Consider the following 53,549-nt stretch of genomic DNA (forward strand, 5'->3'; position numbering starts at 1 on the left):
GATCTTCCTGCCATCTTGAATATATTATTGCAATTCTTTTAGTGCAATATTAACTCAGTTTGAGCAGCAGAAAAATAAAGTTATTCATCTTACATATTAGAGTTATAGTTTTTCGTATTTGTTACATGTACGTTAAATAATACACATTAATTAGTGAGATGACAAACTGGAAATCAATAAATGATTTTATTCATATCTTAAAAAAGTACAAAATGAAAGCTGGTGTACTTTCTAAATCTCAAAATTTATATTTAGTACAAACATTGGATAAAATCTGAAAGATAATGAAACAAGAGGGCCATGATGGCCCTATATCGCTCACCTGTTATCATTGCACTTGAGGACAAGAAGGTCCTCAGAAAAAATATCTAAGTCCAAAGGACAGGAACAACAAAGGGAAGGAATTCAACCAAAAAAAAAAAATCTTACAAGGTATAGATATGTTAAAATACACCTAAAAATTGGAGGTACCATCCATGTTGTACCACAGAAAACTGGTCTCATGTTTTCCCTACGGCCAATAATAAAAAAGTTACTAAAATAAGCTATTTATAGTAACGTAAAAGGGAAGTAATTAAAAAAAAAAAATATTGTAAGTGGACAAAAGAAGGATCTGCCAAATAAATCTGTTGACATAAATGAAATTTCAGATCAGTATCTTCATTAGTTATGGAGATATAACAATTTTAATTTGAAATAAAGGGAGGTAATTTGAAATAAAATCAGTCAATAGTTATCTACCCTGATTGTCTCAGTCCAGCTAATAACAATAATAACATTTCAAATAAGTCCTGTAAGTACTTACTGATATAAATCCATTTTGATTACAATCAGGGGAGGTAATCAGATATATATAACTCTGGAACATGATTGGATCTGATTTGTCATGGAATCCAAGATTTATTGTTGCTGAAGATATTTTGGAAGTTTGTATCAAATAAAACCATAAATGAAGTCTCTATATGGCTGCAAAAGCCAAAATAGCCAATTTTGAACCTTTAAGGGGCCATAACTCTGGAACCCAAGATGGAATCTGGCCAGTTGAAGAAAGGAAGCAAGATCTTGTGGTGATACAAATTGTGTGCAAGTTTGGTTAAAATCAAATCATAAATGAAGCTGCTATTGTGCAGACAAGGTCAAAATAGCTAATTTTGGCCTTTTCAGGGGCCATAACTCTGGAACCCATTAAGGGATCTGGCCGGTTCAAGAAAGGAACCAAGATCTTATGGGGACACAAGTTTTGTGCAAGTTTGATTAAATTCAAATCATAAATGAAGCTGCTATTGTGCAGACAAGGTCAAAATAGCTAATTTTGGCCCTTTCAGGGGCCATCACTCTGGAACCCATAAAGGAATCTCGCCAGTTCAAGAAAGGAATTGAGACCTTATGGTGGTACAAGTTGTGTGCAAGTTTGATTAAAATCAAATCATAAATGAAGCTGCTATTGAGCAGACAAGGTCAAAATAGCTAATTCTGGCCCTTTCAGGGGCCATAACTCTGGAACCCATAATGGAATCTGGCCAGTTCAAGAAAGCAACCAAGATCTTATGGTGATACAAGTTGTGTGCCAGTTTGGTAAAATTCAAATCATAAATAAAGCTGCTATTGTGCAGACAAGGTAAAAATAGCTAATTTTGGCCCATTCAGGGGCCATAACTCTGGAACCCATAATGGGATCTGGCCAGTTCAAGAAAGGAACCGTGATCTTATGGTGATACAAGTTGTGTGCAAGTTTGGTTAAAATAAAATCATAAATGAAACCACTATCGTGCAGACAAGAAATTGTTGACGGACGGACGCACGCACGCACGGACGGACGGACTGACGACGGACGACGGACAAAGGGTGATCACAAAAGCTCACCCTGTCACTATGTGACAGGTGAGCTAAAAATGATCTGTTTGTGAAATACATACTCTACATTTTGAAATGATATTTTGTTACATAATTTAGGAGTTGTTTCATCAATTTGATAACATTGTTTTGGATGTATGTAGATAATAAATTGTTCAATGTTTAAATAGAAAACAATAACAGAAACGTTATCAGAAAATTCGATTAATTTATGTCTTTATTGGTTATATTCAGGGTTTACTTCATTGTATATCAGGGTTTTCTTTATAGTCAATGTGATTCAAAAGTAGTATAAATAGAAAACGATAACGAAAACGTTATCAGAAAAGTCAATTATGTCTTTATTGGTAATTCAGGGTTGTCTTCTTTATATATAGTCAATACGATTCAAAGGTAGCACAACTATTTTGTCACGGATGATGGTTTCACTACCCTATTCCCCATTTCTCAATAATATTATAAACATGTTATTGTTAGAAATACTGTGCGTAAGTAGTACAACTATTTTGTCATGGATAATGGTCTAGCTACCCCATTCCCCTTTTCTCAATAATAACATAAACATGTTATCGTTACAAATACCGTGTGTGGGTAGTACAAAAGTCTTTAATATGCTTAAATTTGTATTCACTAAAACTGACTTAAGCATCCACAAAACAGACAAAACAATTCATTAAGGACTGAGGTGAGGCATCTTAAAAATCATTTACCTACAACAGTTTGTCTGAACATGTAATAAGAAATGAGAGGAGGTGCCATTTAAAATCATTTCTGTCCAATTATGTGTATAAAATGCGTTAAGCACTCAGGTGAGGTATCTTGAAAAGTCATTTACCTAGAATAATGTGTTTGAATAGGGGTTAAGGACTGACATGAGGTGTCTTTAAAAGTTAGTTTGGCATATCTTTTTCATTTTCAAGTTGCAACTTAAAATATATAAATTTTTTGTAACTATTCAAGTTCTAAAAACAGTAACATCTTTTTCAAGAAAAATAATATTATACATAATTTTATCTATTTGTTTACATTCAGACATGTGATAAAAGGCCTACATTGTATCTTTAGATAATACACCATACATTTACACATTTATGAAAACTAGTACTTCACTAAAAAATTAAAGGTAAGATCACTTTTCAATGACTTTTTTTGATGTGGGGGGGTGGGGGGGGGGAGGGGAAGAAGATTGTTGCAGCATGCATCAAAATCTGCATATATTCCACATTTAATAGTTTTAAAGTTATGCTCTGGACATGAAATATGATGGGCAAATTTGACCTTGCTGTGACCTTGACCTACCACCCTGGTATTGTTGTTAAAGATACTTTGCAATTTTGTATCAAATCAAACCATAAAAGAAGTCTCTACATGGCTGTAAAAATCAAATTAGCAATTTTTGGCCCTTTAAGGGGCCATACCTCTGGAACTCATGATGGGATCTGGCCAGTTTTCGAAAGGAACTGAGATATTATGTAAATAAAAGTTGTATGCAAGTTTTATTAAAATCAATTGTAAAATGTGGTCTCTATCTTGTTCACATTTAAGGCCATTTAAGGGACAATAACACTAAAACTCATGATGGGATCTGATCTGGGATCTGAACGGACAGACGAATGTACGATGGATGGACAGACAATGGATAAAGGGTGATCACAAAAGCTCAAAATGTTATTGATGGAAGACAATGGACACAAGGGTATAATAATACAATTTTATGCCCAAGTGAGCTAAAGAATATTAAGTATTAAAACCATGTAAAATAACAAAAGAAAAGCAAACCAACAAATCCAGTTTCATGCTGAAGAAATGTATAAATCTAACTTATTATTCAGAGCCTGAATGTTTTAACCATTAATGAGTTTTTCACTAGAAAAGCCTGCCCAAATGTGTGTGTGTTTACCCTATTTACAATTATGGTATATGTTTTGTTTTGTCTGGTATAAAGTTGCATCAATGCAGTTATAGGTCATATGGCGGCTTTCCAGCTTTGGTGGTACAAGAAGACACCAGGTGCCCCTCTGTGCATTATTTCATCACAAGCGGGCACCTGTGTAGAACCACTGTCCTTCAGCAGGCCAGCTGGATGGCTTCCTCACATGAAGGATTCAACATCTCGCATGAGGTTTGAACGTACATCGTTCAAAGGCAAGTGATTCAAAGTCAGCGTCTTAACCACTTTGCCAGGTAACATGTATGAGCGACACGATCAGAACAATGTTAGCAGTTTAAGTTGGACAATAATGCAAGATACGGGAAATGCTCCAATTGGTTCTTTAGCATGTCTGAATTTGGAGGAGTGGGTACTCAAACTCACAACCATTTGACCACTTTTTGACATTTGACCCATTGTACTCCAGTCCCTCATTTGAAGCAGTCCGGAAAGGGTTTAACTGTTCCGGGTCACTGTGACCTTGACCTTTGGCCTACTGACCTCAAAATCAATAGGGGTAATCTGTTAGTGAACAACCTCCCTATCAACTTTCAAGATCCTAGGCCAAAAAACGTTATCATCCGGAAACCGTTTAACTGTTCCTGGTCACTGTAACCTTGACCTTTGACGTATTGATCTCAAATTCAATAGGGGCCATCTGCTGGTCATTATCAACCTCCCTATCAAGTTTCTTGATCCTAGGCCCAAGCATTCTTGAGTTATCATCCAGAAACCGTTCCTGGTCACTGTGACCTTAACCTTTTACCTACTGACCTCAAAATCAATAGGGGTCATCTACTGATCATGATCAACCTTCCTATCAAGTTTCGTGATTCTAGGCCCAAGCGTTCTCAAGTTATCGTCTGGAAACGGTTTAACAGTTCCAGGTCACTGTAACCTTGACCTTTGACCTATTGACCTCAAAATCAATAGGGGTCATCTGCTGGTCATGACCAACACCCTATCAACTTTCCTGATCCTAGGCCCAAGCGTTCTAGAGTTATCATCCGGAAACTGTTTAACTGTTCCTGGTCACTGTGACCTTGACCTTTGACCTACTGACCTCAAAATCTACAGGGGTCATCTGCTAATCATGATCAACCTCCCTATCAAGTTTCATGATCCTAGGCCTAAGCGTTCTCAAGTTATTGTCTGGAAACGGTTTAACTGTTCCAGGTCACTGTAACGTTGACCTTTGACCTATTGACCTCAAAATCAATAAGGGTCATCTGCTGGTCATGACCAACATCCATATCAACTTTCCTGATCCTAGGCCCAAGCGTTCTTGAGTTATCATCCGGAAACCGTTTAACTGTTCCTAGTCACTGTGACCTTGACCTTTGACCTACTGACCTCAAAATCAATAGGGGTCATCTGCTGATCATGATCAACCTTCCTATCAAGTTTCATGATCCTAAGCCCAAGCGTTCTCAAGTTATGGAAACGGTTTAACAGTTCCAGGTCACTGTAACCTTGACCTTTGACCTATTGACCTCAAAATCAATAGGGGTCATCTGCTGGTCATGACCAACATCCCTATCAACTTTCCTGATCCTAGGCCCAAGCATTCTTGAGTTATCAACCGGAAACCGTTTTAACTGTTCCTGGTCACTGTGACCTTGACCTTTGACGTATTTATCTCAGCTGGTCATGACCAACCTCTCTATCAACTTTCATGATCCGAGGCCCAAGCGTTCTTGAGTTATCATCCGGAAACCGTTTAACTGTTCCGGATCACTGTGACCTTGACTTTTGACCTACTGACCTCAAAATCAATAGGGGTCATCTGCTGGTCATGACCAACCTCTACATTAACTTACATGATCCTAGCCTCAAGCGTTCTTGAGTTATCATCCGGAAACCATTTAACTGTTCCTGGTCACTGTGACCTTGACCTTTGATGTATTGATCTCAAAATCAATAGGGGTCATCTGCTGGTCATGGCCAACCTTCCTATCAACTTTGATCCTAGGCCCAAGCATTCTTGAGTTATCATCCAGAAACCGTTTAACTGTTCTGGGTCAGTGACCTTGACCTTTGACCTACTGACCTCAAAATCCATAGGGGTCATCTGCTGGTCATGACCAACCTCCCTATCAACTTTCATGATCCTAGGCCCAAGGGTTCTTGAGTTATCATCTGGAAACGGATTGGTCTACATACCGACCGACCGACCGACCGACATCTGCAAAACAAGAGGGCCATGATGGCCCTGTATTGCTCACCTGAGTACCACTGCTCAAAATGATATGATCAAGTTTTGACATAGAGCACATAGGCATACACATTAAATATCATCAGGATAAACATTTTCTTGTAACAGTCCCTTTTGACCTAGTCAGGGCCAATTTCCATACCAAGTTTGTGGGTCCTAGGCTCAAATGCTGCATTTTTGTACTAACATGATTATTCCTTACCCTGGAAGACTTAAATAACATTTAAAACCAATCTCATTAGATGCTGCTGATATATATTCGTTTACATAAAATAAAGGGAGGTAATTTGTCATAAATTCAGTCAAAAGTTATCTACCCTGATTGTCTGAGTCCATCTGATGGCACAACAGACATTTCAAATCAGTATCTTCATTGGTTACTGAGATACACCCATTTTAATTTGAAACAAAAGGAGGTAATTTGACATAAAATCAGTCCATAGCTATCTACCCTGATTGCCTCTGTCAAACTAAAAACAATAATGAAATTTCAAATGAGTTCTATAAATATTTACAGAGATAAATCCGTTTTTATTAAAATCTGGGGAGGTAATCATGCATTGGTATATGCATGTATAAGATACAAAGTACAAGCCTATACAACAATATATTAGTAAAGTTTTCATATCAATAAATGTTCAATCAAGAGTTATCTTATATGACTATTTCTTACCATGGAAGACATAAATAACGTTTCAAACCATTTAGATAAAAAATAAAGGGAGGTAATTTGTCATAAATTCAGTCAATATGTATCTTCACTGATTGTCCAAGTCCATCTGTTGACATAAATGAAATTTCAGATCAGTATCTTCATTAGTTACGGAGATATACCCATTTTAATTTGAAATAAAGGGAGGTAATCTGACATCAAATCAGTCCATAGTTATCTACCCTGATTGTCTCAGTCCAACTAATGACAATAAAGAAATTTCAAATAAGTCCTATAAGTACTTACTGATATAAATCCATTTTGATTACAATCAGGGGAGGTAATCAGATATAAAATAACTCTGGAACCTACGATTGGATCTGATAGATTCGTCATGGAATCCAAGATTTATTGTTGTTGAAGATATTTTGAAAGTTTGTATCAAATCAATTAGAGAAAAGTGGAAACTTCACAGGTCTCTCATCACGACAAAAACGAAAATGTTGCAGGCTCAGTTTGATTGAGCCTGTTCATGGACGGTAGAGGAAATGCATGCTACCGTCCACGCCCTCTAGCCCCGGGTTGAACAGAACTCATAACCATAAATGAAGTCTCTATATGGCTGCAAAAGCCAAAATAGCAATTTTTTTACCTTTAACGGGCCATAACTCTGGAACCCATGATGGAATCTGTCCAGTTCAAGAAAGAAACCAAGATCTTACGGTGATACAAGTTGTGTGCAAGTTTGGTTAAAACAAAACAAAAATGAAGCTGCAATTGTGCAGACAAGGTCAAAATAGCAAATTTTTTACCTTTCAGGGGCCATAACTCTGAAACCCATAATGGAATCTGGCCAGTTCAAGAAAGGAACTAAAATCTTATGGTGATACAAGTTGTGTGCAAGTTTGGTAAAAATCAAATCATAAATAAAGCTGCTATTGTGCAGACAAGGTCAAAATAGCTAATTTTGGCCCTTTCAGGGGCCATAACTCTGGAACCCATAATGGGACCTGGCCAGTTCAAGAAAGGAACTGAGATCTTATGGTGATACAAGTTGTGTGCAAGTTTGGTTAAAATAAAATCATAAATGAAACCTCTATCGTACAGACAAGAAATTGTAGACAGACGCACGGACGGACACACGGACACACAGACGACAGACAAAGGATGATCACAAAACCTCACCTTGTCACTAAGTGACAGGTGAGCTAACAATATACCCCTCCTTCTTTGAGGGGGGCATAAATATTTCAAAAGGTGGTTAACTCCTGTAAATACTTTTGAAATGATGAGTAAGAGAATAAACACTTTTCTGACAAATTGATGCATACCATATTTCTTATAAAATGGTTTGCAGTCACAATTTTTGAATACAAGTTATTTCTTTCCAAATTTAGATCATTTGCTTGACTAGCTAAGGAGGTCATATATAGAGAGAGAAACAAGGAGTTTAAAATTTGGCTATTTTTCAAAATTTGTTAACCTTGTAATTAATCATAAATTTACATACCGGTATTTCAATACAACTTTTGACAAGTAAAATCCAACTAGATAACAAAGATCAATTCTGCTTTAAAATTTTATACATTAGGAATACATCAAAATTACATATAAAATAACTGTACGAAATAAGCTGTTCAGTTAGTGTTTAAATATAGCTCAATGAAAGAATGATTTAAAACTTACAATATATAAGGACTAGTTGAAGACATAGTGATTCAGCAAGGTGCAGACAGCATTTATTTAAAAAGAGTTTTTGCAGTCAGTAAAATATCTAGAAAAGCTTTCTCGAACTTTAGACATAAACTTGAAGTTTGATGTAATGAATAACTGAGTTGGATTTTACAGCAAATCAACACAAAAAAAGGCCACATAATGCTGAGAGGAAGTTAAATTGAGGATGGAAGTTGAAAATTATCACTATAATCATAGTATGTTAAGAATATCAACTGTAAACATAGCAATATAACAATAAATTAAAATTAAATGTAAAGTATTTACGACATGTTCAGGTTTTGATCAAATAGTGTCAACATAAACGGTTTCTGTGTCAAATATTGAACTTCAATATTTTTATTGAAAGTGTTGCAAACAACTCAAAATTTTGAAGATGAAATTTAAATGATTCTGAGAATTTACACTTTTTTCATCAAACCTTCCAAGAACTGGATCTATTTAGTGTGACTATAATAAAGTCAAATATCACATGTACAAAAATTGGAAAAGAAAATATAAAATACAGGTAAAAACATTTTTTATTACATCATCATATAAATGAAACACTGCTTGGAAGTGAAAACAAGGGGGTCATGATGACCCTGGATCGCTCACCTGAGTAATATGAGCTACATGTTTCAAATGTCAAACTGATGATTTTTAGAAATTTTTTGGAAGATTTTCCTATGTACAATCAAGTAACCACTGGGGTGGGGCCAATTTTACCCCGGGGTGTCATGATTTGAACAAAGTTTGTAAAAATCTACTAGGCAATGTTACATATCAAATATCTAAGATCTAGGCCTTCTGGTTTATTTTTAGAAAATTTTGAAGATTTTTCTATGTACAATCAAGTAACCCAATGGAGCGGGTCAATTTGACCCCGGGGTCATGATTTGAACAAATTTGTAGAAGTCTACATGTCAAATATCTAAGATCTAGGCCTTCTGGTTTATTTTTAGAAATTTTTTGAAGATTTTCCTATGTAAAATCAAGTGACCCCTAGGGCGGGGTCAATTTTGACCCCCGGGGTCATGATTTGAACAATTTTAGTAGAGGTCCACTAGGCAATGCTACATGTCAAATATCTAAGCTCTAGGGCTTCTGGTTTTTGAGAAGAAGATTTTTTAAGATTTTCTTATGTAAAATCAAGTGACCCCTGAGGCGGGGTCAATTTTGACCCCGGGGTCATGATTTGAACAAATTTGGTAGAGGTCCACTAGGCAATGCTTCACACCAAATATCTAAGCTCTAGGGCTTCTGGTTTTGGAGAAGATTTTTAAAGCTTTTTCCTTTAGGTTGCCATGGCAACCAGAGTTCTGCATGGAATTCAATTCTTTGAACAACTTTGAAAGGGGGCCACCCAAGGATCATTCCTGTGAAGTTTGGTGTAATTCTGCCCAGTGGTTTTCAAGAAGAAGATTTTTTTACAAATTGTTGACGGACAACGCACTAAAAATTCCTCTATAAATCAGTCAAGAAATTTAATTCTTTTTACAGACTGTGAAGTGGCATTCATTCTGTACAATCTGATCAGACCATGTTCACTGTCCTGATTGAGATAAGGCACAGATTTTCCGGAATTCAGGTTTGAAGGTACTATATGCCTCCAGAGTGTCTGGCTGAATTTTGAATCGGAAGTTTGTCCTTTTCTTACCGTTTTCCCGCTTCTTACTTTCCATCAAAGACAGTGTTAAAACACTTAAATGCCATTAAACTTCTGTAAAAGATGCAAGTCTGTTTAGCTTGATTATTTTTTGCTGAAAATGTTAGATGGAAGGAAATGGTTGTAAGAAGTGAGAAAATAGTTAAAAAAGGACCAGCCCCAGATCGATTTCAAAACCCATTTACACCTAAAATACTAAATGCAAGATCGGGCGAGTACATGCAATCAAAAGTATAACTATATTTGATTTGTTAATAACCAGTATTGCACATGGTTCTGCGGGGTTACAACCAAAAGTCTAAGGCTTAAAAAATTTTTTATAGTATCCAGACCTACCCTAAATTTTTGGCCTGACCCTAAGGCCAACATTTTTTTATTTTCTGGTTTACGGGAGATTTTTCAAAAAATTAGGGTCGGGGGGGCCAAATAAAAATAAAAATAAAAGTCCCAATTTTGAGCAGTCGACCAAATAAATAAAAATAAAACATCCAAAAGGATACAATTTTTTTATTTTTTGTAAACCACAGAAAACGAAAGCTTGCAAGCTTAAATTGCATACACACTCACAAATGACCTATTCTGAACTGGTTTATATCTCATCATCTCAGTATACTGTTGTTTTCTTCATGTGTAGCTTGTATGAATAATGCCATTTTCAAAGTCACCAAGGATATGCACTATTTGTGTTTTTGTATGTATCTATTTTGAAGTAAAAATAGACTTGTGGAAACATTTTTCATTATTAAATATACATATACCACAGCTGACATTATCATATCATAAGACCACTGTTTATTATTTAAACATGAATAAAAACTGCTTTAAAATGGATATATGCAATGACTACTTTAGGTCTGCATCATATATATGCATACTGATTGGCTGGAGATGGAGTCTTAAAGACCGGCATTGTCATACTAGAAATAAAAATTTATGAATTGATAAATTATATTATGCACACTCAGTGACACTGGCTTTAAAATTAAATTGCTTTGGTTAAGTTTCAGTGGCTTGAATATTGTTTTATATTTTGCTGACTGTCAGTGCCACCTAGATATTGTACGACAAGCAAAAACAATCTGAATTTTGGTTCAGCTAAAATATGTACAAAATAACAACCTTATCGGCAGATGTTCAGATAACATTATCCGAGATTTATAAGACTCTTCTTGGAAATAATAAGTTATGAGTCCGAAAAAACATTTATTACTGGATATGTCATTATGTGTTCCTCAGTGTCAAAGGCACATGTGGCATATAGTGTCTGAATGTTTGTCCCAAACATACTTTCAAAGGGTCTTCTTACAGATTTTGTTGGTATACTTTATTAAGTGAACATGACAATATTGCTCAGAGTTTCATGTTTCATAATTATCTTTTTTTTGAAGATTTTCCTATGTAAAATCAAGTGACCCCTAGGGCGGGGTCAATTTTGACCCCCGGGGTCATGATTTGAACAATTTTAGTTCAAACACAGAATACAGACTCTTAGGGAAAGGTTTGACTTTTTGTCCAAAATTAAAAAATCATGACAAGATCAAGCTTGCTGAACAAACTTTTAGATTTACACGTCGATTGCGCCTTAAAGAGTATTTCTATGACCTGTCTAATAATGAGAGTCATAATCATAGTACTAATAATTTGAATAATGATTATAGAGAAATGCCTTTTTTCAACAAGAAGCAGTCTACTTTTACGCCAAAAAGTGGTCGTGACCAATATTTGGACTTCTATATTGAGGCCATTACACAAGAAATTTTAAGTTCTGTTTCCGATAAACGCAAGCATACAAATATTTCCCAAGATGAACTTGCATGCTTAAAGGGCCTGTCTCATGACCCAAGTATAATTATCAAAAAAGCTGATAAATCTGGTTCAGTAGTAGTTATGAATAGAGAAGACTATGTAAAAGAAGTTCAACGGCAATTGGATAATGATCAATATTATGAGAAGGTACAAACTGACTTCTCACCTGCAGCTATTCAGAACGTTATCAAATGTGTCGAAGAAATTGAAAACATCGAACCTAACATTAGGAATGAATTTGATGTTTTTCCAGAAAATCTGAGGACCCCACAATTTTACATACTGCCAAAAATCCATAAAACTTTCGATGATAATCTACCTCTTGGATACCCTGGCCGACCTATTGTGTCTGCATATGATTCATGCACGGATCATTTATCTAAATACGTTGACCATATTCTGCAACCATTTGTGCAGTCCCTGCCGTCATATATAAAAGACACAAATGATTTTATTACAAAGCTTAAACAGCATAAACTAAGCAACCATAAAACATTTCTAGTTACATTGGATGTTAATTCTTTGTATACAAATATCCCACACACTGAAGGTATAGAAGCATGCAAATATTTTTTGGAAAATAGTAACTATAATGGTAGATTGTCAGTGGAACGTGTATGTAAACTTATACAAACTGTATTAGAAAACAACTTCTTCAAGTTTAATAATGATAATTATCTACAAAAAAGGGGACAGCTATGGGTAGTCCATGGCTCCATCTTTTGCTTCCTTATTCATGGGTAAACTTGAACAATCTTTTCTTAATAGTTGTGAGTTGAAACCAGATGTTTGGTTTAGATTCTTGGATGATATTTTCATGCTCTGGAGCATTCTTTAGATGAGCTTAAGAAATTTATTGAGTTGTTAAATACAGTTCATCAATGATTAAGTTCACATATAACATATCTGAATCTGAAGTATCATTTTTAGATGTAGATGTTAGTATAGATGATGAACATAACATCAGCACCAATGTACATGTCAAACCTACCAATATTCACCAGTATGTTGATTATAGTTCGTGCCATCCTAAAGCATGTAAGGATGGTATACCTTACAGTCAAGCTAAACGGTATCGCCGAATATGTTCTGATGAGAATCAATTTTTTGGTAATATCGAACAGCTTCGGCAACACTTCCTTGTTAGAAACTACCGGAGTCTGTTATTAATACAGCATTTGAGAAAGTTATGTGTATGTCACAAGATGATGCACTTAGAGCCTCTGTAAAACAAGATCAAAATATTGTGCCTTTTGTAGTTGAGTACAACACATCTCTTCCTAATATTGGCAACATTATTAACAAATACTGGGATTTACTTCAGTTGTCAGATAATCCTGCTGTTAAAATGTTACATTTGTGTAAACCTACCATGGCTTTTAAACGTCCTAAGAATTTGAAGGACATTCTAGTTAAAACTGACTTTCATATGTTGTCTGATGTTAATTTTACTTCGTCTAAATGTAATCGTTCAAGATGTTCACATTGTTCTTACATTACTGAAAGTGATAGTTTTAATAGCTCTCAGTGTAAGAAAACTTTCAAGCTTAAGATAATGCAACTTGTAAAAGTTCAGATGTAATATATCTAATAACATGTAGAAGTGTAAAATGCAATATGTAGGCCAAACTAGCCAGCAAGTTTCAAGACGCATGAATAAACATCGTTTTGATATTACAAGTTTTATCGATCCTGCATTTTTAGTCATGTAGCAACTCATTTTAATCAAAATGGTCATAGCTTAAATGACTTTAGCTTTATGCCTATTGATGTTATCCATGATGATATGAGGAGGCTTCTAAAGGAAACTTACTGGATTCACAAACTAGATACTATTTTTCCAAAAGGAATGAATTTAAAAGTAATGTATAATTTTTCATAAATCTCTTCACTTCATAGTGTTTTCTGTTATGTAACACAAACTGTGGTTTTCTTAATGTCAGTTAGTACTGTTTTTGCTGGTATTTTCTTTTTTTGTCTATAACACAATTTACCCAGTGATTTCGTATCTTTGTGATCCTGTACTTACTGTTATTATGATTATTAACATTATTATTTTAAATAATGTCTATAATCTTACTATGTATTAAGTATAACCACTTTTAATTTTACTTTTGTCATAATATACTTTAAATAGTACTTTAGATATACATTTGTGTAAACATTATGTAGCCTATTGTACATTGTAATTTTTACGCCAAAATGTTTGTAACGTAACGTCATCTTTTATGACGTCATACATTCATGACGTTGTTTATTTCATATCATATTTGTTTACTTCCTGAAGAAGACTAATAAAAATAGTCGAAACGTTGAATGAAAATGGAGTTAGCTTTGTAATTCTCCTGTTCTCTGAATAATTATCTTTTGAGTTATAGTACCTGGCTAGAACTTGATCCTAGGAAATATTGAGATAATCTTTTATATATGGCCAATATCTCCACTGGATTAGATTGCCCGTCACAAATATTAAACAACCGTTAATCTGACAGTCCAATTATTTTGACTAGTTTGAATCTTTTATCACATGTATCATTGTCAAGCATTTGCAGGGACATGTCATTTCAGGGCTTTTTCAGGGTTTTGGGAAAAAGGCCCCTGGTCATATTGGGAATTTTTAACGCGGTAAATGGTCAAATTTGGGAAAATATACTGACAAATTAAGTGAGTTTTTAATTAATATATATTAGTTTAAATCTTCAGTTTCAAATTTTACTGGTAGACAGTATCCCCTTGTGAAATTTTGAGATTTTTTTTTTCAGGATTGTGTTCCAATATTGCCTAAAAATACAGTAACTCTTTATTTGTCATGCTAAAAATTTTGTTTACAGTTTGTTTTCACCAAAGTTATAACTGAAATTATCCAAAAAGTAGAATGGCAAAGTGCGTGTATTTTCGAGTGTAAAAACTGGGTCGCGAAAATATGTGACAATTGATTTTAATGGTGTAAGAACTACCTGTCAACATGTTTTGGGTACTTTATTCAATTAATATTTGTGTTTTTATGCATTTTGAGCAGTTTTTGCATACAAATCATACATTTCTTCAGCACAAATCTTGTAATTATTTTTTGCCGAGGTTGCAGGACGGTCATGTTACTAAAATTAGAAACGTGTGGGTTTTTCCAACATTTTGTTTGATTTACTTGGCAAACAAAACTAATTGTGCAAGAATTATTATTGAAAAACAGAAAGTAACTTATTTCAGTTGGGAAATTTTTCATTGGATTGGGAATTTTTTGCTCCAGATTGGGAAAAATAGAGCATATTTGGCATTGGGAATGGGGCCGAATATCGGCCCCGTGAGATAGGGTGAAAAAGCCCTGCATTTTACATTGAAATTGAAGTTTGTTTTGAACAGAACTACTGAAAATTGTGGTATTAGTTATTTTTCTTCTCTAACCCTCAAAACTTCAAAAGTAAAAAAAAATATGTTTAGCAGTTGATACTCACTTTTGCTCTTCCATTTTGCCATTTCTTTGGTTTCTTTCCTTTTTATCAATTGTGGTATTTTTCTGACAGTCCCACATGAATTCGATCGTTGTCCAATTATAGCAGAGCTACCGGCGCTGCGAAGCGGCGCCGACAGCGTCGCATTACGGTTAAACGTATGAAAAAGAAAATGAATAGAGAGATCTAACTGTGAATACTATCGAGTTGAAAATTCGTGGTACTTTTTGGAATCGGTGTTGTTCGGATTTTTTCTGGTACATTATGCACATAGTAATTAATCAGTAAAGACGTCAGTAGACGCTTACTGTTTACGGTTGACAAAAGCGTCTCGCTTACTGCTTTGATATTGAATAAAAATGCAAATGAGCGTTTGATAATAAGAAATAAATGCTAAATACATTTTCTACGAAGAAAAAAGAAATAAAACACAATATTTTCATTTTGAAACGACTTTCGTCACGCTGCCATTACTGAACTTTGTTATATATACTTATGTTTGTCTGATTACGTCATAACTCCACAATGGTGTAGTGGTTAGTGAGTTCGCGTTGTAAATCAGAGGTCGTGAGTTCGAACCTCACCTGGGCCAGATTTTTTTTAATTTTTTTATTTTTATTTCATTTTTTTTGTATTATTATGAGTTTTGAAAATATTGTATAGCTAAAGTCTCTTGTAATTAAATTTGGAATTGGAACATTAACTTTTTACATTAAGTCCTCATTGCCCAACATTCACACGCAAAGACACAGAATTCCTTTGGCTATTGGCCTAATGAGATTCTGTTAGGTTTAAAATTTTCAAAGTTCAAGCTTTTCAATTTGAAGCAGTTATCATTTTGTGACTGGTTTCCAGTATGATAATAAGTTATGTAAAATTGTTGATGCAGTGCGTTTTAAAAAGAATAACAGAAATTATTCAAGTATGTTTTTTTTCTTTATCTTGGTGCAGATGTTAATCTATACCTTTCTTTTGATTATATACAGAATATTTGTAGAGTTCTCACATGTCGAGAATTAATCTTGATGCAGTCTAAAACATGCATTCAGAAATCATGAATTATCATTAATAATTTCAATAGATCTAAAGAACATAAACTTCCTAAACGAATCCAGAATTCCAGATAATTCCAGCACCACTCCTTTAATTTTTAACGGGCACTGGTGATTTTTCATGGGAGCTCTGCCTTTTAGGTTGCACCTACTTTCATATTAATATACAGACAACAAATCTTGTACATGTGATACGCCAGATTTTTCAACATCTGGACAGCTTTGAAAGTTTGATAGTGAAGGCCATTTTCGTAGGTGATTACTCCTAATGTTGAGCTTTAGGTGCCGTAATTTCTACTCAGATCCAATTTCTTTACAACACTTGTTATCTCTGCCAACTCATTCCAAAGATTATTGTCTGTAAACTTGTATATTTTTCCAATTTAATTTCACACAATTTACATTTATGCAGGCCGCCATTTTTCATGCGTCTACTGATCTAGATTAAAAATCTCTACCATACAGTTAAACTTTTATTTTTGGCAGCAGCAATTACGGACGGTCGGCGGGTAAAATGAAAATAAAAGTACAGAAAATGACTTTTATTTTTATTTTGTTTTGTCAGAAAATAGGGTCGGCGCTCCCGTAAACCAGAAAATTAAAAAATGCTGGCCTAAATGTTTTTATACCATTGGAGAAAAAAAATTTCAACTTTTTAACAGAAAGTTGCAAAACTGCACTTTTTATGCTTTAAACATGATTAGTGATGTTAGAAATCAACTTACTGATGCTCTGAAGACATAACCCCCCTTATTTGTATTCATTTTTTGATGCAAAATTGATTTCCGCAAAGTCTCACATAAAAAAATAATATATAAAAACCGACCTACCCTAATCTTTTTGAGCATGTTACCAGAAACAAAGAATTTTTTTCAGGCCTAATTAGATACGTACCTTTTCATAGGTTTACCATTTGCCATCTTGGTTTTCTACATGACAGTGATGTTCTTTCTACAAAATATCAGTACATATCTGTTTGTATTTTTTCATCTTCAATAAATGTTTTATTGAAATATAACCCAACGTAAAGTTTTTCAAAGGAAAATCCTTTTTAACTCTTATGTGTCAAGTCCTAGGCCACAAAATGTATATCTGTTTCAAATTTTAAAGCCATATAGCATAAGACGATCACACTCAGGTTAGGCAAAACAAAATGGCAGATTCCAGAGGCGTACCTGGGGTGATTTTGAGCTGTACGCCAGATATGAGCAGCATAGCAGCTACGAACCAAGTAGAGATGCTGGTGAAGGAGGAGGCGGATTGGGTTTTTGGGGCCTCTCCTTTAACAAGAGGACCATGATGGTCCTGAATCGCTCACCTCTTTCCACATGACCCAGTTTTGAGTATGACGTCGTTTTTTCTATTATTTGACATAGTGACCAAGTTTTTGAGCTCAAGTGACCCAGTTTTGAACTTGACCTAGATATTATCAAGATAAAAATTCTGACCAATTTTCATGAAGATCCATTGAAAAATATGGTCTCTAGAGATGTCAAAAGATTTTAATAATTTTAGACCTACTGACCTAGTTTTTGACCGCAGTTGACCCAGTTTCAAACTTGACCTAGATATCATCAAGATGAACATTCAGACCAACTTTCATACAGATCCCATGAAAAGTATGGCCTCTAGAGAGGTCACAAGGTTTTTTTATTATTTGACCTACTGACCTAGTTTTTTAAGGCACGTGACCCAGTTTCAAGCTTGACCTAGATATCATCAAGGTGAACATTCTGACCAATTTTTATGGAGATCCATTCACAAGTATGGTCTCTAGAGAGGTCACAAGGTTTTTCTATTTTTAGACCTTATGACCTAGTTTTTGACCGCACATGACCCTGTTTCAAACTTGACCTAGATATCATCAAGATGAACATTCAGACCAATTTTCATACAGATCCCATGAAAAATATGGCCTTTAGAGAGGTCACAAGGTTTTTCTATTATTTGACCTACTGACCTAGTTTTTGATGGCACGTGACCCACTTTCAAATCTGACCTAGATATCATCAAGATGAACATTCAGACCAATTTTCATACAGATCCCATGAAAAATATGGCCTCTAGAGAGGTCACAAGGTTTTTCTATTATTTGACCTACTGACCTAGTTTTTGACCGCACATGACCCACTTTCGAACTTGACCTAGATATCATCAAGGTGAACATTCTGACCAATTTTCATGAAGATCTCATGAAATATATGGCCTCTAGAGAGGTCACAAGGTTTTTCTATTTTTAGACCTACTGACCTAGTTTTTGACCGCACATGACCCAGTTTCGAACTTGACCTAGATATCATCAAGATGAACATTCAGACCAACTTTCATACAGATCCCATGAAAAATGTGGCCTCTAGAGAGGTCACATGGTTTTTCTATTATTTGACCTACTGACCTAGTTTTTGATGGCACGTGACCCAGTTTCGAACTTGATCTAGATATTATCAAGGTCAACATTCTGACCAATTTTCATGAAGATCTTGTGAAATATATGGCCTCTAGAGAGGTCACAAGGTTTTTCTATTTTTAGACCTACTGACCTAGTTTTTGAAGGCATGTGACCCAGTTTCAAACTTGCCCTAGATATCATTGAGGTGAACATTCTGACCAAGTTTCATGAAGATCTTGTGAAATATATGGCCTCTAGAGAGGTCACAAGGTTTTTCTATTTTTAGACCTACTGACCTAGTTTTTGATGGCACGTGACCCAGTTTCAAACTTGACCTAGATATCATCAGGATAAACATTCTGACCAACTTTCATAAAGATCCCATGAAAAATGTGACTTCTAGAGTGGTCACAAGCAAAAGTTTACGGACGGACGCACGCACGCACGGACGGACGACGGACGACGGACACCGCGCGATCACAAAAGCTCACCTTGTCACTTTGTGACAGGTGAGCTAAAAAGTTGAAACAAGAGTGCCAGAATGTCACATTATTATATACGCCCGTCACAGCAAATTACTAGCACCTGTATTTGCAAATGAAATTTTAATTTTGTGGTTGTTTAGTAATTATTGTAATTCTTTTGTTTTTCTAAGTCCACAAAAAAACAACTCCTTACCTGAGGTAGAGATACCTTAAAATACACCTAAATTTTGAAAGTAACATCTATGTTGTACCACAGAAAAATTCAGAGTTTGATTATGAAACTGTGTGATCTAATTTGCTTTCTTTCCTTCCACATTATTATATTTAAAGGGAATTAATAACATATTTTTCCCAAATTTCATTCAGAGTATTCATTCTCAAATATTCATAAAGAAATAAATACTAGTATAGAGTTTAACCAAAGTAACCAAACGCATCTCTTGCCATTTTTTTTATAACGCCCGTTTGAACAACAGGACGTATTATGGGAGCGCCCCTGGTGGGCGGGTGGGTGGTTGGGCAGGCAGGGGTTCGTCCTCAGACTTGGTCCGGAGCATATCTTCTTCATGCATGGAGGGATTTTCATGAAACTTGGCACAATTGTTCACCATTGTGAGACGGAGTGTCATGCGTAAGAACCAGGTACCTAGGTCTAAGGTCAAGGTCACACTTAGAGGCCAAAGGTCAGATACAAGAATGACTTTGTCCGGAGCATTTCTTCTCCATGCATGGAGGGGTTTTGATGTAACTTGGCACAATTGTACACCATTATGAGACAGAATGTCATGCGCAGGTCACTTCTTTAGAATTACTTCCCTTTGTTGTTACTATAAATAGCTTATATTGGTTATATCACTTCCATTCTTTCCTTTTTAAGTTCTTTAACTCTGGCACGATACTTGGCCCGTATTAGTATTCATTAATAATTTTATCTAAGATTTTAGACTGTTTAATATCTATTTCACAGATTTTTCCTTGAATTACTTCGATATAACGATAAATAACAAAATGAATTATGCCAGACTTACAATGTTGAAAATTCAAGAGTTCTGTTAATTCCTCTATACAATTAACTCTGGGACACAACAGTAACAGTGTTTCAAAATATTTGCCTCACTGAAACAATGCGTCATTCTATGATATATTTTATTGTGTAACTGCCAAGACCTGCGCAGGCATATTGTGTATCGCCAAAGGGACCTAACAATTTTTCTTGTCAGGGTAACTGCATCTAAACTCTTACCCAAAGAGCTTTAAAAATATATTATATTTTTACTTCTTTGTCTTACCAAATCTCAACTGCTACACTTAATGCACGTGAACAAATCACATATTCAAACCTAGCCTTGGATTCAGGCATTGATATGTTTTACCTTTTCATAACATACACGCTATTTCATATGTATGAGCAAGTCGCTGTTACTGGTCGTTTATTTTCTGATAGTATCAACGACTTGCAAAACAGAAGCACATGAAAAATTGACAGACTGGAACCCAGGCTAATTCAAACCGTGTGCAAAGCTGTTATTATCATATCTGTTTATTTAATATCCTCTACAATGTGAAGATTGCATTAGGCAATACTCACACATAAGGGATATACTATTTTTTTGTTGTTATTGTTTTTGAAATCTTCGTCAATAATTACTGTGAAATCATTAAAATTCGCTGGCATGAAATTTCGCGCAAACGTGAAAAAGGACTGTTTAGCGCAGGCTTTAATTCGCGCATTTTCAATTTATAAATGAAAAAATGAATTAAAAAATAATAATAGCGCAGTCTTAAATTCGCTCATCGGTTCTAGCGCGAAATACGCAAAAATTCGTCCTGCGTGAATAAAAATAATATCACAGTAATTTAATAACGCATGACTTCTGCATCATTCTGCATTTTGACAGGTTTTTGATAAATGATATCTACCATTTCAAGTTTTCTCATGCGAAAAGTAACATTTTTCTAGTTAATGTAAACACCATCTAATATTGGCAAATGCAAATACAAACTGCGTAAATTGCTAAATGGTATTTCAGTTTCCGGATCTGAATATGAACTGATAGATTTAATTGCAACCATTAAACATTTAACACAGTTATATTTAGCGTAACTCATGTCATTTGAAACTTGAATGGCAGAGTGAGACTGGTGTACTGTTTTGTGCAAACAAATTTTCCACATGCCCAAACTGAGTAGCTACACCGATGTTTAATGGACACATATAGTTTGTAGAAAACGAGTGCTTGGTCGTTGCCGTAGAAACTTGTATGCACAAAAGATTTGTTTGGACTATAACGATGCACCAACACAAATTTAGGTCATATGGGAACTTTCTAGCTTTGATGTGCAGTATTTCATCACGGGCAGCTGCCTAGGTAGAACCTACGACCTTCCGTTAAGCAAGCTGGATGGCTTCCTCACATGATATGCACAACAGAACCTCTTTTTTGACAAAGTATCGCAACTTGGAGTTTGTGGCAAAATGATTCACCTGAAGTGGTGCTCTGTATCTAAAATATCCAATTAGTATACTTGTACATTAAATATGAATCATTGATTAGACTTTTTGTACTAGTAATAAATATTTATACTGTGTTTAGCAATGCATGCATTTTGTCTTAATTATTTCTATAAACCTATTGCATACCAGTAGTTCTGTTAAATGTATGTTTACATAAACTATATGTGATAATTGTTCATATTTTCAAATGTAAAATTCGAATCTAGTACACCTTTGAGATGTGGTCTGTATTTTGTATCCACTTGTATCTTTGTATGTTCGAAACCTCACACAATGTGTCTATTCTTTAATCAGAGTAAGCCATCAAGCTGGCTTTGTGAACAAATCATGGCTTTTTCCAGGTACCAGTTCATGGCTTAAGAGGTACCCGGGGTCTTCCTCTCAACATTAAACACAGCTAAAAGCTCAGGATAGTTCTTTTGAGACACAAACACAAACTTGTAAAATATTGCAAGTTTACTTTAATTTAATTGATCATCTTATACTAAACTTTAAAAACGTTTCAGAGTTTACCTGCATATTTTCCATGGCATTGATATGCTTGTTTTACTTTCATTGTTTGAATGTTTCTACTTAAGTTTGTCATTTTTGTGAGACATATCTATGCAAAATTTGTTCAACAGAAAACTTTAACCAAGGAATGCCCAATATACTTAGTTCCAAAAGAAAGTGTGCACTTTTTAAGTTTAAATATTTCAAAAAAATTCCCTGACGTTTTTTTTCATTTTTTCATACACTAACTCTCAGGTATAACTCAAAATCTAAAATGTTTACGAACTGATTTAAATTTTGGTACCAAACATTATGTTTTCATGAAAATAACTGAGAAAAAATAACAGAAAACTAAGTGCACACTTTCTTTTGGAACTGAGTGTATACACATGTGTAATCAAGATCATATGACATGGTTGTGAAAACCTTTACCAGTCCAATTAAAACTATATGATATTTGAAATAACTGATATTATTTAAATATTGCATTCCTGAGAGGGTGATATGAAAAATTTTCACAGTAAGATATATGAATATCGACCAAGAGGCCAATCGAGGTCTATACTGTAACGATCTAGCCATTATTATTTTAACTCCAGATTGTTTGTGAAATGAAATATAAATAAATAACTGTTTTATTTTTATTTCAGATGCCCATGTAGCTTACTCCCTACAATCTCCCTATTTTCCCCTATGTGCGTTTGAGAATAATCCACGTTTGAATATAGATGTGTTTGAGAGAAGTACCCACGTTTGAATACTGATGTGTGCACAGGCTAGCAGACCCCATGTACGTTTCAATATTCCTATATAAAACAGCTATATAACTAGATGTTATGCATAATTACATACCGGTAGTTTGAATATTCCTACTTTCAACATAACACATGAACAGCTAGGGCTCCTGAAATTTGCAAAACTCAGTCGGTCCAAAACAAAACCACGACATTGGCTCTACCCCACCCACCATATTTTACATATCTATTGTTATTTGTAAAATGTGATAGAGTAAAAAAATCAGTATGTCCTGCATTAACAAACAGCTAATGCTTGACAGCACTTTGGCAGGGTTTTCCGAACTAGGTGGGAATGAGTTAAAGTTCTGATAATGGCATACAATAAAAAAAACTCGTATCAATAAGCAATACTGAAGGAAAAATGGAAAAAAGAAACAGAAAGATAGAAAATGATTTTAAAGAAAAATTTGGGGTAAAAAAATAAAAGTGAAAAAAAACTAGAAATGTGTCCATGGGACACAGATGCCCCCACTACATGACATTAAAATGACAATTTTTTCCCAGGTCAGGGGCCAAAAATGACAATTTTTTCCCAGGTCAGGGGCCAGAACCCCTACAATACTGAATGAATCCGGATGCAAAACCCCAGGTGCACAACTGCACATGCTGACCAACATTCCTGTAAACTTTGGTGACTCTAGGTCAAATACTTTTGGAGCTACGCACGACACAACATTAAAATGACCAATTTTTACTAAGTCAGGGGCCATAACTCCTACATGACTGGATGAATCCGGACGCAAAACCCCAGGTGCACAACTGCACATGCTGGCCAACATTCCTGTAAACTTTGGTGACTGTAAGTCAAATACTTTTGGAGCTATGCGCGACACAACATTAAAATGACCATTTTTTTACTAAGTCAGGGGTCATAACTCCTACATGACTGGATGAATCCGGACGCGAAACCCTAGGTGCACAACTACACATGCTGACCAACATGCCTGTAAAGTTTTGTGACTCTAGGTCATATACTTTTGGAGCTAGGCACGACACAACATTAAAATGACCAATTTTTACAAAGTCAGGGGCCATAACTTCTACTTGACTGAATGAATCCGAACGCGAAACCCCAGGTGCACAACTACACATGCTGACCAACATTCCTGTAAAGTTTTGTGACTCTACGTCAAATACTTTCAGAGCTACCCACGACACAACATTTTCGGAAGGACGGACGGAAGGACGGACGGACAAGAGCAAATCTATATGCTCCCCCCCTCCCAAAGTGGTGGGGGCATAAAAAACCAAACATTTTCAATGTTTATATCCCTGTGACGTTAACCTTTGACCCTGAAATCAATGGGGGTCAGGTACACATCAAGACCAACATACCTTAAAGTTTCAAGGTCCTAGGTGAAATACTTGTCCAGATATTGAGTGAACAAAAGAGTTAACATGTTCAGGTCACTGTGACCTTGACCTTTGACCTAGTGACCTGAAATCAATTGGGGTCATATACACATCAAGACCAACATATCTATAAAGTTTCAAGGTCCTAGGTGAAATATTTGTCTAGATATTGAGTGAACAAAAGGGTTAACATGTTCAGGTCCCTGTGACCTTGACCTTTAATTCAGTAACCTTGAAATCAATAGGGTTAATGTACACATCAAGACAAACATATTTATGAAGTTTCAAAGTCCTAGGTGGAATACTTGTCCAGATATCGTGCATAAACCATTTTCAAATCTTCAGGTCACTGTGACCTTGACCTTTGATCCAGTGACCTTAAGTATCATCACCAACATACCTGTGAAGTTTCAATGTTCTAGGTTAAAAGAGTATAATTTCTGCTATCTTCTATTTTAAATGTATACATGGAGCCTAAAATCTACTCTCAATCTAAGACAGTGTATTATTTCTGTTATTTGATCCTATTTACAATGTGTAGATCATTAGATGGGGCTTTAATTCCATAAAAAAGAGTATAATTTTTGCTATTCCCTTCTATTTTCAATCTGTAGACTGGATTGAATCAGTACTCTTAACATACAGTATATTTTCTGCTATTCCTTTATATTTTCAATGTGTAGATTGGGCTAAAACAGAGTATAATTTCTGCTATTCAGTTCTTTTTTCAATATTTAGACAAATCCTAAAATTTATACTCCTAAGATACAGTATTTTCTGCTATCATTTATATTTTCAATATTTAGACAGATCCTAAAATTCATACTCCTAAGATACAATATTTTCTGCTATCAGTTATATTTTCAATATTTAGACAGATCCTAAAATTCATAGTCCTATTAAGATACAATATTTTCTGCTATCAGTTATATTTTCAATATTTAGACAGATCCTAAAATTCATACTCCTAAGATACAGTATTTTCTGCTATCAGTTATATTTTCAATATTTAGACAGATCCTAAAATTCATAGTCCTATTAAGATACAATATTTTCTGCTATCAGTTATATTTTCAATATTTAGACAGATCCTAAAATTTATACTCCTAAGATACAGTCTTTTCTGCTATCAGTTATATTTTCAATATTTAGGCAGATCCTAAAATTCATACTCCTAAGATACAGTATTTTCTGCTATCAGTTATATTTTCAATATTTAGACAGATCCTAAAATTCATAGTCCTATTAAGATACAATATTTTCTGCTATCAGTTATATTTTCAATATTTAGACAGATCCTAAAATTCATACTCCTAAGATACAGTATTTTCTGCTATCAGTTATATTTTCAATATTTAGACAGATCCTAAAATTCATACTCCTAAGATACAGTATTTTCTGCTATCAGTTATATTTTCAATATTTAGACAGATCCTAAAATTCATACTCCTAAGATACAGTATTTTCTGCTATCAGTTATATTTTCAATATTTAGACAGATCCTAAAATTCATAGTCCTATTAAGATACAATATTTTCTGCTATCAGTTATATTTTCAATATTTAGACAGATCCTAAAATTCATACTCCTAAGATACAGTATTTTCTGCTATCAGTTATATTTTCAATATTTAGACAGATCCTAAAATTCATACTCCTAAGATACAATATTTTCTGCTATCAGTTATATTTTCAATATTTAGACAGATCCTAAAATTCATACTCCTAAGATACAGTATTTTCTGCTATCAGTTATATTTTCAATATTTAGACAGATCCTAAAATTCATAGTCCTATTAAGATACAATATTTTCTGCTATCAGTTATATTTTCAATATTTAGACAGATCCTAAAATTCATACTCCTAAGATACAGTATTTTCTGCTATCAGTTTATATTTTCAATATTTAGACAGATCCTAAAATTCATAGTCCTATTAAGATACAATATTTTCTGCTATCAGTTATATTTTCAATATTTAGACAGATCCTAAAATTCATACTCCTAAGATACAGTATTTTCTGCTATCAGTTATATTTTCAATATTTAGACAGATCCTAAAATTCATAGTCCTAAGATACAGTATTTTCTGCTATCAGTTATATTTTCAATATTTAGACAGATCCTAAAATTCATAGTCCTAAGATACAGTATTTTCTGCTATCAGTTACATTTTCAATATTTAGACAGATTCTAAAATTCATAGTCCTAAGATACAGTATTTTCTGCTATCAATTATATTTTCAGTATTTAGACACATCCTAAAATTCATAGTCCTAAGATACAGTATTTTCTGCTATCAGTTATATTTTCAATATTTAGACAGATTCTAAAATTCATAGTCCAAAGATACAGTATTTTCTGCTATCAATTATATTTTCAGTATTTAGACAGATCCTAAAATTCATAGTCCTAAGATACAGTACTTTCTGCTTATATTTTCAATACTTAGACAGATCCTAAAATCCATACTCCTATTAAGATACAATATTTTCTGCTATCAGTTATATTTTCAATATTTAGACAGATCCTAAAATTCATAGTCCTAAGATACAGTATTTTCTGCTATCAGTTATATTTTCAATATTTAGACAGATCCTAAAATTCATAGTCCTAAGATACAGTATTTTCAGATCCTAAAATTCATAGTCCTAAGATACAGTATTTTCTGCTATCAGTTATATTTTCAATATTTAGACAGATCCTAAAATTCATAGTCCTAAGATACAGTATTTTCTGCTATCAGTTATATTTTCAATATTTAGACAGATCCTAAAATTCATAGTCCTAAGATACAGTATTTTCAGCTATCAGTTATATTTTCAGTATTTAGACAGATTCTAAAATTCATAGTCCTAAGATACAGTATTTTCTGCTATCAGTTATATTTTCAGTATTTAGACAGATCCTAAAATTCATAGTCCTAAGATACAGTATTTTCTGCTATCAGTTATATTTTCAATATTTAGACAGATCCTAAAATTCATAGTCCTAAGATACAGTATTTTCTGCTATCAGTTATATTTTCAATATTTAGACAAATCCTAAAATTCATACTCCTAAGATACAGTATTTTCTGCTATCAGTTATATTTTCAATATTTAGACAGATCCTAAAATTCATAGTCCTAAGATACAGTATTTTCTGCTATCAGTTATATTTTCAATATTTAGACAGATCCTAAAATTCATAGTCCTAAGATACAGTATTTTCTGCTATCAGTTATATTTTCAATACTTAGACAGATCCTAAAATTCATACTTCTAAGATACAGTATTTTCTGCTATCAGTTATATTTTCAATACTTAGACAGATCCTAAAATTCATACTCCTAAGATACAGTATCTTCTGCTATCAGTTATATTTTCAATATTTAGACAGATCCTAAAATTCATACTCCTAAGATATCAGTTATTTTCAATATTTAGACAGATCCTAAAATTCATAGTCCTAAGATACAGTATTTTCTGCTATCTGTTATATTTTCAATACTTAGACAGATCCTAAAATTCATACTCCCAAGATACAGTATTTTCTGCTATCAGTTATATTTTCAATACTTAGACAGATCCTAAAATTCATACTCCTAAGATACAGTATTTTCTGCTATCAGTTATATTTTTAATATTTAGACAGATCCTAAAATTCATAGTCCTAAGGTACAGTACTTTCTGCTTATATTTTCAATACTTAGACAGATCCTAAAATTTATACTCCTAAGATACAGTCTTTTCTGCTATCAGTTATATTTTCAATATTTAGGCAGATCCTAAAATTCATACTCCTAAGATACAGTATTTTCTGCTATCAGTTATATTTTCAATATTTAGACAGATCCTAAAATTCATAGTCCTAAGATACAGTATTTTCTGCTATCAGTTATATTTTCAATATTTAGACAGATCCTAAAATTCATACTCCTAAGATACAATATTTTCTGCTATCTGTTATATTTTCAATATTTAGACAGATCCTAAAGTTCATAGTCCTAAGATACAGTATTTTCTGCTATCAGTTATATTTTCAATATTTAGACAGATCCTAAAATTCATAGTCCTAAGATACAGTATTTTCTGCTATCAGTTATATTTTCAATACTTAGACAGATCCTAAAATTCATACTTCTAAGATACAGTATTTGCTGCTATCTGTTATATTTTCAATACTTAGACAGATCCTAAAATTCATACTCCTAAGATACAGTATTTTCTGCTATCAGTTATATTTTCAATATTTAGACAGATCCTAAAATTCATACTCCTAAGATACAGTATTTTCTGCTATCAGTTATTTTTTCAATATTTAGACAGATCCTAAAATTCATAGTCCTAAGATACAGTATTTTCTGCTATCTGTTATATTTTCAATACTTAGACAGATCCTAAAATTCATACTCCTAAGATACAGTATTTTCTGCTATCAGTTATATTTTCAATACTTAGACAAATCCTAAAATTCATACTCCTAAGATACAGTATTTTCTGCTATCAGTTATATTTTTAATATTTAGACAGATCCTAAAATTCATAGTCCTAAGATACAGTACTTTCTGCTTATATTTTCAATACTTAGACAGATCCTAAAATTTATACTCCTAAGATACAGTCTTTTCTGCTATCAGTTATATTTTCAATATTTAGGCAGATCCTAAAATTCATACTCCTAAGATACAGTATTTTCTGCTATCAGTTATATTTTCAATATTTAGACAGATCCTAAAATTCATAGTCCTAAGATACAGTATTTTCTGCTATCAGTTATATTTTCAATATTTAGACAGATCCCAAAATTCATAGTCCTAAGATACAGTATTTTCTGCTATCAGTTATATTTTCAATATTTAGACAGATCCCAAAATTCATAGTCCTAAGATACAGTATTTTCTACTATCAGTTATATTTTCAATATTTAGACAGATTCTAAAATTCATACTCCTAAGATACAGTATTTTCAATATTTAGACAGATCCTAAAATTTATACTGCTAAGATATAGTATAGTTTCTGCCATTCATTTATATTTTCAGTGTATAGACTTAGCCTAAAATCCATACCCTATATAAGATAGAATTGAATATAAGTTCTACTATTCCCTTTTTGCCCTGTGAGGTCACCTCATTAAAAGAGTTTAAAGCATTAATTTTGCCTTAGTAGTTTCTGAAACATCTGTTTATAATAATAATAATAATAATAATTAGAAAAACAACAAAATTGCAATGTGTAGACTGGCCCAAATTACATACTTTTATCTTAGGTAGAGTACAGTTTGAAGTCCTGCCTCCTTATCTGTTTTAAGGATTTCAAAAAAGCCATGATTACACTCAACTTGTTATAATCCATGTAGAAAAATTCACCTGGACAATACCGTTATGAAACTATTTTGCTAAACATATTTTTTAGTTTGTTAATCTAGTAAAATGATATTTTCAGAGTTCAAGATGGAAGATGGGGAGTTTAGATTCTACAGACTTGTTAAGTGTGAGAAAGAAGTGGTCCAACTGTCCCTTCAGGAGTTGTTTGAGTTCCTTTGGAATCTAAAATACCCTGAAACTCCATGGGCCAAAAATGCAGCAAGCGTGAAAGTGTTTGAAGAAAAAGAAGAGGAGCACTTTCAAAACAGTTTGCACGGATTGTCTCCCAAAGAAAATTGGAGCAAAATTCAGAAAAGAAACCGACTCCATAGCACTTTCAGAGATAATGAGTGGGGTAGTTATGACTGGGATATCAGCAAGTTTGCATATGCTTTAGTAGACTCCAAACTCTTCTTTGAACTAGAGATAACCGATGAGACAGGTATGCCACTCAGTGCGCACATTGTCAGGATAAAATACGATCGTAATGAAATCGCTCATTTTAGAAAAGCTAACTGTGACACCGTTTACTTTGAAAAGATTTTAAAGTCAACAGAAGACTACATGAAAGCACTAGTAGAAGTAGTAAAACTGAATGTATCCCCATACATTGAAAAATTACAGGCAATAAAAACAGAGGAAAAACCTGTTTCGGCCGAAGTATACAATCATATGAGTTTAGAGTTTGAAAAGTTGAAATGCTCACAACTGGTCTATGAAGAAAGGGAGAAGAGATACTTAGTGCAAGAAGAACTGAGTGCAACAATAAGAGAATTAGAGAGGATTAAAACTGCATCAGAAAACGCATTTCTAAAGGAGAGCCATTCAACAGAATGTGAAAGACTGAAGCAAACACATTCAACTGAATTTAAAAGACTGAAGCAAACACATTCAACTGAATTTAAAAGACTGAAGCAAACACATTCAACTGAATTTAAAAGACTGAAGCAAACACATTCAACTGAATTTGAAAGACTGAAGCAAACACTGAAGCAAACACATTCAACTGAATGTGAAAGACTGAAGCAAACACTGAAGCAAACACATTCTACTGAATTTGAAAGACTGAAGCAAACACTGAAGCAAACACATTCAACTGAATGTGAAAGACTGAAGCAAACACTGAAGCAAACACATTCAATTGAATGTGAAAGACTGAAGCAAACACTGCAGCAAACACATTCAACTGAATGTGAAAGAATGAAGCAAAGCCATTCAACTGAATGTGAAAGACTGAAGCATGCACTTCAAAGCTCTTCAATGGAAGTTGGGAGACTTCAGTCTGAAAATGCGTTACTGAAGCAGAGAATGCACAAACTAGAGTCAGGTATTACTCTACGGAAACGAAAGCATTCTGAAAATCCGGAAGAATTTCAGGAACTAAAATCTGAAGAACTGGACTTATATAACAAAGTTAAGAAAAGTACAGAACAGACGAATTTTGATAGCCTAAGATGTAAACGCAATGGGATGATGAAGGTAAAAGCTTATTTCTTGAGGACATTTGGGACTGCACTGAATTTCAACCATTAGGCTTAATTTACCTATTTCTAAATTGCTTTTAAATCTCTCCTTGCAATTTTAAAAGAAACAAGAGCTGTCACTACACTGTCACTACCAGTGACAAATGCCCCCAAAGCAAGCCCAAGAATGCTACAATTGTCTGCACAAAATATGCCAAAATAGATTAGGTATGAATCATTTTGTGACCTTGACCTTGACCTGAGAGACCCGGGTGATAAGCGCGACACATTTCAATATGGTTAAAATGCCAAGTAATTTTAAAATCTCTTGATAAATGGCAGAGTTTATGGACCAGACAAACAAGAGGGCCAAGATGGCCTTAGGTCGTCCACCTGAGAAACACACCATAACAGTGTAAACATGTTTGACCTGGTGATTTCAAGGAAACAAATATTCTGGCTTATTTCCATTAAAACTGGACCAAAAATGTGGTCTCTTGAGTTTAAACAAGTAATTTATTTGATATGACCTAGTTTTTGAATCTGACTTAGATTTCATCAAGGCAATCATTCTGACCAAATTTTATGAAGATCAATTGAAAAATACAGCTTCTATCGCATACACAGGGTTTTTCTTTGAGTTGACCTAGTGACCTACTTTTTGACCACAGATGAGCTATATTCTCACCTGACCCAGATTTCATCAAGGCACTCATAGTGACCAAATTTCATGAAGATCAACTGGAAAATAAAGCCTCTATCGCATACACAAGGTTTTTCTTTGATTTGACCTAGTGATCTAGTTTTTGACCCCAGATGACCCATCATCTAAACTGACCTAGATTTCATCAAAGCAATCATTCTGACCAAAATTCATAAAGATCAATTGAAAAATACAGCCTCTATCGCATACAAAAGGCTTTTCTTTGATTTGACCTAGTCACCTAGTTTTTGACACATTTTCGAACTTGGCCCTGATTTTATCAAGGTAATCATTCTGACCAAATTTCATGAAGATCAGTTGAAAAATACAGCCTCTAGCTAGCTATGGCATCAACAATGTTTTTTTTTTTTATTTGACCTAGTGGCCTAGTTTTTGACCCCAGATGACCCTTTTTCAAACTCGGCCTAAATTTCATCAAGGTAATTATTCTGACAAAAATTCATGAAGATTAACTGAAAAATACAGCCTCTATCGCATACACAGGGTTTTTCTTTGATTTGACCTAGTGACCTAGTTTTTGACCCCAGATGACCCATTTTCGAACTTGGCCTAGAATTCATTAAGGTTATCATTCTGACAAAAATTCATGAAAATCAGTTGAAAAATACAGCCTTTATCACAAACACAGGTTTTTCTTTGATTTGACCTAGTGACTTAGTTTTTGACCCCAGATGACCCACTTTCGAACTCATCTTAGATTTCATCAAGGTTATCATTCTAACAAAATTTCATGAAGATCAGTTGAAAAATACAACCTCTATCGCATACACAAGGTTTGTCTTTGATTTGACCTAGTGACCTAGTTTTTGAATCTGTATTACCCATTTTTAGATTCTTCCTAGATTTCATCAAGGTAATCATTCTGACAAAATTTCATGAAGATAGGTTGAAAAATACAGCCTCTATCGCATACACAAGCTAAATGTTGACAGAAAATAGACAACACACGATTGACAACAGACGCCGGAAATCGAGTGATCATAAAAAAACACCCGAGGTAAGCTAAAAATACAGCCTCTATCACATACACAAGGTTTTTCTTTGATTTGACCTTGTGACCTAGTTTTTGACCCCAGATGACCCATTTTCAAATTTGGCCTAGATTTTATCAATGTTATCATTCTGACAAAATTTCATGAAGATCAGTTGAAAAATACAGCCTCTACTGCATACACAAGGTTTTTCTTTGATTTGACCTAGTGGCCTAGTTTTTTACTCCAGATGACCCATTTTTGAACTCGGCCTAGATTTCATCAAGGTTATCATTCTATCAAAATTTCATGAAGATCAATTGAAAAATACAGCCTCTATCGCATACACAAGGTTTTCCTTTGATTTGACCTAGTGACCTTGTTTTTGACCCCAGATGACCTATTTTTGAACTCGACCTAGATTTCATCATGGTAATCATTCTGAAAACATTTCATGAAGATCAGTTAAAAATACAGTCTCTATCGCATACACAAGCTAAATGTTGACAGACAGACAACAGACAGACAGACGCCGGACATTTAGGGATCACAAAAACTCAACTGAGCATTGCTCAGGTGAGCTAAAAACAGACCATTTTCACCTTTGACTTCTAAGTGTGACCTTGGCCTTGGAGCTAGAAGTCTGGGTCTTGTGCATGACACATCACCTCTTTACAGGGAACATTTATACCATGTTATTTTAAAATTCCTTCATCAATGGCAGAGTTATGGACCGGACAAGAAACAGACCATGTTCACCTTTAACGTCTAAGTGTGAACTTGACCTTTGAGCTAGGGGTCTGGACCTTGCACGTGACATGTCACCTTGTTATGGGAAACAATTATGCCAAGTAATTTCAAAATCCCTTGATGAATGGCAGAGTTATGGACTGGACACGAAACAGACCCTGTTAATCTTTGACTTCTAAGTGTGACCTTGACCTTGGAGCTAGGGGATGGGTCTTGCGCATGACAAATCAACTCATTATGGTAAACATTTTTGCCAAGCTATTTCAAAATCCCTTTATGGATGGCAAAGTTACAGCCTGGACAAGAATTTACACAGATTGACCGACAGTGCAATTTTAATATGCCCACCTTCAGGGGCATAAAAAGAGCTGTTTGTAAAACATAATTATATGCCCCCATTTAAATCTGTCGGAGGTAACTTGGTATGTAATTTTCAGTCTCAAGTACTCTGTGGCATTGTCCATCAATCTCATCACTTCAGAATATCACTGTACAAATACCTTCCTCTAATAACAATGATATTGTTTGCTCTTTTTTCTATGAATAAGGAAGGTATGCACTTTCCAAGCAGAAAAAATGCAAACAATAATTGCATTTATATATATAGTTTCTGTTTGGATAAACACACATATCACTATCAAGTATATTTTTTAATAACATATATCAGCTTGTCCATTCAAGTTGTATAATGAATATCAGTGTCAAAACTGGTTCTATATTCTTACCAAAGTTGTGTAATGAATATCAGTGTCCAAACTGGTTCTGTATCCTTGCCAAAGTTGTGTAATGATATCAGTGTCCAAACTGGTTCTGTATCCTTACCAAAGTTGTGTTATGAATATCAGTTCTGTATTCTTACCAAAGTTGTGTAATGAATATCATTGTCCAAACTGGTTCTGTATCCTTACCAAAGTTGTGTAATGAATATCATTGTCCAAACTGGTTCTGTATCCTTACCAAAGTTGTGTTATGAATATCAGTTCTGTATTCTTACCAAAGTTGTGTAATGAATATCATTGTCCAAACTGGTTCTGTATCCTTACCAAAGTTGTGTAATGAATATCAGTGTCCAAACTGGTTCTGTATCCTTACCAAAGTTGTGTTATGAATATCAGTTCTGTATTCTTACCAAAGTTGTGTAATGAATATCATTCTTCAAACTGGTTCTGTATCCTTACCAAAGTTGTGTAATGAATATCAGTGTGCAAACTGGTTCTGTATCCTTAAGCATAAAAAAAAATGTTTGTTTCCAATATCCTGACCTACCCTAAATTTTTGGCCCAATCATAAATGGTCTTGGAGAATTTTTTTTTTTTTCAACTTTTTACACAAAGTATAATATGCGGATATAACACAGACCCTATTAACCTTTTTAAGTGTGAACTTGACCATCTTATGGCATTTGTGCCACAAAATATTGAAATACCTTGATGGATAGTCAGGTATTGAAGGAGACAAGAAACAAATAGTGTTAATATTTGACAGTTTAACCTTTATCCTGCTAAATTTCTAAAATGGACTGGCCCTGCATTCAATTTGGGCAATACCATTTATTATTCAAAGGGATTTCCACTAAAAATATTAATTAAAAAAAGAATTAATAAGATTTAACAATATTTTCAGGCTGTGATTGTGATAATAATGGTTTGGCATCAGGTGAAAAGAAAATAACTGCTGCAGAACAAGCCCTAAAAGAGTTATTTTTAACCATCTTGGACAAGAAATTCCACAAGGAAAGAAGCAGTGTTGTAAATAAGTAACAATGAAGTTATGGAAAAAGACAAGAGAATCAAAGAGCAAAGCTCTCAGTGTAAGGAATTAGACAAATGGGACATATAACCTGTGCATTATAAAAGAAATAATGTAGAAAAATAAACATATCATTTTCAACTTGTTTTTATTTTGTTTTATTTCATTCCTACAGAAATTGTATCTGAAATATGATAGAACTAGAGATGCTTTTGAGAAAAACGCATGTCTCCCACAACTGCCCCATTGAAAAATGTCTAGTTTCTCTCAATGGCTTTGATGAATGGACCCAATCAGTAATTCAAGGGCCATAATTCAAAAGTGCCTGAGCGGATTTGGCTAGTTACTGAACTTGCCAGAGGTCTTATGGTCAAACACATTTTGTTCAAGTTTGGTGAAGATCGGATGAGAAATGTTCAACTTAGAGAGTGAACTAGAATAAAAAGGATGATTTTTTTGGTAATTCAAGGGCCATAACTCCAAAATGCCTGTACTGATTTGGCTAGTTATCAAATCTGGCCACGGTTTCATGGTCAAACACATTTTGTTCAAGTCTGGTGAAGATCAGATGAGAAATGTTTGACTTAGAGTGCGGACAAGAGTAAAAAGGCCAATGTTTCAGTAATTCAAGGGCCGTAACTCCAAAATGCTTGGACTGATTTAGCTAGTTATCAGACTTGGCCGAGGTGTCATAGTCAAACACATTTTGTTCAAGTTTGGTGAAGATCGGATGAGAAATGTTCGACTTAGAGTGCGGACAAGAGTAAAAAGGCCGATTTTTGGTGATTCAAGGGCCATAACTCCAATATGCCTGGATCGATTTGGGTAGTTACCACAATTGGCTGAGGTCTTATGGTCAAACACATTTTGTTCAAGTTTGGTGAAAATCGGATGAGAAATGTTCGACTTAGAGTACGGACAAGCTTTGAGACAGACAGACACACAGACAGACTGGAGTAAATCAATATGTCTCCCACACTACTGTGTGGTGGGAGACATAATTATTCTATGAAGTTAATTCATGGTTCTACAATATTAACACTTGTGAGGAAGTCTTAGAAAGACCAAGGTTAGGCATTGTAAAAGTTATGTTGTAAATTTTAAGTTGTATGGTAACAGATCTTGAACAAATGCAGTTCTTTTCAAAATTTACTGCTGTAGTGCTGACATTTTCAGCATTATCTTACTAAGCCAAGCAAATATCTAAGTTATACAATTTCCCCAAATTGTAAAAGCTGATTAATATAGTTGAAATCTATGTCACAGAATTTCTATAACAACCTTTCTTTCAAATATAAATTTCCCATATTAAATAAAAGCATTTTTCATTATTGTTTGATGGTTAATCATGTAATCCATATAACTATTATATATTGTATATCATTTAATTTTCATTCTTGAAACTGCACATGATACCGATTTTCTAAACGAAGTAATTGTCTTGTATGCTGTTTCTTTTTAAGCATTGTTCTATCCATTACATGTATGAATGATTATCAAATGAGTGTTCTATAAGATGTACGAACTTAGCAAGAGCAGCTGGAGAACCAGAGTAGCCAGAACTAAGCCTAACCCTAACCCTAGAAGTAGCCAGAAGGGTTTAGCGTAGCCAGAAGGGGGTTAGGTTAAGGGTTAGACTTTAAGTTCTGGCTACTCTGGTTCTCTGGCTGCTCTGGCTAAGTTAATTGATTGTGTTACAGAACTTATGATTTCTTATATTAATGATGTTTACTGTTTGTACACAACATATTGACTGCAGAAATAAATACTAGATCACGAATTATTGTCTACTTTTTCCAAAACCCAACTCCGTTTTACACACAAATCTAAGGTGTAAAATTTTGAAAAATAATCTTCTGTTACTGCTGAAAGTTGCTGAAATATCATACAAAGGATATGTAACCCTTACCATGCTGGACACTATTGATTCTGCCTTTGCGACCAGTGTAGATCATGATCAGCATTCTGATCATGATCTACACTGTTCATTGTTCAGTCAGTATTTTTTTTTTTGGTATGCACCCCTTTTAGCAGTTGATGGTACTGTCCAAACTGGAAGATAAAAATTAAGTATGGTAAGTGTTAATCACACGAAAATTGCCAGCTGTCATTACATGTCCATACGAGTAAAAACAAAAACTCCCACACCAAATATAAACTCAAACTATTGGTGCAGGCCATGACTAATCTGAAATAAAATAATGATACTAATCGATCAAAAATGTTAAAAAGTTTGAAGAATTTAGACAGTAACAAACATTTTTTGACAGGTTTGTCCCGTGACATTCTGGCTGTGTTTGGTCTGCTAAATATTCTCGAGTGTCATTTTCCAACGTCACACAGTTAATGAAAATAACATGCCATTGTTATTGCATGTTATGATTCTCTCATCGTATACGGCTCCCTTCGAATATTGTCCCACAGGAGCACTGTGTACAGCTCCCTTGTTGAAAATGGAGCTACCGGTATATCATGTAACATTGTATTTCTCACCTGAATACAACTCCTCAATGATTTGGTGCATCAAAGACAAAGAAATACATTTCTCAAATATAACTAGATATAATATTTTTTTCCAATTTAGCCAGAATTCAATTTACAGCAGAAAAATGTTCTAATCAGTTTAAAATATATAACATTCTTCTACCAGTGCCTTCCATATAAATCTTGCTTATAAGACGCACACACTTATAAGACACACTTCAACATTGGACATGCATTTTTTTCTTTTGATATCCTCAAAATACACACCTCCATCTTTGAACTGGAAAATGACTCCTAATAATGCATCCTATAAGCGAAAAAATATGGGCTTTGATTATAGGTCATGTCATATTATGACAACTCCACCCTGGATCATGTTATGAGACATAGCGACCCTTAACATGGCAAGGATTCATGTGTAAGCAAACAGCCCTGCTGCTTCCATATAGGATATTCCATATATACACAAATGATATGGTAGGATGACATCTTACCACAAAAGCTTGTACTTGGAATAAAGGCATCCACTTGTTTTACAGCATTTTAATTAATGTATATTTGAATTATAGATTATTGGATTTGTTCCTGGAAATATGCATAAGATATCGCACAATATTATTCTGCAAAAGAATGAAAGCATATTTCTTGATACAAATTTAATAAAATTTTAATGATATACACATCTACACTTAAAATTATTAAATAAATGATACAATTCCATTATTAAGACTGAGTGAACTTGAAAATGTTGTAAAAAACTTTTAAAGGCAATAAAAAAACATGAAGCTGACATAATACACACAACATGAAATTAAATATCAATATGGAAAAATACTGACGTTCAGGTTCTATTGAAACTTAACAGGAGTTTTTAAATGAGTATGTAAAACTTATCAATATTCTAACAGCTCCTCTAACATTGTATATATAGCACCTCAAGAAACTGTAAACATACAATAACGTAGGGATAGACTCTAAAATTTTCAATGATAGTAATACATTAAATAAGTCTAGAAATTGATTTCGAAGTCCTTGAAATAACCAACAAGAGCGCCGCCAAGCGGGGCAATATACGCCCGAAGGCTTACATCATAGGATGGGAGCAAAATTTTAAGAACTTGACTGTTGTAGCCCCAAAGGACCAGAACAACAAAAGGAAAACTTCAAAAAAACAAATCTAAGTCCACAAAAAAAAATATTCAAAGTCTACAAAAAAATCCTTATCAGGTACAGGTATGTAAAAATACACCTTAAAATTGGAGGTACCATCCATGTTTACCACAGAAAAGTGGTCTCGGTTTTTCCCTACGGCCAATAATAAAAAAGTTTCAAAATAAGCTATTTATAGTAACATAAAAGGGAAGTAATTCAAAAAAAAATATTGTAAGTACAAAAAAGAGATCTGCCAAATAAAAACAAGAACACTGCAATGCAGAGCAATATACACAAAGCAAAGTCATATATAACCTTTGACCCTTAAGTGTGACCTTGACCTTGAAGTGAGTCATCCGGAACATGCGCTCTGCACATCGTTACAATTTGGTAAATATTTCTGCCAAGTTTCTTTGAAATCCTTCCAGCAGTTCAAGAGTTACAGAGCGGACACGAAACAAACTGATACGACCTTTGACCCCTAAGTGTGACCTTGACCTTGAAGCAAGTCATCCGGAACATGCGCTCTGCACGTCGTCTTGGTGTGGTGAACATTTGTGTCAAGTTTCTTTGAAATCCTTCAAGGGGTTCAAGAGTTACAGAGCGGACACGAAACAAACTGATATGACCTTTGACTCCTAAGTGTGACCTTGACCTTGAAGCGAGACATCCAAAACATGCGCTTTGCACATCATCTCGGTGTGGTGAACATTTGTGTAAAGTTTCCTTGAAATCCTTCAAGGGGTTCAAGAGTTACAGAGCGGACACGAAATTGCTAACGGACAGACCGACAGACAGACGGACAGACGGACACCAGCGTCATAACATAATACGTCCCTTCGGGCGTACAAAAATGATTTCACAAATGTGAAGTTAATGATAGTTTTGTTAATGTCAATAACAGAAGTTTTAATTTTTAATTTAAAGCTGTGATCCACGAAGAATGACAACTCTTGCCTTGGGCTAGTACTTATAAGCAGAGATATCTATTAGTTTACTTCCCTTGCAATTACACAATTGAGTGGAAAATGAAGACTGTTTTAGACACAATATCATACTTTTTGCACAACAAAAACATTTAGGATTTATTCATTTGTGTTTGATTTACCCCTCAAAACATGGTTCCTATGATTTTGTCAACTTATTTATGGTAAAAATTAACTTTTAACAAGCCAGTAATAAAATGAAGTACCAGTAAGTAAATAATAGTACAGCTAATACAGTGCTTTAGGGTATAACGGATAGCTAGCTAATTTTTCCTACATTCCAATTCAAAGAAATGAAAATAGTAGGGTTTTTTTTCAGTATATCAGACAGAAAACATCTTTTCTTCATAAAACATTCAGCTTTTAATAGAAACTCATGTGTTTTTTTCTCTCCAAGCCATCGTTTACATTATGTGCTGATTTAGGGTGTACAGAATAGCTTTGGTCATTTTTTCTATTATTAGTTTAAAATCCACATCTTAACAAACTTTCCAAGATTTCTTTACTATAAATCAGAATGATAATGTATTCTCTTTTCAAAAACATTCAGCTTTTTAAATTTATATCAAATACCTTTCATTCACTGACGTTTTTTACATATACACTGATTTAGTCTATAGGGGATAGCTTTATTTTACATTTGATGACATATGAAAAATAACACAGCAAGCAAATATTTAAAATGTATGTCAGAATGTCTGTTTGCATGCCAGTAAAAGAATGATATAACAAGAGCTGTCTCCATAGGATGACATATGCCCCCAATGGCACTTTAAATGAATAGTTATGGCCAATGTTCGAGTTTAGGACCTTTGACCTACGGAGCTGGGTCTTGCGCGCGACACGTCGTCTTACTGTGTCACACATTTATGCGTAGTTATTTTAAAATCCATGCATGAATGACAAAGATATGGACCGGACACGCCCATCAATGCACTATCATGAAAAAAGACATTTAACATCTAAGTGTGACCTTGACCTTTGAGCTACGGACCTGGGTCTTGCGCATGACACGTCGTCTTACTGTGGTACACATTCATGCCAAGTTATTTGAAAATCCATCCATCGATGACAAAGATATGGACCGGACACGCCCATCAATGCACTATCCCTTAATGTCTAAGTGTGACCTTGACCTTTGAGATACGAACCTGGGTCTTGCGCGCGACACGTCGTCTTACTGTGGTACACATTCATGCCAAGTTATTTGAAAATCCATCCATCGATGACAAAGATATGGACCGGACACACCCATCAATGCACTATCCCTTAATGTCTAAGTGTGACCTTGACCTTTGAGGTACGGACCTGGGTCTTGCGCGCGACACGTCGTCTTACTGTGGTACACATTCATGCCAAGTTATTTGAAAATCCATCCATCGATGACAAAGATATGGACCGGACACGAAAAATGCGGACAGACCGACAGACCGACAGACAGACAGTTCAAAAACTATATGCCTCCCTTCGGGGGCATAAAAATTTATACAATAATTCAAGTCTAAATATAAAATTTATCAATCTATCCTCTATACCCTAAAATCCGCTATACCATAAAGCACTGTACAGTTTTGCTTGTATCAAAGTGTCACAATAGAAGCACTTTTGCAATACAAAACACCTGGTAGGATTAGTAAAGGTGCAATTATATTGATCTCTATTTCTTATGCCTAAATAAGGCTCTCTGTTGAGCTATATAAATTTTGTCCTTTTTTGAACTAGACATATAGTAACAAAAGGCATGATATGTAAATTACAAACATGTTTGAGTAAAAACAAATGAAAATCGAAACTCAAGAAGCATATACACATGTACTCACAGCCTTTGCTGAAGCCAAAACAGAAAAAGAAATGCCAAAAAAGTCTCCAAGTAAACAGGTAAAAAGCAAACACTAAAGCAGTTCAGTTCATGTTTATGATCAATCTATCATGGAGTTCACAACCTGTCCCTTTAAACACAATTAAAATGGAAAGCATATCGTCCAAGTGTAAAGGAGCTGAACACCAAACATGTGTATTGAGAAAAAAACAACAATAAATCTGCAGGCCTCCAAATTTATGTCAAACTTTTCGAAATTCAAAAAATACTTTCTGTAGTTTTTAATTGTTACAGTAATAGTATTTCGAAAAAAAAAGTGACTCGGTAGATTTTAGAAACTAGTTACCTCCAATAACACCTAGTCCCATTATTGAAATTTTATATCAAATTGAAGAAATTTAGCTGTACATTGTGTCATGCACATGAGAGTACACAATTATTTAAACAAAACTGGTTTATCATTTTCGACAAAATTCTCATGATGTTCTGGAGGATTGTCCTATTAACAGACTATTCATTAAGAAACAAGAGCTGTCACTAATGGTGACAAATGCCCCCCGCAGCACCTTGACCTTTGACCTGTGACCCCAAAGTCAATAGGGGTCGTGTACTCAATAAGTACTATCAGCATGTGAAGTTTGAAGGTCCTGGGTGCAGTGGTTCACGAGTAAAGTGCCTACATACAAAAAGTTAACGTTGTGACGAACTAACGGACAGACAGTTGAAAACTAATATGCCTCCCTTTGGGGGCATAAAAACTGTATACAATTCACAAAGTTATTGTAGATGGGTGGGGTATTTGATAAAACAAATATATTTGCTCCAAATTCATATACAGCATACAATACATGCCATTATTTTTCAGGGCATTTCCGGGATTCTTACCCTTTGTCCGGGACATACACCGTGATACTGGTATATACGTCTGTTTCATGCATAAATATCATAAAATTACATGTAGTTTCCTGAGATAAACCCTTTGTCCGGGACATACACCGTGATACTGGTATATACGTCTGTTTCATGCATAAATATCATAAAATTACATGTAGTTTCCTGAGATAAACATTGTTAACTCGCTTGTAACGATAAGCATAATTTGCTGCAAATGTTGTCTAGCTTTCTAAGGAAGGTAAATATGGGTAATACACATCTATAGTTCAGCACGTAAATTTATTGTGTTCCCGAGGTGAACAGAATGCGGAACATTAGTCAGTTGCTTCCCCTGATTATGTCCAAGAAGTAGATTGGTCCTTCCTCTGTTTTTATCGTTGACTTCTTTCTAATTTTCAAAAGCAATATCTATACTAAATTTCATTGGATTGGAAGATGATCAAGGACAGGTTTTCTTTTAGTGAACCTCTGCTAAATATAGGTTTGATTAATCATTTTTGTTTAGAAACCTACACATAAAAAGCACATTTATTTTGACCAACCACAACATCTTGGATATAGGTTATAACGAAAAAGTCAGAGGAATCCAACTGACAAGGACCAGTGTAATATTTGGTTATCCTTGCGCTTTATCGTACAACTTTTCAAGGGAAGTAACAAGCTAATGTTCCTCATTAGGAGACTAACTATTTACAAAGAATAAACCTGGTCATCGTGATTTTGAATCTAGCTAATTTGGTATCATTCTAAAGCTTAAACGTTTATCTAATCATTAATACAAATGGAATCCTTAAAGGAATAAAATAAATTTTGGAGATAAAATCGATATAAAATATTTCTAGTCGGGTCAATTTTCATGGGTCGATCAGCAAAGGCATTCAACATTCAAAATTTTAATTTAGAATATGTGTGACAATCAATCTACATTTTAAATGATTCCAAAGAGGTATAAAATACATAAAAATATATAAATTTATTTTTATAGCTCTTTGATGATTCCAACCTTTTAAAATAATTATCGTTTAATTGACCGTTTTCAATCATCTCTTCCATAAAGGCTACATGTAGCTTCACTGCCTACGTGCTAAAAACAACGAGATTTTCGACTATTGTTCCTAATTAAAGTATTATAAAACAGTTATTGATTGCTTAATCCTGTCAGTTCTTCATCAGGGTCATCATAATAACTGACTGTAACTTAATTAAGGTCATCAAAAGATCGCGGCATGATCAAGCAAGCATAATAAACACCATGTCCCACTCGAGGGCATGAAACTGATATTGGATAATTAGGGATAAACAATGTGACACCAAGGACTGTTTATTGCGTTTTATTAACGTAAAATTCAACAACAAAATTCAATTTATAGATCAAAAAACTAGTTATATTTCTTTATTTGCATGCATAAATTAAATTATAAATTAGTTCAAGGAGCATTTTATAAAAGAATTATTGTAACTGTATACATACATGTGATTGTATTAGTGACATGTTAGATGAAGATAGAAAAGTAAAAGTAACCCAAAAAGATTCTATAGCTATATAAAGTCCAAGAAGTGTGATTACAGTGGAGTAGCACCTTTGAATAATAATGGTATTGTGAACAGTGACAGTAAAGTTAAAGCTGAAGTACTTAACAATCAGTTTATGTCAGTTTTTAGTTGGAAGATACAAGCAACATTCCAATCATCGACAATTAATTTTGTGAAATTCCATCTATCTCAGTAAATAGAAAAGGTATTCTTAAACTACTGAAAGAAATTAACATTCATAAGGCTACAGGACCAGACAATGTCTCAGGAGTATTTTTGAAAAGTGTCTGTGTGAAGAAGATGTAGACATTCTAGTGTTCATTTTTCAGATTTCGTTAGATACTGGTAAACTTCCAGAAGAATGGAAAGAAGCTTTTATTACGACTCTGTTCAAAAAAGGTGATAGAAGCAAACCATCCAATTATCGTCCTGTGTCCCTGACATCTACAGTTGAATATCATTACCTCGATATCGGTTAGCTCGATACTCCGGTTAGCACGATGTAATTAAGTCGGTCCCGATTTTTCACTATATATTCTAATGTAATTATTTATCATTACCTCGATATGATTAGCTCGATATTTTGTTTAGCTCGATGAGATTTTTCAGTCCCGTCAACTTACCTGTAATGTTTTTTTCACCTGGTTTCGTGGATATCACAGCCTGTCAAAAAATATCCATGTTATTTGTAAGGTGTGAAAAGCAACCTATTGTTGTCCGGCGATGTATTTATCATAATCAAGTTAGTGTGTTTGTTATTTAACCTTTAATCCAATTCAAATGTTAGGAAGTTTGCATTTAATTCCCAATAATTAGTCTTATAAAACATCGTGCAAGCGGGCAACTTGTTTTTCAATATAACAACTAATTTGGATGAAATATTTTTCTGTATCTGTCATTTAGGCAAAGTTTCGTTATCGAAACACAGTCAAAATGACTACTCAACTAGGAACATTACAGCTGTATTCAGACTTGTTTATGGAAGGAATAAAATGCTAATGTTTACACGTATATTTTGAAAAATTTAAAACTTAAATGTAAGTATGTACTATTTAATTAAGATGTTTATTTGTCTATAAAATTAAAATCGTATTTACGTTATATTATTTCATTCCCCTTTCAAACCCTCTGAAAAAAGCATTGGCTATAGTGACAATAAAGACGTCCGACACAAGTACAAAGTTGTCCCAGATAGTCGATATCGTTACGTTGAACTTCGGATACGTCGATGCAATTTTTACAGTCCCTTGAATATCGAGGTTACGATATTCGACTGACTTAGATAATGGAGGTCAAGTCGATGCTGTATTACTGGACTTTAGCAAAGCATTCGACAAGGTGCCACACCAACATCTACTGACAAAACTACATAGTTATGGTATACGTGGAAACTTGCACCAATGGATCGCTGATTTCCTCATGGAATGTTACCAGTCAGTCGTACTTAAAGGGCAACATTCTTCCCGAAGTCCTGTAACATCAGGGGTTCCACAAGGTACAGTCCTTGGCCCTCTATTATTCCTCATGTATATAAATGATATGCCAGACTGTGTTTTTTCTACAGCACGCCTTTTCGCAGATGATTGTCTACTATATAGAGTAATAAGGCCAGCAGAAGACACAACTATTCTACAGAAAGATCTTGATAATCTTCAAATATGGGAAAACAAATGGCTTATGGAATTTAACCCAGACAAGTGCGAGGTTATTCGAATAACTAAGAAAAGAAAACCATTAATTTCTACATACAACACCCATGGAAAAACCTTAGCTACATTAGATACATCAAAGTATTTGGGAGTTAACATCACTTCTGACCTTTCCTGGAACAAACATATAGACATTACTACCAGAAAAGCTAACAACACCTTGGCATTCCTAAGAAGAAACACTTATAGTTGTCCTCCTGCAGTGAAAGAACTATGCTATAAATCATTAGTTAGACCAATAACAGAATACGCCTCCTCTGTATGGGATCCATATACACAGACTAACATCAACAAGGTCGAACAGCTGCAAAGAAGAGCAGCACGATATGTTACAGGGGATTATAGACGTACCAGCAGTGTTACAGCCATGCCTGAGCGCTTATCCTGGCCAAGTCTCAAAGAACATCGCAAGACCAGTAACACAATTATACTCTATAAAGTAGTGTATCAACTTATTGCTATTCCGTCAGTTCCATATTTAACCAGGACAAATATCGTGTCAACAAGAAGTCACAGCATGTGTTTCATCTTCCCGCATTCAGGACTTATACTTCACAAGGGCTCCTTCTTCCCAAGTGCAATACGGCTATGGAACAGTCTTCCAGAGTCAGTAGTAGCAGCCAGTACCATCGAGGACTTCAAGTCTGGGCTGCTATTATCACCACTAAATTAATCATAGATGAGTATGTCATTTCCGAGACAATAATAAATTAATTTATGCATGCAAATAAAGAAATATAAATCCTTCATTTGTTTATGTTATCTTAGATAAATCTGCAATATTTATCTAAAATGAAAATCTAAAGGAAGTTATCCTTGAACATCTCCTTTAGTCCTATCTGTATAACTGGCAAAGTTAGCGACATGGAAATATTAGCGTATTCGCTAATATTTTCTCCACTGTAAATATCAGCCAACTCGGCATAACAAATGTACCATGACACCAGTAGTACTTGTAGTGTAAGTATGTGTATTTCCTTTTTTAAACACTTTATCGTTTTCATATTTCAAGAAACAACTGAACAATGAAATTTGGAATACATAACAACAAAAGATAAGCTTATATAATTTCATTTCACATTCATGATAACAAGACCTATCACTAATAGTGATGAATACCCCCAGGGAGCAGCTTATTGCTAGAGGAAAAGAGATATTGAAAATATGATACATTGCATATGTATATTGTAGAGAGAGAAAATTAATGTACAAAGATGCACAAGAATGTTGTGCAAAACTGTATAAAATCTCCAAATATCATTGCTGTACCTTAAAAGGAAGAAAGTAGGTCAGTAGGTCAAAATCAAGGTCACTGAAAGTCTGTTTTGAAATGTGTTTTCAAAACTGTACAAGTGCTTCAAATTTTAAGACAATATCTTAAACAAGAGATGACCCTGGATCGCTTACCTGAGTAATAAAAAAAAATTATGAGCTACATGTTTCAAATGTCAAACTGATGATAAAATATTAAGAAAGTCAGTAGGTCACATTCATGGTCAATGAAATTCAGTTTTATGATTTGTGTGCAAAACTGTGCACACACCCTATTACCTGATGTCCACCACGCCGAGGGATGCGGTTGCCACAGAGGTTAGAAATCAATAACGATGAGTAGTGGTGTTAAGTCTTTTGAGCTGTATTTTTTCATTTCGACTTTCCATGAAAATGTTCTGGTGCAAGCATGCGTGTAAATGCCTTAAGATATTATATGATTAATCCTGGTCGCCAACTTCGCGAAATCAAGAAGAATTCAGCTATTAAAATTGGGCGTTTATTAAAATTGATGCAAAAATCATATTCAAAGTGTTTACAAAATAATTTGATCAGATTTACCTCACACGTCAAACAATCAATCATAAACATAAGTATTAACAATGCATACTGCTAATGATTCCATGACCTCCCAAGCCTTAAAAGCGAAACAAACACCCAAAATAAACGTTTTTACACCAAATTTCCCTCGGCCATAAACGGTAACCTATATTTTGACTCCTCGGCGGGATGGGCATCATTTAAAAATGCCCTCTGTGGTAAAGTTTATCACACGTGGCTATACCCGGGTCCGTTTGGAGGGTCAGAACGTCGGTGTAGACGTACGGACAGACTTGAAACTTGCCAGGATTATCCCCAGATGATTGATCGTTTGACGTGTGAGGTAAACCCGATCAAATTATTTTGTAAACACTTCAAATTGGGTCGTTGAATATGATTTTCGCATCAAATTCAATAAACGTCCAATTTAAACAGCTGAATTCTTCTTTATTTCGCATAGTTGGCGGCCAGGATTAATCATATAATACGTTTAGGTATTTACACGTATGCCTGCACCAGAATATCTTCATGGAAAGTCGAAATGAAAAAAATACAGCTCAAAAAACTAACACCACTACTCACCGTTATTGATTTCCTACCTCTGTGGCAGCCGCATCCCTCGGTGTGGTGGACATCAGGTAATAGGATGTGGTGTATGTCATCAAAATTTCAAGGCTGTATCTTAAACAAGAGCTGTCACAGGAGACAGCGCGCTCAACTATTTCGATGCTGGATAGTGAAACTGGGCACATCTGAGGAAACTAGAGCTGTCACTGCAGTGTTTATTAACTCCAATTGTGGATGAAGATATTGCACAACAGCCTGAGTCTATGTCAAAAATATCAACTTAAAGTAATAACAGAGGTAAAGATAAAATGTATCAAAACACTATGTAAGTATATCCTAAGCAAAAAGGGTATAATTCATTAAATATTGGTGCCACAGTTATACACCTTGTGTCATATGGTGTGGGTGATGATGTTGAACAACTATTTTAAGTTTGAATCAAAACCATTCAGTAATAACAGAGACAGGGTGAAAGTGCATCAAAACTTTAACCTAAAATTCTAAGTAAAAAGGGGGAATAATTAATGAAAAATTGGTGCCACAGTTATGCATCTGCGTCATATGGTGTGGGTGATGATGCTGAACAACTATTTTAAGTTTGAATCAAATCCATTTAAAGTAATAACAGAGACAGAGTGAAAGTGCATCAAAACTTTAACCTAAAATTCTAAGTGAAAAGGGGAAATAATTCACGAAAAATTGGTCCCAGAGTTATGCACCTTGTGTCATATGATAAGGGTAATGATGTTAAACAATTGTTTAAGTTTGAATCAGATCCATTCAGTAATAACAGAGATAGAGTGAAAGTGCATAAAACTTTAACCTGAAATTCTAAGTAAAAAGGGGAATAATTCATGAAAAATTGTGCCAGAGTTGTGTCATATGATGTGGGTGATGATGCTGAACAACTATTTTAAGTTTGAATCAAATCCATTCAGTAATAACAGAGGTAGAGTGAAAGTGCATCAAAACTTTAACCTGAAAATCTAAGTGAAACGGGGGGATAATTCATGAAATATTGGTGCCAGAGTTATGGCCCTCATGTCAGATGATGTGGATGATGAAGAGGAATAAGTATTTCAAGTTTGAATCAAATCCATCAAGTAATTACAGAGATAAGTTGAAAAAAAGAGAAAGTGTAAAAAAACTTTAACCAAGGTGGGGACGCGGAAAGACGCGGACGCCGGGGCGAGTAGGATAGCTCTCCTTATACTTTGTATAGTCGAGCTAAAAAACAAGAAAGTAGGTCAGTAGGTCAAGGTCACAGTCAAGTGACATCATATTACTTTGGGGTCATCAGGTAAATATAATTAAACAGTCTTAGAAATAGGATCAAATGATTTTTTAAGTATTTTTCCTATATAACTCACATAATAACTAAGTGGCCCCAGGGCGGGGCCTCTTTTAACCCCAGGGGTATAATTTGAACAATATTGGTAGAGGACTACTAGACAATGCATCATACCAAATATCAAAAGCCTAGGTCATATGGTTTCAGAAAAGAAGATTTTTAAAGCTATTTCCTATACAAGTTAAAGCATACCAAAAGTTCCTTCTAGGGCACATCTATATAAATATAAAATGATCATCTTGTAAAATTTTGGTTGCAATGTCTGTTTTATACTGCCAAAAAATATCAGGTAAGTATTTACGCTATTTATTTAACATAAATTGTTAAATCCAACAACAAATTAAATCTGTTACCTCTTTCAGTAGAGTAAATACGGCAATCTATTATGATTCAATGTGTGAATTCCTTGCGCATTATTAGAGGGTCGTAATGGGGTTTGTTTTCACATATTAACCATGCATTTGAAGGTAAGGATAATATTTGGTTGTTTACATTTAAATTTGCTGATATATGTCTATCTGGTCGACTGAATGTACATATGTTATGTTCTTCAAGAATGGAGGAAATAAAAGAATCAATTAATCATACTCGGGTTTAGTATTGTGTAATCCATGGAGTCGCCTCAATTGAGAAAGAATAGTTTAACGTCAGAGGTTATTTCTAAGGTCACAGAGTTTAATTGGCTAGCTTGTAATTACAACAGATTTCGATATCAGTAGCTCAGTCAAGTGTGACTTATTGAATTAAGATGTTCCTTCTCAAGAGAAGGAATAATAAGTCTATATTAAACTTGGGACCCCCAGGGCAGGGCCTCTTTTCACCCAAGGGGTGCAGTTTTAACAATTTTAGTTGAGGACCATAAGACAATGCTACAAACCAAATATCAAAGGTCTAAGTGTTGTGGTTTCAGACAAGAAGATTTTTAAACTTTTTTTCCTATATAAGTCTATGTAAAACTTGGGACCCCGGGCCGGGGCCATATTTGACCCTAGGGGGATAATTTGAATAATCTTGGTAGAGAACCACTAGATAATGCTACATACCAAATATCAAAGACCTTGGCCATGTGGTTTTGTTCAAGAAGATTTTCAAAGTTTTCCCTATATAAGTCTATATAAACCATGTGACCCCTGGGACGGGGCCATATTTGACCCTAGGGGGGATAATTTGAATAATTTTGGTAGAGGACTACTAGATGATGCTACACACCAGATATCAAAGCCCTAGGCCCTGTGGTTTTGGACAAGAAGATTTTTAAAGTTTTTCCTTTCAGTTGCCATGGCAACCAGAGTTCTGCATGGAATTCAATTCTTTGAACAATTTTGAAAATGGGCCACCCAAGGATCATTCCTGTGAAGTTTGGTGTAATTTTGCCCAGTGGTTTTCAAGAAGGTTATTTTAGAAATTGTTGATGGACGATGCACGACGCACAATGCATGACGCACAACGGACGACGCACAACGGACATCAAGTGGTCACAAGAAAGTACATGTAGGTCAGTATGTCAAAGTCATGGTAAAGGGACCATGTAATCACTACCTGTCATAAACTAGTTATACTTAACAGCACATGAAATATGTTAGAAAATGATTGGTTTCTTTTCCAATGTAACTCTGTTTATATTTGAAACAAATAAAGGGTCATAACTTCGTGCAAAATCATTCAAATAGAACATGCATTGCACATGCACAACTACGCTTGGTACTGATGATAATAGTAACAGGGTTTGGTAAAAGTCTGGCATACAATGACTGAAAAATAGCGCAACTAGACTTGGTACTAATAATAATAAGAAGGTTTGATGGAAATCTGGCAAATAATTGCTGAGAAATAGCGTGGACAAATTCTGTCTACAGACGGATGGACGGACTGGAATCCAGTATAGCTCCCACTAGTATCTGAGGGTATAAACAATCCACCCTCAGTTGAACAGTATTATATTTATTTATTTTGTTGGCTTTAACGTCGCCCCGGCAGTTATAGGTCATATGTTGATTTTCCAGCTCTGATGGTGGTGGAAGATGCCAGGTGTCCCTCTGTGCATTATTTTATCATGAGGGGGCACTTGGGTAGAACCATTGACCTTCCGTAAGCCAGCTGGATGGCTTCCTCACATGAAGAATTCAATGCCCCAAGTGAGGCACGAACCAACATTGATGAGGGGCATGTGATTTGAAGTCAGTGACCTTAACCACTCGGCCACGGAGGCCCAACAAACAGTATAATAGTTAAAAGACCTTTGTGCAATTAAAGTGCTTCAAAACAGGGACAATACGGTACTTTTAACATTCATTTTTCAGTTAATATGGCAAATTCAATGCTTTTATTCACCTGTTACAACAGCAGAAAATGACAGACACTTATTACGCCAGACAAATTTTTACGACACGCCTTTTTTCTGCAACTTAGAAAGTGGGAATTTGCTAATATATTTCTGCATGCTAAATGTCTTGAATTTGATATACGCTAATTTTTTGACCCGCGAAAATATTCACTTATACAGTAACATAAAGAGTCTATAATTGTACTATTTATTTGACATATCACAGCTTGCTCCCCGCTTTCATTATATTCTGTTTACACTTCTATAAAATTAACATGAAAGCTAGAAACATGTTTTAACAGTTCAAATATATAGTACAACTATATAGTAGCATGTGAAACAAAATGGAAAGTAGAGATATGCATCTGTTTTTGAAATGAACAAAGATGAATTTACAATAAACTTGCCAGGTAAAATCGTTACATATTTCATTCTTTATTAATTAATTTTTGGTTTCTAGATATTGAATAAAAAAATATAAAAAAAACTGTAGATCATTTGAAATTATACCTACAAATGTTGTGCTTTCACTCTAAGTCTGCAAATATTGCAATCATTTAAATTTCCATCAAGCTTTAAATTTCATGTTAAAAACTGATAAAACAGCTATCCAAATAAATGTTATGCAAAATTATATGGTTAGAAGAGCATTTACTCTTAAGGCCTAAAAAAAATTCTTTGTTTCCGGTAACATGCTTAAAATAAATTAGGGTAGGTAGGTCGGAAATATATATATATTTTTTTTTTATTAAGTGAGACTTTTCGGAAATTATTTTTGTGTCAAAAAATAAATACAAATAAGGGGGTTATACCTTTAGAGCATCAGTAAGTTGATTTCTTACATCAAGGGCCATGTTTAAAGCATAAAAAGTGCAGTTTTTCAACTTTTTAACAAAAAATTGAAAAAAATATTCTCCAAGGCCCTAAAAACATTTAGGGTCGGGCCAAAAATTTAGGGTAGGTTGGGATACAGGAAACAAACAATTTTTTTTACGCCTAATACTGCACATGAGACTGTACAGTTAGAGCTACAAAGGGAGGTAATCAAAGGCAACAGATTCAATAAAACCTTCTACTATATTCATCAATATTCAAAGCTTTGTCAATAATTATAGAAAACAATTACCATACATAAGATTAAACAAAAAATTAACATATTTTATGTTAATAAAGAAAAATGTGGCAGCCACATTTTAAACAAAGGCATTACGAACCTTTAAACCTGTAGGTATTTTGTAACACTTTTGAAATGACAGGGACATATTCTACAAAATGTAGATCACAGGTGCATGTATATGTATATAGGTGTGTACAGAACAGTTTTTATTACAAAACATAGCCAGTAAAAAGGCCTCCGAAAAATGAAGAAAAATAGTTTGTGAAAATACCACTCGCTCTTGACTGTTTGATCTTAAATATAGGTATGACACACTGAATCATGAATAGTAACAACTGAGTTTTGTATAAACTAGAGGCCCCTAAAAGAAGCAAAGTGCCTTCATTTATGTAAACGGCTGGCAGTTAACCTAACCAGTGTTCCTGG

At 34.4% G+C, this 53,549-nt stretch overlaps 1 protein-coding gene across 3 annotated transcripts; it reads left to right on the forward strand.

Moving 5' to 3' along the window:
• Positions 1–8,176: 8,176 nt before the first annotated feature.
• Positions 8,177–37,325, forward strand: LOC128554258 (uncharacterized). Of its 3 annotated transcripts, XM_053535508.1 has the most exons (5): positions 8,177–8,893; positions 9,868–9,963; positions 22,872–23,011; positions 29,799–31,198; positions 35,251–37,324. In XM_053535508.1, exons 4-5 carry the CDS (start codon positions 29,807–29,809, stop codon positions 35,296–35,298), a joined length of 1,440 nt encoding a protein of 479 aa, XP_053391483.1. In that variant the 5' UTR covers positions 8,177–8,893; positions 9,868–9,963; positions 22,872–23,011; positions 29,799–29,806; the 3' UTR covers positions 35,299–37,324. The 3 variants fall into 3 exon arrangements, with proteins under 3 accessions (XP_053391483.1, XP_053391484.1, XP_053391485.1); XM_053535509.1 differs by lacking the exon at positions 9,868–9,963; XM_053535510.1 differs by lacking the exons at positions 9,868–9,963; positions 22,872–23,011 and having other exon boundaries at positions 35,251–37,325.
• Positions 37,326–53,549: the final 16,224 nt, after the last annotated feature.

Source organism: Mercenaria mercenaria, unplaced genomic scaffold (genome assembly GCF_021730395.1).
Source record: "Mercenaria mercenaria strain notata unplaced genomic scaffold, MADL_Memer_1 contig_4879, whole genome shotgun sequence".
In the NCBI taxonomy this organism is placed as follows: domain Eukaryota; kingdom Metazoa; phylum Mollusca; class Bivalvia; order Venerida; family Veneridae; genus Mercenaria; species Mercenaria mercenaria.

Excerpts from the sequence above, each read along its gene's own strand:
- LOC128554258 (XM_053535510.1), top strand. The coding sequence starts at position 29,807 with ATGGAAGATGGGGAGTTTAGATTCTACAGACTTGTTAAGTGTGAGAAA. Across the intron at positions 31,199-35,250 it reads AACGCAATGGGATGATGAAG|GCTGTGATTGTGATAATAAT; the intron begins GTAAAAGCTTAT and ends CAATATTTTCAG.